The sequence below is a fragment of the Patagioenas fasciata genome, chromosome 19 (genome assembly GCF_037038585.1).
Source record: "Patagioenas fasciata isolate bPatFas1 chromosome 19, bPatFas1.hap1, whole genome shotgun sequence".
NCBI lineage: Eukaryota > Metazoa > Chordata > Aves > Columbiformes > Columbidae > Patagioenas > Patagioenas fasciata.
The window spans coordinates 12,151,086-12,220,588 of NC_092538.1; the positions used below are offsets into that span (position 1 = coordinate 12,151,086).

Here is a 69,503-nt window from a genome sequence, read left to right on the forward strand (position 1 = left end):
GTGCCGCTTGGCTGGGACACAAGTGCTGCCAGGACAGTCAGTGCCTGTTGCTCTGTGTTTTGCACACCCTGGGATGCAGTTGTTGTTACCGAAAACCAGGAGGCCCCACATCCCCAGGCTTTTTGCATCACGCAGGGACCTTTTTATGCATCACGCCTGTGCAGGCGGCCGAAGGCGGGGAAGAGTAAACTCTGTCGTAGCCATGGAAACTGGAGAGGATGGATGGCGGCGGATCCCTGCACACGCTGCCACGGGCGGAACGCAGCATCTGCTCCCCACTCAACCGACCTGCGTGACCCCGGCTGCTGATCACACCCCGATCACAGAGGGTGACAGGAAAACACCCCAGTGATTAAGCTAATAGCCCTAATGATCAGTTAATGGACTGGGCCAGACGCACCCTTCGGGAACGTGCCCGGGACTGCACCCTGCCACCCTCACCCCAGCGCGGATCTGCCAGGCTGGGCTGTGCTGAGGTGGCTTTGAGCCCCTCCATTGCCCCCAAAGGCACCGTGGGGCGTCATTGAGAGGGTCTGGTCCTGCTTGGAGCATCTTTTCCCCAACACAGTCTTCATATCTCTTCCAAGAGATACACAGGATCCTACGGGAAGAGGGAAACCTGCCCACAACACGATGTCAGCTTTCCAGGAGAGCTGCTGCCCCGCATAACCCAGACAGCGCCTGCCGGGAGCAGGGCCACGGGTCCCACGGAGGCACTGCTGGCTGTGCTGAGCAGCATCCACTTGCTGCCCCAAACCTCCCCTGCACTCACAGCGAACCCTCCCCACGCATCCATTGTGGCCGAAATGGCTCTTTGCAGGAGGGGGCAGAAGGACACCAGCCTTTCGGCAGCGCCCGGCCTGCCCGCCGAGTGCCCCCGGCCCCGCTCCAGCGCCCACAAGCAAACCCTTTGGCGGGGCTGAGTGCGGGGAGGAGCTGACATTTCCTTTTAGCTCTGGTACCCGCTGCATTTGCCGCATCCTTGGGTCAAAGGCCTCCCAAGTTTCCCTCTTTGCATCCTCTAACCCACGCTAAAAACACATAGAGCTCACGGCGGGGTGAAGGTTAAAAGCACAAGTCGCACCAGCATTAAAAACATCCGTGTGCAGTTGTGCGAGTGGTTCAGAACCACCTGTGACGAGCAGCTAGGGCTGTGCAAGAGCCTATTTCTCATTTAATAACAGCCAAATGGGGGGAAATGAGGGGTTTGGATGCTGGTGGGGGGAGCTGCACAGGCTGGGGAGGCTGCCACCCCAAAACCCATCCTTGTCGCTCCCTATGCTGCCCGTGGTGAGGGCTCCAATCCCTGGCTGCAGGCACAGCCCCTGCACCCCAGGTCCCGAGGAGACCCCCAGGGTTGAGCCCACCTCCGGCAGACCTGAGCTCACCCAGGGGCTCGTCTCTGCCCCTGACACCGTGCAGCTCCAAGAAAAGCAGCAGCCGAACAGCAGAGCTGATGCAACACAGAGGCAAAGCAAACCTTGCGCTTGCAGAGCCGAAATCCTTACATTTTCAGTTTTTGGCCTTTTGAGGTTTTCTTAATTTGTCTATTTTTGTTCCTCGCCCACCTCCGCGCTGAGTGTGACGAGAGCCTTCGCTGGAGAGGCCGGGTTTTAAGGAAGAGCACTGGCTGTTATAAAGCAGCGAGGCTCTTGGAAAAACAGCCTCTGGAGCAATAAACAGCTCTGGTGCCGAGGGCTGTGAGGGACGGCTCCATCTGGGCTGCTGAGTCATGAAACCTGCCCAAGGGAGACACAAGCCAGAGGGCTCGGGGCAGGGAAGCTTCCTATTAGGGATTTTTGCTATTTCAGTCCGAATGTGTGACACCAAAACCAGAAACCAAACAAGAGTGGGGTGGAAACGCTTCGCTCCAGCAGCTGGGGCGTTAAAGTGGAGGCCGCCCCCTCCTCCTCGCCCCACTGCACCCGGTCCCATCCCCGCCATGGTGGGGGCGGTGGGAGCAGACCCGGACACCTCAGCCCCACGGTTTCCAGCCAAAGCCAAACTTGGGGATGGCCCAAGTCCACAAAACCCTGGTTCAGCTCCCTGTCCTAGGGCCGTCCCCCCCAACAGGGACCCCACTACATTCCCACGTGTCGTCATGTCCCCATAGGGACCCTGTGATGCCCCTGCGTGGACTGTAACGCATCCTCATCCCCACAGGGACCCCACCATATACACCCAGGGACCCTCACTTGTCCCCCAGCCCTAAGGGACCCTGTCATGTCCCCACATACTCTGGTAGAGCCCCCATGGGGACACAGCACGCCCTACCCCTAACAGGGACCCTACCATGTCCCTTCACGGACCTGGCCATGTCCCCACAGGCACCCTGCCACATCCCCACACGGACCCTCTCGTGTCCCCATAAGGGTCCTGCCACGTCCCTTCATTGACTCTGGCACATCCCCATCCCCACAGGGCTCCGGTCTTGTCCCCACAGAGACCCTCACATGTCCCCAGCCCCACGGGGACTTGACCCCACACACCGCCACATCCCCACAGGGACCCCGCCAGGTCCCCCGGGGAGCGGGCCCGGGCCGGGGGCAGCCCTGTCACCGCCCTCGGGACACGGGACACCGACCCCGGGGGCAGCGGCCCCTTTAAGGCTGGGCCGGGCGCCAGCAGCCTCCGCCCGGGGGCCGAGCCCGCCGTAGCCTGGTAACCGCCGCTCGGCGGGCGGAGCGGGGCCCCGGCAGCGCCGCGGTCAGGTGGCAGCGCCGGAGACCGAGCCCGGCTGCCGCCCGATAAAAGTCCTGCCCCGCCGCCACCGCGAGGGAGCGCGGAGCCGCCGCGGAGCCATGGTAAGAGCGACCGGGGCCTCGCCGGGCGGGCCGGGGGCAGCGGGGCCGGGGCCTGCGGCGGGAGGGGCCGGTGGGCGAGGAGGGGGCGAGCGGCTGCGCGGGTCTCGGGCTCGCCGGGGCTGCTCCGGGGGCCGCCGGGGCTCTGCGGCCGCCGTAACGCCGCCCGTGCGTTATTTACAGCTCGCCCAGGTAAATGGGCCTTAAAGTGTCGTCCCCGGGAAGCCGGGCAGCCCCGGCTGGGCGAGCACCGGCCTCCCCCGCTGCCCCGGCCGCTCAGCGTGGCCTCGGGGCTGCTCGGGGGGATGGGGCTGCGCTGCTGCCCCAGCCCCGGGGGTACCAGGAGATGCCCCCCCGGAGCGGGTGCTCGGGCTGTGCGGGGAGACCCCGGTGCTGCGGGGCTGGGTGCAGCCGCGGCCCGGGCATCGGCCGGGCCAGGACAGTCCCGGTGTCCAGAGGCGCTGGCTGCGGTGGGACAGCGCGAACCACCGCGGTGGATCTGCCAGGCGGGGCCCGAAAGAACAGGGCAAGGCAAAAAAACCTGGTCACGGGCGGCTAAACCCTGCGTGGGGAGAGGGAGTCGCTTCGGGTCTGCACAAGAACGGCCAACAAGCACAGGGGTCGGGTGTTTCCTCGACGTGGAAACAAGGCTCAGCCCACGCCGGAGCGGAGCAGCCATCCCTGCTCAGCCATCCCTGTTCAGCCCATGGAGCTGCTGCCCTGGGCACCCCCGGCTCGGGGCACCCGGTGCCTGCGGCCGCTCCAGCCCCGGCTGCGTGCACAGCCCTTGACTCAGCTCCGGAGTAGCTGCTTTGAGCAACACTAGTAATCAATGAGTGGCATTTGGCTGTAGGGAGATTGGGAAGGATTATAACCTGTTCGACTGGGCAGCAAATGAGTCCTTTATTCTGCAGCTCTGAGTATCGACAGATGTCCTAATATCATGTTGCGAGTTCAGTTTATCCCTAATGCCAGTGGCACAGGAATGGTGGAGGGATTAGCACTGGCAAAACACTGTTTTCCCTTGCGATACACCGGATCCGCTGTCCCTGCCCTGGCGGGGAGCAGCTTCCTCCCCCGGGCCTCTCCATCCACCTTGGGGCAGGCTCTGGAGCGCTCGGTTCCCAGGCCATGAAAAACAAGAGTCCCCAGTTGTGAGCGCGTGTGCCGTCCCCACCAGCAGGGATCTGCCGCTGTGACTTTGCTGACACAACCCTGGTGAACATCAGGAGGGGAGCGGTAATGCTGCAGGTTTTAATCAGTTTACACCTAGAAGGTGTGAACGTGCAGCTCCGCCTGTCCTTTCTGCCCAAGGGCTCATCTGGGTCCAGCACAGGGACACACACGTCCCATCCCTCCTCCAGAAACAGGTGAAATCCCAGGGATTTAATCCAAGCCCTCGCAGGCTCTGCTCTGGGCTCTGGCATCGCTTCCCTACTGGTTAAGGGCAATATTGAAATGTGCCTGGCTTAATTCAATACCTGATCCCAGCTGGAATCTCAGAGCTGGAAAGGCAGAGAGCTCACACTGTTCTAGTGCTCAGAGACAGAGAGAGTGGGGGGGAGACAGAGATTATGGGAGAGGAAAGAACTGCAGAAGCCAGCACAAGTCTCACGGGGATCTCTGGTTTGAGGGTCAGTACTGGCTTTGTCCCAGGGACTCAGCCACACGGCACAGCTGGGTGTCCCCGCAGAGGTGGGGAAGGAGGAGAGGGGAGAAGACACAGGGCACAGCAGAGGGACCAAGAGCAGGTTTGCTCCTGCTGGCCCCAGAAAAGCCCTTTACACGAGGAGGTTCACCAGTAGTGGAGAAGCCTTCCAGGCTTCCTGCCACTGCTATGGGACCTGCACCCAGGGGCCAGCTGCCAGCGTGGATTTCAGGCTGGACATGGGGAATAAATCATTGGCCCTGAGGGTGGTGAGAGCCTGGCCCAGGTTCCCAAAGAGGTGGTGGATGAACCATCCCTGGAGACACCCCAGGCCAGGCTGGACGGGGCTCTGAGCAACCTGAGCTGCTGAAGATGCCCCTGCTCATGGCAGGGGTGGAGCTGGGAAGGTCCCTCCAATCCAAACCATTCTGTGATTCCTTCAGAGGTGGGGGTAATACCCTAAACTGGGCATGGGAGCTTCTCCCAGCCCCTTTCCTCTCCAGGTACACAACCCTAGCCACACACACACACACGGATTTATCACCTCAAGAAAGACACACTGAGCAACCATAATGCAAACAGAAACGCAAGCATCTAGCAGATAGGGCTCTGGCTTTTGGAAATAGCTGAGAAATCTCTGCACAGCAGCCCAAACTGCCTAGAAATAAAGCCTTAAGCTAGAAGGTGGTTCCTTGTGCATCGCAGGGCAGGGGACGGCGGCCCCAGCGGTTGTGCCTGCAGAGCCCTCCCTGGTGCCAGCGCTGCAGCTCGTGGGCTGGTCTTACACAGCTACTCCCCCTCTGAAAAGATCAGGCAGGTTTTAGTTTCCCAGCAGAAAGGCTCAACAGGTGCTGCCGTGCTCACTCCAGCCCTGTGCCTCACAGCAGGTTGGGGCACCTCGGCTGCTGAGGCTCAGATTTCCCCTTTGCCAACATCCCACAGTGCAGAGGGTGTCAGGAGTCCTGGTTCACAAAGGAGATTTGAATTTGCTCAATGTCCCTTCTGCTGAGCAAAAGACAATACCCCCAAGCCTTGAGCAGACAGAGCCACGCACCGAGGGGCACCGGCCCTGCGCTGCTAACAGGGGAAGCGCTTGCTGCTGCGTGTAAACTCGATTTCCAACTAATTGATTACGATTGGCCTCCCTTCCCGTTACCCTAAGCAACCCCATCGATGTACTCAGAAGGTGACCTCATTCCTTGCAGCTGCTGCGGGCGAGCGCAGCCGACCAGCCCGTTCCCATCTCCCATCCTGCTGTCTCGCTGCTCTCCCTTCAGCTCTTGCTTCCTGCTCTGACTGCCCAGAGCGGAGCCGCTGCCGGGCCTCGGAGAGCGCGGCAGCCCCTGCGTGTCCGTGGGGACTCCTCCCGCGGGGTGCGGCACGGGCACCTTCACCGGCCCCTGGGACCCCCGGGCAGCGGGGCTGCGCTCAGAGCCTGCACCCGTTGGCAGCACCCCTGGAAAAGCTCCGGGTGAGCCCAGCGTGGAAGCACCGGGCACTTTCCAGGGCACGTTGGAGTGAATTTGCAGCTGCCTTTGATTTTATGGGTGTCAAGTTGGGCTGACAGGGAGGGGGCAGAGCCCAGAGCTGCTGCCCTGCCACAGAACAACAGGCACAACGTTGGGCAGCGAGCAGGGTCACACGTGAGCAAACACACCAGGTCCCTGTGTTTTGTTCAACTAATAAGGAAGAGATTGTGTCTCTCCTGTGAGCTGTGACTGCGCAGGGCACAGCCCCAGGAAGAACAAGGCTCCATGTCACAGCAGCGGAGCCACAGCCTGCCCGGTCTGCTCCGTCCACACCCCCCAGGTCACACACGCACTTGGACACAAGCAGAGGAGCTTTTCTAAACTCCACCTGCAATCCAGATGCTGTCAGCTGGCACCAAAATAAGCTGCGACGCTTCAGAACAGGCGATATCTCCACCTGGGGTCCAAACCCAGCCCTCTGCGCTCAGCTGGGTACAGAACTGACCCTGCACACAACTGTAGGATCCCATCCCTGCTTCCTCAAGGCTTAATTATGGGTTTTAAAAGAGTGTTTCATGGACCCATCCAGAGTTTTTAAGTAAGGCATAGATGGCCACGCTGCTGGCTGGTTCTGCGCCCCACAGATGAGCCCTGTGCCCCCACTGCTCTCCAAGCGCCTGCCACACAGAGCACGGCGTTAGAGCCGGCTGGCAGCTCCGCAATAACAGACACCGCTTCCAAAAGAAAGATGGTTTGTTTTCCTTGCACAAAATCCTCTCTCTGGCTGCTGAGGGAAGCTCGTCCCCAGAGCGGAGCGGCTGTATCGCGTAGGGGTTTATAAATATCACAGTGCTCTGGGTGGCACCCGTGTCGCTCCGTCCCGCCGGCCGGGAGCTCTCCCGTGGCCAGAGGCTCCTGGCAGGATCCGCTGCCAGGCGGAGCAGCAGCTCTGCCGTTCCCGCTCGGAGCGGCTGCGTGGCAAGGGGTGCGTAACGTGGCCGTGGGCGGCTGTGCCGCCTCGCCAAGGACACCGCGCCGGGGGTCGGAGCTGCCTCCCCCGCCTGGCGAGCCCGCAGCCGGGGACCTCGGCCAAGGAGCATCCTCAGATCCTTCAAAAAAATCTCACTACCCGTTTTTTCTGCTGCTTTGGTGCTGGGAGAAGAGCAGATCAGGGAGGCAGAGTACAGAGGGGCTGAGGGTCTGGTAGAGCTGCGCTAGACATTTAGGAGCTCATCAGCTGGGCTGATTTACAGCCAACTCGAGGCATGCCCTGACGGTCTGCAAACACTCACAATGCTGCCCGTGCCTGCTGCAACTGCTCGTTAACCCCTCGGTGCATTAACCTCGGCAGCCTGGTCACAAACCAAGGCTCGGTGCTGCCTGGCGCCTGCAGCCCGACCTGCGAGAGCGAGGATGCTGCTCCTGGGCTGCAGGAGGCAGATAGGCGAGGCTTGCGGAGTCCTGGCCTTACCCAGGCCTGCCTGGAGCACCGGGCGCGCCATCCGTGCCGGCTGTGACGCAGGAGCGTCTGCTGTCACCCTCCAAAGGCAGCGTCACAGCAGGCTGGGACAGGCTAACGAGGGCTCGGCAGCCCTGCAGCCCGGAGGGCTGGCTCGGGTCATGGGAGCAGCCGGAATTCCAGGTGTGCGGGGGAGGCAGCGCCGCACCAGGGAGCAAAAAAGGACCCTGTACTTATGGACTAAACGTGTCTGATCTGAGGTCATCAAACAAGGACAAACCTGGGACCTTTTGTAGCTGTACCCTATGAGTTTCTTGTGTAAAGAGGAGTCACACCCGAAATGCACCACAACACCTTTGGGAAGTTAAGCGATGTGTTCCTGCAAGCACAGGAGACCCAGTTGTGCTGGGTGCTGCACAAGCAGCCAGATTATTATCTGATTTACCATCTGACGCTCCCACCCTGTGCTCGCCCGCGAGGGGAGCGCGGGCTGAGCTGCCATCAGCCGGCGATCGAGGCGCCCTCTGCCACAGCACAGCCACCCCACCATCCCCTCCTGCTTCTCCTTCCTTCTCTTCCGCTTCAAAACCAAACCACTCGTCCATTCCGTCACGAGGATGCGCTGCTGGCTCCGCACAAGTCCGTCACCGCTCCAGGAGCACGTCCCGGCGGCCCGAGGCAGGAAAATCCCAGCAGAGCGACCAGCGGGAGCCGGGCTGCCCGTGGCCACCGGCCGCTCCACGCTGCCATGGACCCAGCGCAGGCACAACCTGACCCTCAGAATGGCTGCAGCTTGCACTCTCTGCTGAAATTTATTTTAAATGCTGTTCCCTGAGACCATTTCTGAAGCAATTTGCTGTTCAGCCTGGCTAGGAAGAGCCCTGAGCAGACTCATTCATTCAGCGCCTCTAATATTGAGGCTTCTCTTTACTGCAGCATCAGAGAGCGTTTGTCATCTCTAAAATGAATAACTTCTCCTCTCCTGGGAAGGGGGAGAGGGCTTCAGTGCTGACATTTCACATTCCCAGCCCCCAAACCTGCTTTGAATCCCAGATGGTGCTCAGGGAGTAAACCCTGGGGTTTCGGTGGCTTTGCTGTAGGGGCGGGAGGGCCCAGGAGACGCTCTCACCCCTGCCAGGTCCCAGCTCCATCGCCACGTTACTGATGGACCATCCAACACCAACCGCAAGTCTTGCTCAGGTCCCTCAGCAACAAGTCACAGTCTCTGGGCTCAAGCCAGAGGAGCCCTGAATATAGAAAATCCCCAAATTAACCCCAAATCAGAGGAAAACCAGCCAGCAAGCACCAGAATAAGAAACCAGAAGCTCAGACTCGCCAAGTCATTATCTAGAGACCGACAAGCAAGGCTCTCCTCCTGTCCTGGAGGTCACAGCGTAGCGAACTAACATCTACCATTTCCCTTTGAGCTCTCAGATGTGTTTTCAAGCCTTTCTCAGGAGGCCCAGGAATGTTTTCCTGTGGGAATCTCAGCCTTTGTTAGCAGGACTGCATTCCCAGGAACGAAAGCAAGAGAAGCAGACTCCAGCTATTGCAAGATTTGGAAGGAAAGAGTTGAAAGCATTGCCAGCAGCAGCCCTTCCGAGGGACTGGACCACCCGATCCGCAAACCACGACGTCAGTGTTGTGTTGTTTTTGAGACCCAGTTGCCTGGAGAGGAGCTGCCCCAACACCAGGAAAGCCAGCCCGGGTGGGAGATGACCCCGAGTCAAACTGCTCAGCCCTGGGAAGGCGCAAACCGCCAGCCGAGCGCCTGCCCCCGACCGCACGAACCACGCAGCTTCGCCTCGAGGCGCAGCACGAACACCCGCGGTGCCCAACACGAGCGGCCAGACTTACCCGAGCAGCACGGCCCGGAGCAGAGGGGCTGCGGGGAACCCAGGGGTCTGCAGGATAGGGTCCCGGGGCAGAGCGGGGCTGGAGGAGCACCCCTCATCATAAACCTGCACCCAGGGACAGCACTGGCCAGGAGCCGTGTGAAAGACCTGGAGGCTTTGAAGACCAGAGTCATCTCCAGGCTGTAATTATCCACTTGCTTTCCCCCACCCCTGATTATGCAGATGAGAGAAATGGCAGAACCCACCAATCTGCCGGGGAGGGAGGAGGCTGTGCTGGTCCCACCCCTGTGCCACCAGGGCCAGGGACCCCAGGGACCCCCTGCCACCCCGGGGACCCCAGCCCTCGCAGTGGGGTGAGCACACAGCAGCAACCAGTCCCTGTGCCTGGGGAAGGCCAGCGCGGAGTTTACAAAGGGGCTTGCTGGGGGTCAGGGCTGTTACAACGTTAATTAATCAGTTAATTGGAGTCAGCTAAGCCAACGAGGATGAGGTAGCAGCAACACCTTGTCAGTGCCATCCCAGCACCAGCCGGGCTGTGCCCAAGGACCACGCTGCACCCGGGGGATGTCACCCCCTTGCAGGGGACCACAAGCGTGTCCCGGCTCTGTGAAGGCGGTTTTGGCAGCTCCTGCAGGGCCAGCCCCGCTCTGAGCCCGCGGTGTCACTGTGTCCTGGGCAGCACCCGCGGCCCCTTCGCAGCGTGACAACCGTGACGAACCAGCCGAGACGGGCTCCAGCACCCTGGGGACAGTGACTTTGGGTTCTGTGACCACCCCAGCCCACGCAACTGCTCAGAAACTCAAACCAAGAAGAAATGGCAGGAGACGTGGGGTTGTTTGTCACGCAAAATGGTGCATAGTGGCTGTATCGTGCAGCTGTCCCTGTTCTGCCACCGTCCCTTGCAGGTCCCGCAGGTGGCACAGCCAGGGCTGGGCTCTGTGCTGGCCTCGTTTGATCTTCAGCTGGTTTTCTCTTTGTTTTTGCACACAGCAGTGGCTGGGAAGAGGCTTCTCACTCTTTTCCTCTCTGCCCCAGCACAATGAAGAGCAACAGTGTTGGATTACAGCGGGGACACACAGGATAGATCGGGTGTGTTAAGAAAGGCAAATGCAGTTTAACGGGAGCGAAGCAGTGGGTTTCAGGCGAGCCTTTGTCCAGAGCTGGCGGGGCCCGGCAGGAGGGTGACGGGAAGGCGCAGCTGTCCGGGCAGGCTCACATCTGCACGGTGGCTCCTGCAGATGGGCTGAGGGCTCCGCAGCCAGCGTGGGCTCCACCACCGGGCACACAAGGCCCCGTTCGTTCCCCGCGAGCGGCAGCTGCTCAGCCTGGGCTGTGTGGGCAGCACCGTGGCTTTGTCACATGCCTGACACAGCGTGTCGCAGTCGGTGGCATCCCAGCCAGAACACGGGCAGGGCCAACGGCACCTGCCGCCCTCAGCAGCTTTCCCCAGCGTCTGAGACAGCACAGCAGCCTTATCTCTTGCCTACTGAATGAATTCCTCTCCAAAACATTAACTCTTTCCAGACGAGAGCTGCTCTGCTTTGAGCAGAGGCCGTGCTGCCTGCTGCCAGCCGTTCGGAGCCCCAGGGAAGTGCTGTGTAACCGGACACAGGGCTCTGGCACCCACCCGCGTTCCTGGCTGGCCCCAAAACCCACCCCGTCCCCCCCTGCGCTGACAGCGAGAGAGGTGGGACAGGCAGGGCCTCCCTCGCGCTGCTCCCGGAGCAGGCACCTGCTTGTCCATCGGATCGTCCACCTCATGGGTCTCACCGTCCGTCTCGTCCATCGTGCGATGCCGTCGCGGGGGCCGCTCGGCACAGTTTGCCGCCAGCGTTTGCAGAGCCAGCCCAGCCTGTCGCATGCAAATGTCCGGATAAGTTGCTGCCTGCAAACAGGAACCACTTTATGGAAAGCAGCAGAGCTCGTCCCAAAGCGCCCCGAGCGCTGCTGGGGAGCAGCCCGAGCCCAGGGCTGTGGAGCCGGTGGTGCTCAGCATGCTCAGCATGCTCGGTGTGCTCGGCCCCAGCAGCGTGTCGGGGCCCTGCTGGGGCAGGGACGGGGTGCCCTGGTCTGCAGGAGCAGGGGGGACGCTGCCCTGCTCCCCAGGCACCACAAGCCCCAGGCCAGGCGATGCTCTGCTCCCCATGGGCAGCAGAGCCGGGCTGCCTCACCTGCGCTACAGGGACTCGAGTTGTTTCTGGTCTGGCTGGGGAAATAAACCAAGGGGATGCTGCCCCGTCCTCCGCTTTCTGGAAGCGGGACCTGCAGGTCCGGGTAGCGCAGCCCTCGCAGAGCAGCTCAAGGAGGGAGATTTGGGCACTGTCAGAAGACACGCAGACCTGCACCAGCTCTCTGGGACTGGGCGAGCGTCTTGGCGGATGCTAAAGTAGACGTTACAGCAAATTAATTACTTAGTGGGGTTTTTTTTTAATTGAATTGAGTCATGAGTTTTGTGCCAGCCTCAGATTCCTCTGGGCCTCCTGTGATTTTGAGCAGTGTGTTGGCAGCAACTGGTGACATTCCGCTGTCAGCACCAAGTGCCTTCCCGGGGCCGGGGCGGGCAGGGGAGCTGTGGTGCTCCCCCCGTTCCTGGGCGACACCTCAGCACGGGGCTGCCTGGTGCCCTGTTCGGGTCGGGACACCTCCCAGTAAACCCCCAAATCTCTTCTCTTCCCAGTGCAGCGTGGGACGCACTCTGTGAGACAACCCAGCTTCAGCAGCCCACAGCATCCGTGTGCCGGCCCGTGACTTGGAGCAGCAGGACAGTTTGTTACCAAGCGTAAGTGCCCAAATCCTTTGTGTCATCAGGAACAGCCATTTGAGAGCAGGTATTTCCCCTGCTCAAAGGACTTTATTCCTTTGAAAAACACACCTTTCCTTGCTGCTCCAGCTGGGTGACTGCGGTGCGGTGTCCGCGGGCGAAGCCGAGCGCTCGCAGCTGCAGCAAAGATCTTGTTGGGGCATGAACTCTTGCAGCACCAGCACTTTGGGCCCACGGTTTCAGGAGCTGCTCAAGAACCTGCCAGCAGGGAACAAACCACAGAGGAGCCCGTGTTGTGCTCATTAAGTTACTGTACCACAAAGCCACGCCAAAAATCCACTGGCAGCGTTACCAGCCGCTGCCGAGACCTGCCGGTGTTTCCCAGCACGCGTGATGCAGACAGATGGGTACAGGACCCTGCATCAGGGCCTCTCAGCCCTTTGAGGACTCTCTAACCCAGAGAGTTAAATGCTGGAGGGACAAACAGCCGCTCAGCACCCCAGGTCCCCTCTGTGCAAAGCCCCATGCACTTAGGTGGGCTCAGACGTACCGGGGCAGAGCAGGGACTCCCCAGCTGGAGACTGCACAGCTCAAAGGCTCTGGCACATTGTTAATGCTCTGGGGCTCGTCCCCTGGCTTGTGCCTTCTCCACCGGCTTCAGGGAAATCCTAAAGGAGCAGGGGAAATAAAAGCGGGTCCTTCCTGGGGCCGGAGCCGGCGTGCACCGCTCAGGCAGGCGGACCCAGGTCTCTCTCCAAAGCGTTAGTCAGTCGTTGAAGCAGCAGGAAAAGAGCCGCCCTTGTCCCAGCCTCTGCTTCGGTTTTACACTCAGCTTCTGACAGAACCAGGTCAGTCTTTCCACACTCCCCAGCCTCGCTGAGAGCCGATCCGGCTCTGGATGGACATGACTCACTGCCTCCTCTAATGAGCAACTTTCCTCTGTTTATGTACTTTGGCGGGGCCTTTCATACACCTAAAAAAGGAGAAGGGCGGCACTGGGGAGAGGGCAGGGTCATCTCAATTGCTGCATCTGCATCCAGCCCCAGTGAGCTGTTTCTCACCAGCCTTTGGGCCCCGGCCAGCTCTGAAGTTGCCGCTTCTGAGTGCGGAAAAGGCGTAGCTGCTAATCTTCTGCCTGCTAATCCGGGTGAAACGCTGCCCGGGCCTACAGGTACGCTGCCTAAACCCTCGACAAGTAATTGGGGCTAATTAGGCTGGGAGATTTTTTGGTTAATATCTGCCCAGGCCGTGCCTGGGGGCCCCGTGGTAATAAGCCCGGCACAAAGGCAGCAGCACCTCGGTGCAGGGCGGTTGGCAGCGGGAGGTTGTCCAGGCCAGAGGAGCGAGTTGGGTTCTCCTGTTCTCCTGGCAGACGTGGGCTCATTGGACCGTGTCCCGCTCACGGGGTTTGCTTGTGTTTCGCAGGGAGTGAGCGGAGGGAGCTCCTGCTGCCCTGACACCAGCAGGCCAGACAACCCTTCCCTTGGCTGAAGATCCCGGCGGGTCTGTTCCCATAATGGAAGCCTGAGTGCCAAGATCCTCCATGACCTCCAGAAGCCACAACTCCTTGCCGAGAACTCTGATGGCTCCACGAATGCTTTCCGAAAGTGCCCTGGGGGGCATCGCCCAAATCACCCCCTCGCTGTACCTGAGCCGGGGCAGTGTCGCCTCCAACCGGCACCTGCTCCTCTCGCGGGGAATCACCTGCATCATCAACGCCACCATCGAGATCCCCAATTTCAACTGGCCCCAGTTTGAATACGTGAAAGTGCCTTTGGCTGACATGCCCAACGCCCCCATCTCCCTGTACTTCGACAGCGTCGCCGACAAGATCAACAGCGTGGCGCGGAAGCACGGGGCCACCTTAGTCCACTGTGCCGCCGGCGTGAGCAGGTCGGCCACGCTCTGCATCGCCTACCTGATGAAGTACCACAAGGTCTCCCTCTTCGAGGCGTACAACTGGGTCAAATCGAGGCGCCCCGTTATTCGCCCCAACGTGGGCTTCTGGAGACAACTGATAGACTACGAGAGGAAGCTCTTTGGGAAGACGACGGTTAAAATGGTACAGACACCATATGGCATCATCCCAGACGTTTATGAGCGAGAGAGGAGACCCCTGATGCCTTACTGGGGAATTTAAGGTGACTGCAGGCAGGAAGCACAACAGAAGGGACGCGCTGTTCCGAGTCAGCCAGACTGGAGACATTCCCTTCTCCTTCTACAGCCAACTTTGGTTCTTTACCATACAGCAGAACCTCAACTAATTCTCACCTCACTAACCTGCAAGGCCAACGATTCCCCTCAAAGCGTTTCTCTCTACAGGGATTCCCCCACCCGCATTTCTCTGATTTAGCAGAATGAGGCCTCCTTCTAAGTTTATTCCTTTCATAAAGCCTCCCTCCTTTTTTCAGTTTATTAGTATCCTACGAGGAAAGGCCCAACAGGCGTTTGGCAGAGTTAATGAACAAAATGTGCTTTGTGATGCGGTAGCCTGGATATTTCGTTAATAGCTTCTTTGCTTCCTTGCAAAATCCTGTAGCGGGTAGGGAGCGGCACCAGCACGGGGCCGGCGGGTCCTGCTCCGCGCCGCGGGGCTTCCCAGAGCAGGAGGGCAGGGCTGCCGTGCTAGCGCTGGTGTTTTCTTTAACAGCCGTAGTGACTCTCAGTATATAGTGTTTGAGATCTTTAGTCAGCTCTTAATCTGTATTAAAAGTCAAGAAAAAAGAAAAAAGTGAAGTCAGTTCATGACGGCCACAAATAAAATTTGAATTACTCGAATCAAATAAATACGAGATCCTTTTTCAGTCATTCCACGCCAGGGCAACGGCCCTGGAATACACTTACAGTACTGAAAAATGCTGGTGTTTCTTGTGGGTGGAAAGCAAACAGAGCTCCTGTCCAAACGTGGCTCCAGACAGAAGCGAGAGGTCAACCCTCCCCGCTCAGCCAAAGAACCCCGCGGGAACTCTGTGCACGGCGCCTTCCACAGGGGATGAGCTGCGTTTTCTAACATTCCATCAACCAGCAAACTGGAAGTAGGTAAATCCGCTTGATGACTCAGCTCTAAGTACGGTCGTGATCTGCCTTAGCCCATCTCCAAATCACTTCATGACATCCTCAAGGTGACATCGCATTCTAGAATTATCCTGCGCAAAACGGCGATCTGCTCACGCTCCGGACAGGGATGGCTTTGCAGAGAAGGCTTTGCCTTGTTCACTGCGCCACGAGAACGGTTCCAACCCGAGACGGGGAGAAGCCGCTGCCCCCTGGATGTCCCTCCGGTCCCCGCGGAGGGGCCGGGGCTGGTTGAGCCGGAGCGCACGGCGAGCCCGTCCCCAGCGGGACACGCGCGTCCCCTGCGGGTCGCTGAGGAGGAGCGGGCAGATTGCTGGATGCCGGGATAGCTCTGATTTAAATGAGATTCTATACTTGTAAAAAAAAAACAAAAAAAAAAATCAATAAAGATGAACCAAGAACATGTGTTGGTTTCCTGTTCAGAACGGCGCCAATGCGTCTCGAGTAACGGTGAGAACGCGGTGTAACGCTGAGCTTTAAACAAATCTGGACTTCAGTCCTAAGGGAAATCCTGAGGTTGTTCCTGTCATTTGCTGCTCGGGTCGCGGTCCAGCCCGGTGTCCTGCGGTTCCCGATCCTCGGCACCAAAGCCGAGTTCATTTGGTTGGGTCAAATCCTTTCTCTCGCCAATCCCCAGCTGAGCAGCCGAGGTTTGCGAGAGCGGAGGTTCCAGGTTCTCCCCAGGATCCCTGCACGGTGGGTTCTGCTTCCCCAGACTAAAACCCGCTGGGGCTGAGCTCCGGTTGTCACCAACATGAAACCGCGCAGCCTCCAGCCCATGGGGGTCAGGAATACATCCAGCCCTGGCTGGGCTGACAGTCCAGATCAGATGTTTCCATGAGTTCCATGAATCAGGTTCCACCTTCGCTGCAGGTGACGGTTCGGGTTCCACCTTCGCTGCAGGTGACGGTTCAGGTTCCACCTTCGCTGCAGGTGACGGTTCGGGTTCCACCTTCGCTGCAGGTGACGGTTCGGGTTCCACCTTCGCTGCAGGTGACGGTTCGGGTTCCACCTTCGCTGCAGGTGACGGTTCGGGTTCCACCTTCGCTGCAGGTGACGGTTCGGGTTCCACAGCCCCGGGTTCAGCGGCAAACAGACAAAGGAGCCGGACCGTCCATTGTGAGAAACACATTCTGCTGTTCTCATGGTGAGTTAAACTGCAGCCAGGGAAATGGTAAATCAGAAAGGGAAGCCGGGATTAAAAATCAAGACTAATGGTTAGTCTGGAGACATTCTGACAGCGTGGCAGTTCAGAGGGGAAAAAACCAAAACCAAAACTAAAAACTGAAATCCGCTTTCAAAATTAAACTTCACCTAGAAAATGGACTGTGTGCAATTTAACAGTATTTCCTATCTAAAAACTGGAAAGTAAAAATTCCCCATTTTGAATAATTACATATACTATATACACAGGGTGCCCCGGTACCTAGAGGAGGGGAAGATGCTGGTGTTCAGCCAAGAAAGCATCAGGACTGACTTTTAAACAAAAAGGAAGGTTAGACCTATAAAAAACGTAATGGCACATTATGAAATATAGAATTCACCTGAAATACCCATTAGAGATTCTACTACGGAGAAGCGCGATGATGTTAATACTCGTAGGTAGGTATTTCTCCGCAGAAGCTCCTCTTGTGTTCATTCCAACAAAAGGTGCTTCACACGAGTGTTTTTCCCCCCAAACCCAGTTTTTCAGGCGCTCCACAGAACCCAAGGAGGAGCCGGAGCCGCATTCTGACTGGGGTGCTGGGGGCGAACCAGCGCGGTTCCAGGGGCAGATCCTCCTGCAGCCTTTGGCTTTTCCAAATGGCCGTTATCTTAATTCCTGGAAGAATATTTGATACGTTATTCAGTGAAACATCTTCAAGCCACTTCGTGGGTTGGTCAGATATGAAATGAGCTTTTTATTGAAAACAAGGTTTGCATCTCAACAAAGGATTTATAAATCATTGCGAGAATTCCGGGAGTAAACAACGTCCTAAGGTCAACTAAACCCGCGCTCATCGGACTGGAAATAGAGCACTGAGTCCAGCACAGCACAAACCAAACCAGCTCCGACTACGGATCACAGAACCACTTCTGGAAGACAAAGAACATTCACCCCCAGGGAAGGAAAAAGGAAGCACAACATAAAGAGTTTTCTGACCATTCATAAAATGATGACAATTGGATTTTTATATTGAGGACTGGAATTACATACAGGTCCAGAGAAGAAGAAAAAATATATCAGAAAAAGTAGTTTGTACAACAGCAGCTTTTATTGAAAAGGCAGTTTTAGTTTCGGGTTTAATCAATCTGCCACGTGGTCACTGGAAATCGGAGCGTTCCTGGGTTCCAGGAGCTGCTTGACCTGAGGTCGAACATCCCGATCGGATTTACCCTGCACGCTTTCCAAGGAAGAAGCTGCTCGGAACAAGCCCGGGAGAACAGAAGCTGCTGCCAGAGAAGCCAGCGGAACAGCAGGTGCAGAAGGTGCTGATGCACACAGCACAAAGGAATAACCCCGAGTGGGTGCGGGAGCGCAGGGGACGCTTGAGCGGTGCGGAGGGCATGGACCCGCTGGACCGCGAGCCTGGTGCACATCAGCACTGCATGGCAGTGGGAACGCAGGACAGCGGGAATGCAGGACAGCACTGCACGGCAGTGGGAACGCAGGACAGCAGGAGCACAGGACAGCAGGACAGCAGGAGCACAGGACAGCAGGAGCACAGGACAGCACTGCACGACAGCGGGAACACAACCGGGCAAAGTCACCTATATACTAAATAACCACGCAAATAATCTCTTAAAATCCCAATTATACAGAAATACCTAGAAAAACCACTTTCCATAGGTAACCCCAGGGCAGGTCCAGAGAACACACCACTAAATTAAAAACACAACAACTCTGTTTCTCACTTTTTTCCTAGAGAAAGATCCATGCAGAAAAAGGAGTTAATCCTGAAGTTCGTCGCAAGCGAAGCGGGAGGCGGCGTGTCCGTCAGGCTGTGCGCTCGGAGAGCCCTGGCGCTCTCCAGAAACCCCGTAACCTTGGATACGGCGGCAAGGACGCGGCTCCGGAGCCGAACACAGCAGCGGTTCTGACAAGGTGGAGGTGCAGGCGCGACGCTCCTGGGTGCGCGATGCACGGGGGGGTCCACGCGGCCGGCGTGATCCCAGCCACGCTCCAGCCAGCTCGGCTGCGTTATCAGCGTGAACGTCGACTCCTTATTTTTATGGGCCAAGAGACACGCTGGATACATCTCAGAGAGGGAACTCGCTTAACAAGTACAAGAAAAGCATCACTGAAAAGTGCTTTTACGACAATATCGCTGGTGCTGTGTTTGAAATACGGGTTGCTTTAAGTTTCACATTGTGGCGTCTTGTATTTGTGGCGTTCTCTTTTAATTAGAGAAAAAAAAGTCCTATCTAGCTAAGTGCTCAGGAACCCACACTAACAATAAACTCCATTTCCCAATACAGCATTTCATAAATACAAAGCATCATTTTTCCTCATTGTAATTTCTATTTCAGGAAATAATTACCTGTCAGTATCAGGTACTTATAATGGAGGCAAGATTAACTCGGAAAAGCTGTTGGTATCTCTGGAGAGAAGGGAGATTTTCTAAATATACAGAGGGAGAGGAGCAGCCACCCGGTCTCATGAGTCCAGTGTTGAGCGGCGATGCAGCCGCACAAGGACCGAGGGGTCAGGTGAAACATCCATCGCACCCGGAGTCCAGGACAAGCCCAAGGAAGGAGTTTGTGCCTATTTCCAACAGTTTGAAAACGCAGCTGCCTGTGCTAAAGAATCCAGATACGACACGGAACAGTTCAGCAGTTTTTCCAAGTCCTCACCCCCCGGTACCAACCGGTTATGCATATGAATACAGTATAATTTACAATACAGCACAGTGCAGTATAAACACACAATGGCTCTGCACAGCCTCATTCCTTCAGAGTCAATAATTCATCTTGCCTTGAAAGTTACCGTGACTCGTGCACTGTGTGCACTGTAATAGTATAGCAGCAAATATTTAAAGAAAAACATCACGGTCCGTATACCAAAAACATTAAAGAAAAGGCTTGTTTGCAAATTCGTCCTTCAAGTATGTAAGTGGTCACTTCCATGCAAATCGGTGCAGCATCTCAGTGTCTCTGGGAAGCCAGGACCGGCCCCTCGCAGGGGTTTATGCCCTTGGTTACCAGATTGCTTTTTACCAAAACCAACTCGCTTTCATCCTGAGAAAGACTGAAATGCTGCATTTTTTGCCACGCTACCTTTTTTTCTGGTTATTTCTGAAACGCTGGCCATTTCAAGTGAGATTCTCCACCAGTAACTTTTATACGACAGTGGCTTTAACTCGTTACGGTACAAAAATCAAAACTAAACGCTTCAAATGCGACCCACACCTCCAGCCTCTCCACTCAGCCCTCGCACCGCTCACCCCACGTGTCCCGCGTTATTGGACCCAACAACCCCCCTTCAGCACAACCCATTTCAGAGCAGGTCTGGCAAAATGAGACCCGGAGGTTTGGGCTCCACGCAGTTGATCCAGAAGTTGGCACAGCTGGCGTGGTACTGGTGTCCTCCGTACGCCAGCTTGAAGTTGTCCGTTTCGGAATTAAAGGCCTAAAAGAACGAGAATTGAAACAAGTGTGACGGTCTCGTCTATTCCAGGATCTGGAAGCCAGAGTGGAAAATGGGCAGTGCGGAAGTGTCACCGCGATGGCACCGCAGGGCAGGACCCCCTCGTGACAAATCACTGAATCAAAACACTCTGGTCTCAAAGCTCCAACCATCACACCTGCTGCAGACTTTGCCTGTTACACTGGGTCAAACCTTGCTGAGATTTAGGCAGGTGCAGTTCTCGATATTCATGTTATTTCAGGTTGAATTTGATTTACTTTCCTCTGCTAATTGAATCTGCTGTACAATAGGAGCTTCTGCACAGTGTGTGAAGCCATGAACAGGCTTAAAACCCCTCAGTGTTTGTTGCTAGGAGATACTTTCCAATGCTGCACAGCTACCTATTTAAAACAATATTCTAACCCTGTTCCCCACGCCCTGGGTTTCCTGCAGACATTTCTAAAAATGCCATTGACTACTACATATAGTCAAAAGTCAATATTTGTAGCAAAACAACCCTTCTGCAACAGACACGCATTCAGAAACCCACCGCAGGGCATTTTCTACCACACAACAGAAGGAGCACAAAACCAGAAAGCTGTTCACAAGGTACGAGCATGCAGACGAGACACAGGGGAGGCTCCGCAGCATGTTAGTTGATCAGATCAAGTGTTAACGGTCACAAGAAATGACTAGAAGAAAAGGACTCATGATTGGTACAATTGAGAATGACAGCTGAAGGCCGGTTAGCGCTTCAGCCTTCCACACTCAACCGAGAATGATTCTACAAGGAACACGTGTTTTACAGATTCGTACTTTTCTAGGAAGCTCTTCCACAGGTTTCTCTTCTTTCTGAAATAACGTTGAAACCAAAAAGTCAGCAAGGCTGCCGATACACGTTAACGGGCTGGCATTACTCTATGTATCCTGGGATTCCCTCCCAGCCCTGCTAATTGATCGTCACCTCCTGGTGATGCTCAGAGATGCGGTTCATAAAGGAAAGTCATTAAAACATATTTATTCAAAAAAACTTATATGTGCTTTCAAAGCCTTTGAATCCCAGTTTCTCCCCCATTATGAGCAATTCAAGTTAACCCTTTAGCCGCACCTGCGTCATACCCAAAGCCCAATGAATATCGACCCGGACTATTTGAGCCCCGTCTCTAGGTCAGGTTTGGCCTTTGCCACTTGCAGTTACAAACTACAGCCGTGCCGTGTTTTCAGATACAGCCAAGGCCTAAAGTGAAGTCCAAACTGCAAATTACAAATGAGTTTAGCAGTAGAGGCCAATATTCTTACTTTACTCCTTGAATCCACGTTCAGGAGGCAAACTCCGCAGGCGAGATCTTGGGCGTTTTTAATCCCTGGCCGCAGCATGCAGGAGGAGAAGTCCAGGGAGTTTTCATCTGGCTAAAGAAACAAGACAATAAAAATCAGGCATTTTCGGTGACTGGAAAAGTTTCAGACATCATGATAAAAATTATCGATTTGGTTGCTACTGAGAGCCGCGGTATCGCACCAGCAGCGAGGCAGGGATGATAGATTACATTTCCTTATAAACTGATGTGCGATTTAATCAAAGCCATTAGCGTGTATTTGCGACCCTGCCACGCAGTCTCCTCCAGCATTAATTTATAACACTCGAGCTCTTGAGAAAGGGTCGGACTACAAAGGAAAGGAGCCCGAGGTGCCGCAATCCCACATCAAAAGGGGAAGAAACTTCTGAGGGAAGAGCCCGGGCCGTGACGTTTCAGCTGCAGCGCGCGGGGAACGGGAGGGAGATGAAGAGCGGAGCGCGGGCAGCTGTTTGCGCAGCTGTTTGCGCAGCTGTTTGCGCAGCTGTTTGCGCAGCTGTTTGCGCAGCTGCGGGGCCGCAGCCATCGCCCGCTGTCCCGTCCGCAGCAGCGCTCGCCGCTCAGTCCCAGCGACCCCTGATCAAAAAAGGGCAGTTGTCATTATTTCTGAAGGGTTTTCTGAATATGGAACATGGCACAGAGGGACAAAGGGGGATATTAAGGTTAACCGAACCATAGAAGAAATCGAGTCACCAGCCATAAACAAGTTCAGCCTGCGAATAAATAATACATGAATATAGTCACTTTTCTGGTATGCAATCTTGTATTTCAGCCGCGAGATAAATGATATAGAACTGTTGAAGTTTTGCTTGGAGATAGCAGTGTGAATAAAAGCAATGGCTAGAAATGCCAGAAGCTTATAAAAATGGTGTGATCCTAAACGCCGTGTACTCCTAATGCACACTCCGGGTATGCTGATCAGGCCCCGCTGCTGAACGGCTGGGGAATAATTGGGATCCTGAAAAAGCAGCCTTTAATCTTTAAGTAGATCAATCAAATTAATAAAGGCTCTCTAATATTTGTTTACCAAATGCACGAGTGGAGCAAATGAGAAGGTCATCCTGTAATTCGCAGTGAAAAACCACAAGGCTGTGAATAAAATTACCCTGTAACAAAATCCTTTAAAAGATAAAATTAACCTTTCCAAGCACATGCCCCTGAGCTTGAATCACTTCTCTCTGCTTAATAGGCGCTCCAGCGGTGCTGGGCTCCATGACAGCGGGCGCAGGGACGGCAGGATGAGCCCCAGTGAAAATCACTATTCACATCTTCTAGTATCTGTGAAACTTATCCAGACTGGTGCAGCTCAGGGGACACGTGGCCAAGGTTTGGACTTTGAGGTAATCCCTGTAATCTGCCAAGGAAAAGCGCTCTAAGAGCTAAATTTTAATCCACTTGCTTAAACCAGGTGAGGATCCCGATAGCTTTTTAGATTGTCACTGTCAACACTGCCAGAGTTCAAACAGATGAATCCCAGCCTATCCAGCTTCATCTGCCAAGCGGTAAAATGTTGAAAGTATAGATTTCATATTCTGACAGGCTTTGTGCAGCACCTGACACGACAAACACACCTGCTTGTCACCGCGGTTTGTACTGGAGAGGTTTAAGATGTGTGAAAGGGGTGTAAAAGGGGCTGATGATGTATAATTCCTGCTGGCAGGGAATGACGAGCTGGAGGTGGCTGTTTCAAGCAGAAACCACGTACTCTGGGCCTTACTTACAAACAAGTGTTTGCTGGGCAGCAAAAAACTTTAGCGGCCACAGTTGCATTGCAAGAAGTAAAGCACAGATCGAAAGGTTCAGTGAAAATACAGCCATGGTAATGATCTACTTATCGGTGCTTGATGGGATGTACTGATACTGTGAGCTAAAGACTCCTTGGTACACACTGAGTTAAAGGGATCCATTGCACAGGATGATATCGAGTACCTATGGATGGATAATTCCCTAAAAGTAAGAGATTTACCACAGTTAACAAAATCATCAAGACACTAGGTAAGATAACATCATGTTTGCACATAAATGCCAGTTTTCTTATGGGGAGCTTTAAACTGGATATCACAAATAAGTGCATTTCCATTTTGCAAAAGGCATATACAAACTTTAAAGTTATGGCACCCTGTGGAGTCACTTTATGTATAATTATGACCTTTTTTTTTTAATAAAGACGTAGCTTATTTCCGGTCTTACCGTTAAAGCAGCGAGTGACATGAAGCTTATGAGGTTGTTCCACACTTTATCAATATCCTTCAGCAGCTGCTGGAGCTTCTCGCTGCAAACAGCAGTTGCTTTGATGCCCAGTTCAACTCTCTTGGTTACTCTGTAGACCTCAACAACCCCTGGTGACAGAAACACAGTGGGAGGGAGAACAGCAGAGAATTCACTGCAAGCACAGGTCCCTGCAACTCTAACTCAGAAACAGCACAAAACAGGCCCGGCACACGAGAGATGCTCATGGACAGTTAGTTCAAAGTAGTAGTTACATCTATTTAGCAGAAGAATTGTTCCTTACTTCAGTACAGGCAAAGATTAAGCTAAAAAATAACACCATGTTGGAAAGAGTGATTATATATGTTACTGTTTGTCAGAGGAGAGACAGGGTCAATTCCAACATACCCAATAAATATTCCATGCCTTGAGCAGACTGGATAACTTCAGTGCAAACTGATGAACTACTTATTCCATTTAGGGTGTCGTTTGCTTTCTTTATGACCTGGCGGAAATGAATTTCATAAAATGGTGGTGTTATCTACCTTAAAATAATTATTTTGAACAAGACTGTCCCCAACAGAAACCGTTATATAAAAAAAGCAGGCAAATTACATAAGAAATAATTACCATACTCCATCATGGTTTTATACATTCATGCTGTAACTATAGACAGATCAGGGGTAAAGTACGAATATTTAAAACCTTAACATATCCCCCTAAATATTTTCATTACCAAAATAATAGCTTTAAGAGTATGGATGCATTGCTATCTGGTTTAATAACAATGTCTGACTGCTTAATACTCAGATGCAAAAAACCAAATTTTAAGGAAAACTAATCTGGCTGCGAAACCCCTTGCCGAAAAATTAATGTGTGTGTCCCCAGCCCATTGCTCAAAAGACACTGAAGAGCCAGGTGCTGGTATTAACACCCCAAATGACCCCCAAAACACAGGAACACCAAATTAACTCGTTGACGTGAAAATTCAGGCAAAAGCCAAACTAATCACACATGACAGGGAGATTAGCGCAGGGTCTTTAATTGAGGAGGGAATGTTCTGCTTTTGGTTTAAACATGGTAATCCCAGCCCTGCTGCCCCAGTGTGGTGGAACGCAGGTTTGGCACATGGTAGGTGCCCCGGTGTGGTGTGACACGGGTTTGGCACATGGTAGCTGCCCTGGTGTGGTGTGACGTGGGTTTGGCACACGGTAGGTGCCCCGGTGTGGTGTGACGTGGGTTTGGCACATGGTAGCTGCCCCGGTGTGGTGTGACGTGGGTTTGGCACACGGTAGGTGCCCCGGTGTGGTGTGACGTGGGTTTGGCACATGGTAGGTGCCCCGGTGTGGTGTGACGTGGGTTTGGCACATGGTAGCTGTCCCGGTGTGGTGTGACGTGGGTTTGGCACATGGTAGCTGTCCCGGTGTGGTGTGACGTGGGCTTGGCACAGGTACCTGCAGGGCGCTCTCCAGACACCGCTGCCACTCGTACGCGTACCTCTCGCTCTCCTGTTGGAAGCAAAAGGACAGGCTCAGCTCCCTCCCACACACATTGCCCTTCCTCCTGTCACAACGGACACACAGTAAAGATGTATTTTAAGAGACTATTTGCAGATTAGCTCCATAAACTTTCAACTTTTCTCATTGCACCTGACCTCTAAAATTTGATTTCTGGGAGCCAGAACCAGCTTCAAAAGGAAAAACATACATGAACTGATGAAAGGCTTGCATTGCACCTGCTCTACTGCCAAGCCGTTTGTTACAGGTCTGCTGTTCTAGAAATGGGGACTAGCAGAATTTAATGAGTCCTTTTACCATCTATTCTTGACGTGAGCAAGAGAAACAACCACCACACAGCCAAAAATCTAAGCCATTCCCCAAAGCCAATGGTCTCAGTGCCAAAGCTGGGATTAGATTTAAGTCGCAACTAATTTCCAGTTACAAGCTTAGCCAGCAAGGGCAAGTGATTGTGACTTTCAGAGAAGAGCATTCTGCCCTCTGCACAAGACTTTAAAGACAGAAGAAACCTTCTTTATGAGCAGTTTCCAGTCAAAACATCTAACCCTGCCCAGAGGCCACCTCAGAATCATACCCTAAGTTCAAACAGGTAAGTCCCAAAGAGCTGGATACAGGACACCCTTGATGAAGGTCAGTGCCAATTACCTGTGCTCCAGACAACTCCTCACCTCAACTTCCCCGGTCAGGTCTTTGTACTTGTCCCTGATGACGGGCAGGGCAGGCTTCTCGCTCAGAGTGTTGGAACGGTCTCTAAACGGCTGCTCCGCCACGGGTAAAGGTGAAGAGCGACTGATTTCTCTGTCACCCAGGCTTAAGCTCCTTTTATGAGACCCTAAAAATATACCAGATAAGCAAGTTAGTCTTTTACTCACAAAGGCACAGACTATTTAAAATGAATAAACTAGTAGCAAGGGATGCCCTGTGACTCTGGAAGAACAAAGCCTTCCATTCACTGGGTGACTGGTGCAAACTGCAGTTTCCCGCAGTTCCCCAATTCTTACAATTTTTGAGCACAACAAACATTTTTGTTCTAGCAAGAGACCTGCTCCAAATGCCACGGAAATCAATGAGAAGATTCAGCTAGCTTCCAGTAGCCTTTGCAACAATCTCCATTAGCTCATTTATAATTTGATCAGAAAAATGGCTCTTCGATAAGCACATGAATGCCGAGTTTCCTCTCCCTGAGCAGCCTTACCTTGAACAGACAGGTCAAACGTCGCCAGCTCGCTGCGGATCATCTCTTCACTCGATTTCACCTTGCCTTGGGAAGTTGCCACCAAGAAGTCAAACTTGCTGATTTTTGGCTTTTCGCTTTGGAATTCTCCAAAGTCATCTGTGGACTCTCTTCGCAGCTCAGAGGAGAGATCGCTGGCGAAGAAGTCTGCCTCCTGGTTTGCGTCAGCTGCTGCGTCCCGCGCTTCCGCCGAAGGTCTCGCAAAATCACCAAAGTCTCCGATGTCATCGTCACTTGGACCGCTGGGTACCGGGCCAGAGTCTTTAAAGTTTGCAAAGGCTGCAAAGGAAATATCCTGTAAAGCATCCTCACTGGAAAAGGTTGTCACTTTGGAAACTGTTGTCATGGTGATGTTCTCTGAACTGCCAAACAAGGTCTCCTTCTTCTGCAGAACAGAAGTGGCCGCAGAGGATCCGCTTCCTGCGGACGGGACGCAGGACGAGAGCTTCTTGCCCTGCTGAAAATCTTCTTTGTCGGACCAGTCATAGCTTGCCAGGCTGCTGACTGCAGAGCCACTGTTACAGCTTCCAAACGGGGCACATTTTAAGTCATCTACATCTGAGAAAAACAAACCCCTACAGTTAGAAGCTGGAGTTCGAACGTTAATCTCTCTACCCCGCATAAAAACAACGGCGACTTGTTAAGAGTTTTAAAGAACTGCAGGAACAAACACAGGGAATTGTTATTTCAATGAGACTGGAACGAGAGAGAGATGCAAATATTGCAAAGATCTTGGTTTAGCTTTTACAAACTATTGATTCAATTAAGTATAGAGAAAACCCAACTATTTTGCAGAAAGCTCCCAATATTTATACTCACCTGGCAATCACGTACAGGCCAAGGGGTTCCTGGCAGTGCCACGAGCACCCGGCTGCTGAACCGGCAGCAAAGAGCTGCAGGGAGCGGGGCTGCCGCGCTCTGTCCCTGCACTCCCAACTGCTCCTGCACGTTTAGGCTGAGACTGATGGGCAGCGAAGGCACAGAGAGCCAGGGGCTGGGCACAGAGAGCCAGGGGCTGGGCACAGAGAGCCAGGGGCTGGGCACATTTCACCAAAGCATTACAAAAAAGGTCTCTACTATACTCCGTTTGGCATTTGTTGTCCAGCATTGACAGTTGTCAGTTTGGATTAGACATCCGGCCGCTGCTCGGTGCCCGGGGTCAAACGGTCTCAAGGTGAAGCAAACCCAGAGCAGGACATACATTCCTTTAGCATCATCTCAGCTGAGGCTCGTCTGATAAACATCATGGTCTTATCTGGCTGGTGGGCAGTAACAGCAGCTTGGGTTTAACACAGCCAGGGTGGGAACCAGCTGACTCTTTACTCCAGCTGAGGATTAAACCACTTTAACAAAAGATTTCTGCCTTCATTTCTTCATTTTACTGGAAGGGGAGAGTGCACCACGCTTTAGGCCACTTTCCAGGCATGACCCACATACATAGCTAATTAAACAGCCCAACAAACATACAATCTAATGATAGAGTTTAACGGCCACTACAAGACAAGGCCCTTTGCAATGGGGCAGGAGCACTGATGTGTCACCTGCCAGATCGTCGCCAGGGCCGGTTCCCGCAGCTGCTGCGCCTGCACCCAGAGCAGCTCAACAGCAGCCCCGAGCTGCCCATTTCAAAGGGCCAGTCGAATATTAAATCTGTAGAGCAAGCCGTGCATGGGAGGGTAAACAGCCGAGAGACGAATTCACCTGCTCGTGGCAAAACTGGAGGGGAAGACGGCTCTGAGGTGAAAAGGAGCTGACTTGCAAGGGATGGGTAATTTATCATGAGAAACCACACCTTGTGCTCTCAAATATACGGGTTTGTTCAAAGAAGTTAAATGAAAGCTTCGCTAGCATGAAAGAGAGTGCCAGAACAACCTCCAGAATGTCAGCCAACTGCCATTAATCCTGGGATCCCGAAAACACCCCAGCGCACTAAGCTACCTCTTCTTTTTTCTAAGGTGTGTTGACTCCAACACCCAAAGATTCAAGCACCGTTGTTGTTTCAGTGTTCACCACTAAATGAAAAGGAAGAGCGATGATCCTTCCGTGAAGATTTACACATTCACACTCTATTGGGAAAGATTTCTTTGATAACTGGTGAGACTTTCAGCTGAAAACACACTTTTAAGGGCCGGGTCAGCGTGGTCCTGATGGGATCCTGGCGCAGGATGGGCAGCAACAGTGGGAGCCCTGCAACCAGTGGCTCATGGCAGAGGAGGCAGAGCGATATTTTAACTGTTCACAAACTAGGATTCAGGATTCTCTGCGCAAATTCAGGCAGAGACGGCGTAAGGGGTGAACGGTAACAGTTCAATAGTCGGGGGTGCAGGTGGCAGCCGGGTCTGTTCCTGGTGGAACAGCACCAACAGCTCAAACCCAGAGCTGTTACATTAAAGAATTTGCTATTCTTAAAAAATTATCGTGATAAACAACATTTCGCAGCAGAATAAAGACCCCGCGTCTCTGCGCCCTCTGGCTCGGCTGGGCCGGTCTCAAACACGTTCGCACCCTCCTCTTCGCAGGAGAAATAAATGGTGTTGAGCTCTTCTATTTGCAGAATTATCCTAAATGAGAGCGAGTGAATTTGCCTGTCAAGTCTGGGCAAAAATGTAATAAAGTATAGGCATGAACATCTCTCTCCCCCCTCGAGATGTGATTAACTGAACCGATACTAACAGCACGAGCCCTGCAGAACTGAGTCTCCCAGGTTTATGTTCGAGCCTCCAGTCCAACGAGCGCCAGGGCTGGTTCTCCAGAATGAAGAGAGGTGTTGGTTTGGTTCTTCCTTTTAAAGTCTCTCAAGATCAGTGTAAAGAAGAAAAAACATCTACTGGTTTCTGGTCTGTTTTCTGCTCTTATGGCCAGGAACCACAAAGCCCCACTTTGCACTGGTGTAACGCTTTAACTTTATTCCACATCTCAATTATTTTTAGCTTTTTACCGTGTCTGCTAATTTGTTGTTAATTCCAAACTGTTAGCAGCCCAGGATTTGGAGGAATTCAAAGTGACATAATTACGTGACACAGATTTGCAGCTGGCATCTACGTCTGAAAGCTTCAATATTCAGTAAGGCAGGAGTTCCCAAACAGAAAAAGGAAGCCGGGCCCTTTACTCTGGGGCACTGATTAACTCACTCTAGATTAGCTAAATAAATATCAGCACATTGTTTAATGGGCTCCTGGTCATAAAGGCATGGACAGCAACACAAAGATGTCTCATAACCTTGGCTGGCAGCGGGGAAATCCGGATGAGACAACAGGACAGAGGAAACAGCGTTCGTCTTGAGCCTGAGCTACCAGCGCACCCTCGAAAACACCGCACGGAAACAACCCTGCCAGCCACGCATTTCCTCGATTCAACCCCTCGCAAAAACCGCTCTTCTGAGAAATATTCAGCCAGATACATCAGGTTTCAGAAGCGCCAGGAGCGAGGCCGAAGCGCTGGAGGAGCAGCAAGAGAAAGGCACCGCAGCCGCAGGGGATACTATGGCTTTAAACTTTGGATTGCTCAGGAAGAAGAGAGACAGTGCTGGTTTGCAACAAATCACACACATCCCCACGTTTTCAAAATATGCCAAGATAATATTTATTAACATAGCAGGACTTACAAATCACAAAAGATAGTGGTACACAGGAGCTCGTAAGGGCGTTACCAGAATAAAGCATGCAGGTCAATACTTGCAGAAGAAAGATATCAAAGCAGATCTGAGAAGGCACATTCACACAGGAAATGTTTAGTTGGAATTAGACATTAGAAAAGCAGCAAAAAACCTGAAGTTGATTAAAATATACAGAGATCTCCAATAATGCCAAAGAAAAAGGTACTTTACAGATTTGTCAGTGCAGCAAATGGATAACCCTTTGAGGATACCCGCGCCAGGGCACGCTCTCGCTGCAGCGTTCGGCGGCACGCAGAACAAATCAGCTTTATGGGACACGAGGAGGTGCTAATTAAAATGCTTTTGTCTTGGGGGGAACTTAAATTTGGTTTAAAAGAAGCAGCCTGGTTGAAACTAACAGCATGCAGCCAGGGCTCAAAGGGTTATACGAAGTAAAATGCAAGAGAAATCAGGCAACATTAGTATAATCCACCTTTCACACAAAGAATTCTAGCAAAGTTTAAAGAGACAGTATCCCCTTTGGAGAGAGTAGAACTGAAAACCTTTCCTCCCCAGAGACCAAAGTCTGTCGTGTGGGAAGCAACTCGACCATTTCTTTCTAATTCCCGGCGTAAGCAACCACCATACCTGCACAGCCCTGGCAGCTGTGCAGCGTCAAATCCCAACAACCAAAGGCCAAAGAGCTCCGTACCGGTTTGTCAGGACAGTCAGACCACGTCACCCTCCTGTCCCGCTGCCGTTTCGCCGGAGATGCCGCACGGTGCTTGCGAATGCACGGCTCCCAGCGCCTCGTCTCCCCTCCCGCACAGCGAGGACGACAAAGGGATACTGTCCCTTTTTGACATTAGATTTACAGATCGAGGGAAATTAAGAGGGGGAAAAAATACCTGCTTTTTAACTTATGTAAACTGAAAGAGAAAAGGACTTGAACGTCAGCAGTTCACAGCTTGAAATGCATCAAACGTACATCCAGGACCGCATGAGCACAGAAGCGATTGAACAGCTCACTCTGCTACGAGAGCCAGAGTTGAACCGAGTCAAACTCCCCGTGGAAAAAACAGCTAACTTGGCACCAGAGGAGAATACAGACTTAAGGTTAATAAAAATAGCTTCTAATTAATACTTCAGAGTTCAAAAGTTTAGCAACAAGCACATGATCGGCTAACCCCTTTAAACAAACCTAAATCACTCCTGCCACAGACGGCGACCACTCATCACTGAGTGCTGCGGCACAGGCTCCCAGCGCACAGGAGCTGCGCAGTCCAACTACCACCAAAGAGGCTAGAAAAATACTAGCAAAAAGTGCTCTCAAAACCAAAGTAAACGTTCAAGAATCCACGGTAGCTGCTACGTTCTCAACAGCTCGCTCCACCTGGAATTTTACCAAGCAGTAATATGAAAATTAAATGTTTTTGCTAATAAATTATTCCTGATATTTTGTACCCTGTTCTAGAGTATCTTCCACGTCAAAGTTGCCAACTTAATTCTCTCCCCTGCTTAAAAATACTATATAATGCAAAATTACAGTACTGTATATTTTCTCTACCCATATCTGCAAAAATGGAAGAAATATTTCATATGGAAATAACCAATTCTTGCAGTAACAGCTTTTACATCTACAGTTTGTATGTTCTCTCCCGTTCAGAAAAGCCTTTGACTGCATAATACTTGTCGCTAGAACACAGTAATGGTTCCCGTATTATTGAAGGCCACAGAACATTTAACTACATCTTATCTCCTATGTACATATGGAAAGAAAAAGCAGGACACTTGGGAAATTTGTTTTATGATATGCAATCAGATCGGAGACGGTCGATTCCCTCTCTCAGGAGGACTTTCATCAAGGGAAATTAAAGAAGGTGAAAACCTGATAAGGATAAAGTAGAAGTCCCATGGTTATAAATTTAGGCCCAAGAGTTACCAATCTCAAGACCTGCATTTACAGGCCCTTTGCACAACTATTCCAGTGAGGGTTTTAACTCTAAAAAGTGTAAGTAATACTCCTACTTGCAGTCCTGCAAAATACTGGCTACACAGATTAGGCCCCACCATAACGGGAATATACTGGTGTTGTTGATTAGACAGTTTTTCATTAACAGCACAAATTAGCGCTCTGCCCACCCTTTTAGAAGTGCAGAGCGGGTTACGTCCCCAAGCCAAACGCTCTGTTGAAACCAAGGGATTAAAGTGAGACTCTGCCATTCCTCTCGCTAACATAAATGGAATGACATTGTTTGCGTTAGAAAATTTTCCACTCGAATCCCTTAAGTGCCAATAGCGAACAGGTACCAGTAATACGATGTTGTCAAATGTCAAAAATAAACCGGCACGGAGTTTGAACTATCTATTTCTAGTATTCTAAGACGAAGAATCCCCCTGCCCTGCTCGGGGCCGTTGGCTGGCGGGCGCGCGGATCCAGGAGCGTCTCACTGCGGAAAGGCTACTGCATAATACCGAAACTGAGCACAGACAACACTGCAACCTCCGCCGCCTGCGTTACCAGAGCAATCTAACCAGTTCCTCACCTGCTGCTGGCGGATGCTGGCCACTAACTGTTGGCAAATCCAAAGAGCTATCAGACATGACATGCTTAAGATCTCCTCCCACATCAGCCAGTTTCATGTCAAACTGAACAGACAAGGCGTCTTCAGAATCCTCCTTGCCCACACTGCTGCCGCCAATGGAAGGCAGATCCAGGGACTTCACTGAAGCAGAGTCTTCTTTGGCCTGCTTGAAAGCTGCGACCTTGTCCACCAGCGACTTATCCGCGCTGTTGCACGCGGAGGAAAACTTGTTAGAGTGGAAGTCGGCAAAATCATCATCGCTCTTCCCAGAGGAAAGCGTGTTGTCCTTCGCCTCCTCGAAACCCGGCCCAGCGCCTTCCAGAGAAAGCTGTTTGAAGATATCGTACTTGGTGGGCGTAGCGGTGGGGACAGAACTCTGCCCGCTCTTCACCGACGAGCCAGACTGAGCCGCGGGACCGGCCTCGAGCTTAAGTGCGTTGTATTTGTCATCTGGTTTTTGTTCGGAAAATCCACTGCTATTGTTGAAAGCCATAAAATCTGCAAAGTCATCTTGTCCACTGGCTGACGTGCAGTTAGAAAATTCCCCAAAAAGACTGAATTCTCCAAAGTCATCGGCTAAGCTTGAACTTTTGCCGGGTGCTGGTTGGGCAGTGGCAGACGGAAGGGGCGGTGGAGGAAAGGAGCCTGATTTTGTTGTATTAAAAGCGGGTGGAAAGGACGGCTGCTTGTTTTCTCCAGTGGAGGAAAAGAGATCCAAGTCTGCTAGGTTCAAAGAGGTCTTTGCTTGTGTTTGCTGTTTGGACTGAACGGGCAGAGAAGGGAAGGATGTGGGGAAAGCTTTGTCTTTTGCGGGCGGCTCTAACGGTGAGATACTGTCAGCGGTTTTAAAATCTGTGAAACCATCATCGGTTCCTGCAGGCTTGAATTCTCCAAGGTTATCTCCTGAGAACAAAGACAAAACACAGGAATGAGACACTGCAGCGACAACAAATACATCACACTCACACCATGCAAGCAAGCAAATTATTCCATGCAATGCCAGATGTTTTTATGCAAACTATTTAGATTAAGACCTCAGGATGCACATGGAACTGCAAACTCAACTTCTATGAACCACACAAGTTTCAAGGTCAGCGATTCTAATATTCATTCCAGCAAACACTTAAGTCTTTCAAGTAGCCTCCGAGTCATATTAAACTCCCTTCACGCTGAGCTAATATCAAAACAAACTATGACCAGTAGATTCAAAAGGTGATCAGTACTGTCTCATTCAGCTTCCACATCTGTTCTTTTTCCTACCTCATCCTCCCTGTATTTGCCAAGCAACGAATGTAATCTGGAATTTCACTCATACCAATGCAGTATTTGCCTTCTAACAGAAGCAGTTCACCCCTTCTTCCCTTCCAAATGTTACCTAAACACAGTTTCTTCACGGGGCGTCAGCAAAGGGCTGAGACGAAAGCAACCCTGCTGAGAGGCTGGGGGTCCGAGCATGTTGGTTTAGAACATCTTTAAGCTCTCATTTTAATCTATCATCTTTTCCTTCTGTCAGGTTCACTTAAACGTGCAAAGGTGTTAAGTGATTGGTAAATGTAATAACTCTGGCATCTCCTGGCTCCTGCTCAGGATGATTGGGTTTCACGAGGAAGCTGCAGACAGATGTGAACTCAGCGTGATTCATCACCTCTACTTAGCTACATACTGAATGTAACACAGCGCTATGTAAGGGCTGGAATTTAAACCTGATTAAACATCAGCTAACAATGTTTTCATCAAATTTACATTCAATATTTTGATGTACTAATTTTATAAGTTTTTTCCTGCTCAGACACAATTTTTTCTAAGGAATTTCTTTAGAGCACGAAAAACACTGAGTTGTTTAACCCATTCACCAGCATGTACGTATTTAGACTACTCGTAATTTTAAAGTAGTGATGCACACTTTAAGTGTCCAATAAACAGATTTTGTTCTATTTTAGAAGTACACCATTAACATTTAATTCTTAAGCTACCGCACAGTGTCACACTTTAAATTACTTTAACTAAGATTTAAAAGATACTCCTTGTAATAGTAGCAAAGGATCACGACTACACCTGCCATACTCTCCCATTCCAAACCAATTCACCAGCAACACCACCAATATTCACAGAATTGCTCTGCGCTGATTGGAACTGACACACCACAGCAAACTAAACTTACGGATGGGCTGCAAACTTTTCCATTAGAAATGTAAGCTGGTGAAAGGGTTAAGAGCGGTCAGACCTGGGCAGCAGGCGAATACAGGAATTTCCTCTATTTTAGAACATGTACGGAAAGAGATAAAATGTAATCACACAGATGCGGCCCCTCAGATGCCATCTAAGTTTTATTTTTCTCAATCAAAACCAGTCAAACGCAGATTTAAAAAAAGCGATCAGATTTATTCTTAGAGCACCAGAGACCATAAAAAGTTTAAATTCTGCCCTAACTATTGTTGCAGTTTTGCCCAGAAGCATCTTATTCTGTCTTCTAAGACTACTCCTTAGCTAAAATGAACAAACTCCAGCCATATTATAATTTCAAAATAAAACTCAGAATCACCCACACATGCCAATTATCCAGAAATACAACATGTAGGTTGTTCAATAGTATATTACACTACATTTCCAGCAGCCTTCCTGCTAAGCGGTTCAGAGGAGCAGAAGCACCATTATTCTAGAATTCTAGCCATGGAAATTCTGCAGCTCATAAAAATAATCATAAAACCAGGTTAAAACAGCTCCAAAAGCCATAATGCTTACCTAAATATTTGCTCTCTGCTGGCTGCTCCAGTTCACGGAAAGCACTGTACTTGTCTCCAGCATCTAGTGCAAATGAGAAGAGGAGCACGTTTACATAAAGATATTGGGAATTCGTACCATCAATTTTATATTGACATAATTGCTTGGGTTTTTAAATATTCATCATTTATCAAAACCAAGACATATGAAATATTGCAATAAATTGCTCATAGGGGTTGTGTATTTTTGCTTTTACCTCCAAATGCAGCTGTACTTTCAGGAGGCTTCTCGGCCGCTATTCCTTTAAACGCAGCGTACTTATCAGCTGAAGAGAGCGTCTTATTACCTGGGAGGGGCACTAGTAAAGCAGGAACGCTAAAAACAACAGAGATAAAAGCAAACGTCCTTAATTTATCCGTAAGAAATCTACATTTCCAAGTTTTATTATAAGGAGCCTCTTGTTATGACTACACAATTTGGATCACTAAACCTAAGCTTGTACCCTAAAGAGTTCTTAATCCAGACCCTGCTGCAAACTACCTCAAATATTGATTAAGAATAAGAGCGTGTAAAGAGGCAGCTGGGTAACTGATGAGTGAATTCGCACTTTATCTCAACCATATTTCTTCAGGCCAGAAGTCAATTTTCACCCTTCTTGAGTTTAATTCGAACCAAAACATGAACAAAACACCCCAGAGCCTCAGAGCGCGGGAGCTGACACCGAGCACCGGCACACGCAGGAATCGCTGCTGGTAACCAGCACTGTGCCCACAAAAACATACGGACAGTTCACCCTGACAGAACCGGATACAGGCAGGAGTTCAACCTCCACGAGATCTGCCAGCTCCCTACTTTCACCTTATCTACCTTTGATTATATTTCATTACATACTGCAAAATTAAGAGACTAAAGTGGAAGCACTGTTCAAAAGGACGGAAAGGATAGCCTTGAATTTCTGTCAGAGCAAATCAGCAAGGTTACATATCTAAACAGGAGAGTAAGGATTAGTCCACAGTTACACAAGGAAATATTTTGGCACATAAACACACTCTACTTTACAGAGTAAAACTGCCATAATAACCCAACACCCTGTCTGCTGGAAGATGTAGAAGACATTCTGCAAGAGCTCTGCTCGCCCTCCACAGGAGCCCCTCATCAGACCTTGGTAGCTCCACACAACATCCTTTACATACGAATGATGCATCTTCCCTCGATTTTATGTCATTCAATACCATGCACACTGAAAACGTGAATGAATGTCTATGTCGTTCTTCAGCCTGAAGCAAGAATCTTTGCAGAGCCATTTACATCTCCTCATCAGCAGCCTACAAGCAGCACACAGAGCCAGCACCCGCACACGTGTTGACGACGCTCTGTGGTGCTTGCAGACAGCGCAATGTCAAAAAATATAGCGCTGGTAATATAATTAAATTTCACATCACTGCAAAACAGGCCGTTAGATATGCAATCTTGGCAAATGTAATGGTTAATCAGCTGTACTCTACAGATGGGTTTTCTTAAATAAAGCTCCACAAGCAATTAGATTATAGCTCATTGTAACATTCTGTTCAAAACGGAGCGCTTTTACAACTGAATAAAGAGAATTGAAAAAGAAACACCATTTTAAAGTTTTGTTTATGATCCCCTACTTCCCATTGTGGGATTTACAAACAATGTTTCTGTTAAAACTTGCAGTAACACAATAGTTTTAATTGCAAAATGACATCTAATACATACAAAGATATACTCTGAGCATCTTCAGATGCATGTGGCATTGACTGACATCAGCAAAATGCAACTTCTTACATGGAGCAGCACTAGGCACAGTGTAACAGGACAACTTGTGTTAGCATCCCCGTCCAGCGTCACTGGTGAGGAAGGAACGGGTGATCACTGCTTACCTGGAAAGCGCCAGGTGTACCTGCAGCTGAGAACAGCCACTTCGGCCCCAGGAAACCTGTCTGCCTACAGTCAGACACCTGGGAGGGACGTTACAGTTGGCCATGCGCAGTGAAAGGAAACAACACTGAAATTTGGTAATCGCAGGACTCTGAAAGATTAATTGTAAATTCCGAAAGGGAGCAAACGTGCTTACTTATTTTGTGATGCAAAATTTGCCTGATCCAGAATTACATTTTGGCAGTCGCCCAGATGAAAAGCCGAGACTGCCAAAGTCTGAATGAGATTTCAACTGAGATCTGCAGTCAGTTATTGAAAATTTAAGCACTGGCCAGAGAAACAACAGAAATAACAAACGCCCTGTCCACTGGAGTTCTCGGTCATTTAAGAGCTCTTTGCATGAATTTTGGGGTCCACATTGAGAGCCTGAAGAAAGACCTTGATGTCAGCAAGTGGTTTCTATCAACCCCAGCAAGCACAGGCTCATACTTTAATGGAAGCACAGGCACTCAGTGCAGAACTCCTCCATCCTGCTGGATTTTTTTCTGAATAGCTTAATGTAAGATTTTCGCCTGAGTGCACAGTATGAAGTAACTTTCAATCGCCTGTGTGGTGGTACAAACACTTGAAAACCTATCCCCATACCTCGTAAATGCAATTTCCCTCAGCACGCTGACTAGAATGCCAAAGAACGGCCAGCCACCTATGGCACATCAAATGTCAGTTTTGATTCAGGAAGCCTAATTGTAGTTGTAATAACCTTCAAAAGAAACTGGCAGAGTAGAAGGCAGGTGATAGAAGAAAATCACAGACTAGAAAGCTACCAACAAAAGAGGAAAACATTTCCTTTCTTAAATGAATTCTAAAATACCGAAGGGGTGGAAATCAAACATCTCCTACCTGCTCCGGTGCTGTGAACCGGCTGCTTTGGAGGAGCCAGCGCCATCCCCTTGGAAATCACTGAAAGAGTCGTCCAGGGAGCCAGACTTTGAAGCATCTTGGAACTCCTGGAAGTCATCATCTTCTGCTTTTACCACCTGAATTACAAACAACATGTAAATTGTTATATTGTTGTCTTTTTAAATGGTCATATAGCACAAGAGCAGTTCAGAGTAACGTGACTGACAAGGGGGGAGGGAAGGGAGGAAAGAAGGACCTCTATTCCTTTCACATGACACTTAGAGTTAATCATAGCCACGTCATCTTTTACTACATGACAAATATTAAAACTTTAAAATCAATACACACAGCAAAAGCATCCGAAGAAATATTTTCTAAAGAAGGATAAGCCATATTTGCAAACAGCAAAATGCATCCCCTACATGATTTACAGTGTTGTGAATCAAAGGTTTTCATACTTCTCAGCTTCTCCTGAAAACTCTGACTTATTTGACCAGCTAATAGAGTCTGCTGTGTAGTTTAACTTAAAATTCCATTTCATGTGCATTACAAAATTCAAACTACAACGAAAATCCTCTTTCATTGCAGGCAGTTTGTAATGGAGGCAGCTTTTGTACCTCTACTAATGTCACCAGAAAGAAACAGAACAAAATAACATAACATCCTTAGTGCTGTGACTTCACGTTTTCAGACATGACATGCTAGATTTCAGCTCCATTTTTTGCTGCTGACTTAAAGTCTGTTGTTATTACGCAGCTTCGAAAGGGTCAGGCTAATTCTCTCTCCAGGCCAAGCGAGATCTGTTGTGCAGAAGAGCGAGCTGACCTGTGCGGGCGGGAAGGCCGGCAGGAAGGCTCCCGAGGGCTGCGCCGCGGCTCCGCCGGCCGGTGCCGGCACGTTCATCCCCAGCACGCTCGGCCCCATGCTGAGCGGCACGGAGCCCGGCGGCGCCGAGGGCAGCAGGGGCTGCTGGCTCACCGCGCCGGGCAGCGCCATCGGAAACCCACTTAGAGTAGGAACGGGGGCAGCTGGAAACTGGTTTAGGACATCGGGACTCACTGCAGGCATTCCTCTCTGGAAAAGCAGACGCAAGCACGGACACATCAACAACAAGGCATATTGCGTTCTCAGTTCCAGTTTCAAGCTTGTATTACTGAGACTGTGAAAGAACAGGGTACTGGTCAAGCTTCAAATAAACCTTCCAAAGCAAAACCTGCTATAAAGAGCCTCTATAAGTGAATCATATTCAACACCTTGACCGCTGGGGTTACACAGAGAGTACTGACGCCTGCCTGGTGCAGGAGAGATGTGGCCAGTCTAGCTGTTCACAGGAACCATATCATTTGAGGAAAACAGCGGCGTATAAAACAGAAGAAAACCAGCCAGTATTTTCTACTAGAAATACATATGCATGTGTTTGGTAGGCACATCAAACAACTATCTTCAACCGACACTAAGGAAAGGAGTAACTGAAATGTAAGTGCAAGGGAGCAAGGGATGTAATTACAATCCCACCGAAGGTACAAGGGGAGCTTCTCCTCTGGACTTCAAAAGCAGGAGTACTTTACTACAGCTGTGGTTCACAGCCACTCCTGCCAACACAATCTACAGCAGATTGGCGAACTCCGTTTTAGCACTGGTTTCCGTGGCATCGGCTGTACCTGAGTCACGGCGATCATGGCCAGGACGGCGTAGAGCTCCTCCTTGGTGAGCTTCCCGGGGGTCGTGCGGTTGGCTAACGCCCAGATTTGTCCAAGGGTCTCCCTGGGCAACCCAGACGACATCAGGATGGGATAGAGTTTCGCTGTGTCTATGCCAGCAGGAGTCAGAGTGGTTTCTAAAATTTTCTTATACAACTCTGTGAAGAGGGAGTCAGCGTTAGACAGTGACTACTAGGTCACGTTTCATCTAAATGTGTTACTGGATGGTCTTTACAGACAAGTTTAAAACAAGCAAAGAAATATTTTATAAAAAATACAATTAGTGCTCTATTTCAAAACATGTTTCTTTAATGAAGTTGCGGGATAATCCACATAAAAAGATAGTTGTAACAGCTTTATGTATTTAAACCTCAGTGTAATCAGTATTTACTACAGCATTTCATTTTCTGTTTACTGAGTGATTCGCATAAGTAAGATAAACAGCCTTAAGAAATGAGCCTGTTTAATTACAAGACATGCCGAAAACCAGACTACCCCAAAAGCAGTATTATCAGCACTGCAACCTCTACCAGTATAACCTCTGTCGTAACAAGTTCTAGATAAAACATTTAAAATAAATAAAATCCATACTTCAAACACAGATAGAACTACATTTAACGTATTGAAGATATAGGATTCATGTGGTGACTGAAGAATAATACTCGGATCGATAAACGGCAGCGTAAAGCACAGGTGCATTCACACTTTACGTTGCGCACTTTCTGGTTTACCTGGGACCAAGCTGTCGTTGTAAATCCAAGGAGGCATCATTTGCTGAATCGGGTCCTGTGAAGGGAACACTCCAACTCCTAAACGTGTTCCATGCAGGAAGAAAAAGACAGTTGTATTAGGATACACAGGTTCAGACTATAAAGATCTCAGACACTAGACAGTACTAGGTCAGCAGCATTTAGCATTTCAGGCAAAGAGGTCACAGAGGAATCACTGTGCGCAGAGAAAACCAGCAACACGTATTTCACCATAACTAGAATGATTTGGCAGTAACAGCACGTCCTCTCACCCCCCAGGAAAGTGAGATTACGCAAAGGGCCACATGTACTTTCACCATCCCTGACTACAGCGGAGCCCACGGTTCACGTAACCCCCGAGTGCAACGTCAGAGCACTGCCCAAGGTGCACCCGGGACCTCGCATCCACTTTGATTGGAACAAAACAGAAGTAAACCATCAATGGTCAGCTTTAGTAAAACCCAAACTGGAACTAAGCTTGCTTGAAGTTTTCATCTAGTCCAGTTTTTGAAATGTTGATCCCTCAAGCACAGATAGTTTTAGACATAAAGCGTATGAGCAGCAAATTGTCTGGGAAACAATAGTAACTAGCTAAGAGCTGTAACCTAGCACAACTGTATCCCCTCCAAGTTAGAAGATGAAAACCCACTATGAAATCAACCATCTTTAGTAACACATTTCCTTAAAGAATTAAAAAGAAAAAATCTTTAGAGAGGACTTTTTTTCCCCCCAAGGAAGATGACAGAATATTTTAAAACAGCAGACCTGATTAAACAAACACGTTAAAAGTGATCACAGCAGTAAATTCACGTGGAAAAAGTTCAGAGCAAAATCATAGTGGTTACACTTTTAGCAAGGAGCAAGAGGCACTGACAAATTACTCAAGCAGGCGTTCAGAGCAAAATGATGCAGGATTTGCCTTAGAATTAGTGTACAGAGTGTTAGCATTCAAGCAGCATCTTATTAGATTGAAATTCTGTCAAGTGTTTCGTTTGCTCACCACACTCTTCAACTGCTCTGTTTTGTTCTGAAGCCTTGTGCACCTCTGCAGCAGTGGGACCCCTTTCGAGTGCACCTACAGCACCCCAGCCAGTGACGGGCACACTGGGATGACCGTGGCTTGCAGCTGAGGCTTTGTGCCCAACTTCGGATATTTTAAGTTTGCTTTGCTCCTGTTCAGATTCATTGGAGCCATTATCTAAGACTTTCTCCTCCAAGGAAGAGCCTGAATAAACAGCAGGAGGAATCACTTACATTCTGTTATTCACCACCTGGACCGCAATTCCACAGTTTCAAAGGAGAAGTATCACTGGTGCGTTATCAAGATGAGCATCTGTCCCAGCTCAGACCAGGAGCACCACCCCGTTCAAACACTTTCAGAGCCTGATTCTGCCCTTTACTTACCATGCATACACAACAAATTCAAAAACCAAAAAGCAATAAGTAGAAGGAATACATGAAGCTACTTTCTGTATTGGAATTACCATTGTAAAATTATCTAGGCATTGGTAGCAGAAGTATCCAATATCTACTTATATCTGCAAAATTCTTCATGTTAATCTCACCAACATCCATTTAGCCCCCAAGAGAGGAAGAACACAAGCGCTCCACACCAGCATAATAGTTATTTTTTATACCACCACCTAAGTGTATCATTTTCTGCTACAAAGATGCTAGCACACAAGACTTAATTCACTTCAGATCAACCATACACATATTTAGTGATCTTTGGACCCACACGACTTGCTTCCACAGCGCAGTTCTAAGGGAAGGAGAAGGGGACTTAACTCTTCTTTTCCCATGGGTCGGGTTTCTACTTAATTGCCCAAGTATTACTTCTTTCAGACAGACTGCAATACAACCCAAGAAAACAAATAAAGACTCTGCGTAGCTCTATGACAGAAGGTGACATGTAAAAAAAAAAAAGATACGTTAGAGTTACCTGTTTTACGGATACTGGGTGAAGATGCAGAGGTAGGGAAATAAGGACCCTGGCCACTTGCAGCATGCGGGATGGGAAACCCTGGGGCTGGAGGGCCAGGCTGGGGCGCAGCCTGCGGGGAAGGGCGCTGCCCGGCCTCGGCACCGGGGCGCGCGGGCTGCAGAGGCTGGGGGGTGGCCGCGGGCACCACGCGGGGGGGTTCAGCGGGCCCTTGGATAAAGTCACTAAATTCTTCATCATCAGGGAAGGCAGAGTGGGAAACAGATACAGCGGAATGGGATGATGTGGGATGATCTGTAAAATGGAATGAAGACACAACGCAAAGTGATGAGGAAAAAGGTCCACGGGTGGAAAGGCAGGAGAAGTGGGAAAGGCCAGGTTCACACTGCGGAGGGGTGGGGAAACAGCGGATGCATTATCGGAGAGACGTGTGGAGTTACTGCTGTCAGCATAACGCACACGAGGTAAAACTGAGCAGCCGCCTCCAACCACGCGTCTCCTCTCCCAGATTTTTATGATGTCAACACATTGATTGAAATTTGATTCCTACCATGGGCTACGGAAGCATTCAGTTTTTCCTAAACACACCGGGTCAAAACAAGCGTTGAGGTAATATTTCAAACGGGACATAACGAGGGTGTAGATGGGGGCATTCTCGCTCGAAGAGGCGTTTTATCTTCAAAAGCTCAATAATCTATCATAAGATCCACAGGAAATGTGTACTCATTTAGGCAATTTGCTGTCTGATCCCTCGCATAGCTACTCGGGCAAATTTGTCAGAAACCACCTGTAGCTTCAAAATTATCAAAGAGGAAATCCACAGTAGAGATAAACATTTGACAGAGGGAAAAGCTTGTCTAGATAAGCTTTGTGTCAGGCTGGACGCAGGACAAACCATCCCACAACCCACAGGAAACCTCTAGGAGCAATTGTTACAAATGGAGTGATTGCTGAGAAGAGAACACAGAAGGCTCTGGTCTGGCCATGGCCGGGCAGTGCGACTCCAGGAAGCTGCTACAGCACATTGAATTAATTATACAATGTTTTGATCATTCTTAGCACTTGTACAGCGCTTCTCGGCTTCAAAAGCACTCTGCAAAATATTAATTAATGCTTTGACTAGAAAAGAACAAGCGCATTATCAATTTCCATGATATTTCACATCAAGCACAACGCATTAAGCTTTCTTTTAAAGATTTCAAGCCTTCTAATAAATGCTGGTATCTAATATTTCACCCTCATAACCTGACGAAGCAAACAGTAACTAGGATGACATTTCATTTTACAAAACAGTTAATCCATTCACTTTGTACCACCAAATAAAAGTATTTCTTGGAATTAGTTCCCCCTGATGAGGATTCCAAACATCAGAGCTTTATTTTCAGCTGGAAGATGAGAAAAATGACAAACCTGGCTTCTTTGCATGTGATGCTGGTGTTGGGTGCATTTTAGCATCTCTAGAAAAACCATCTAAATTTCCTTTAATGGCTTCCAAAGCATCATCCCGGCTTTTTTCACCTGTCTGAAAGACCACAGAACACATTTTTAAACATTCACAGGACAGGGCAGTTTGCTTTCAATATCCACACTTCTTCAATACAAACACTAGCAGTGCCTGCTGTTACACTTGTTTTTCCTCCAGTGGTGCCTTCCTGAAGCTTATCAGCAGTAACTCCCATCTTTAGAAAGCATTTATTTTGCAGACTACACCATAACGGTGTTTTCAAGTCTTCAGCCATAGCTTAATGCACAGAAGCAACACACAAACCTTACTCAGCTGTTTCTGTTCTCACCGGTAAGAGCCTTTGAGCTCATTGCAAATGTCCACAACTTTGTCCAAAGTTGACAAACAACAAAACGAACATTCTCTATTCTAGAAAGTTGATCTGTTCCCAAATGTTACACTGCACGTGGGCTTATTTTTCGAAAGCTGGTTTCAGTTTCAACACCAGACTTTGTTTAACATCACACCAAGAGTGTGTAAAGGACTAACTACTCCACATGCTTTTCACGACGTAATCTGATGTCTCATATAAGCTCCCCATTTATTTGCTTGTTGAGAAGCCCATCCCATTAAAAGCCATTGAAAACAAAAACCTGAAGAAAGAAACAGCCTGCTTATTTTCTAGGACGTACCTTGGGTTTCACACTGCTTAGGAGTCTCAGCTTTTGCTTCTGCTCTTCAAACTGACGCCGTTTTCTTTCTTCTTCTAAGAATTTCTGCTGGTGCTCAAACCTCTTCCTGAAGCAAAACGACTTTTTAAAAAAAATCTAAAAATAACTTTTCATTACAATTTTCACGGCAAGTTTCTGCTTCATTGTTCCATTCCTTCTGTCCCAAATTCAGATGGCTTAGTGTACACATTTCTTCTTCTTGGAGCTGTATGACAGCCACTACTAACTTCATAAATGGCCTTCAAACGCAACGGAATCACCTCAACAATATTCTACAGCCTTAAGCAGACTACTCTGCTGGAGAAACAAGCAATATTTTTCCTGTGTGGGTTACCCCTCCAGACTACATCTCTCCCTTAACGTTCCCCAAAAGTCAGGAAAGCGTTGCTTACTGTTGTTCCTCGGCAAACTGCTTCTGCATGTCCGGGCTGTACTGGGGGGCTGCCGGGCGCATCCCCAGGAACGACGCCTGGCCCATGTAAGGCATCCCAGTCGCTGGCATCGGCCCCAAGGCCATGCCACCCTGGAGCGAAAGAAATCATACAAGTCCCAAGAGGGTTTTTTTTTTCCATAGGGAAAGCTAAACCAGCGGCAATTACACAAAGCAGGGAGGTGTCATGAACACAGAGCGCTAAGAGCTGGTGAGCGGCGTCTAGCGCGGAGCAGAGCGCTGCTCCCTCGGTAGATGGCACTCCTCCCTCTCAGGAACCGCTTGTGCTTCGTAAAGGATTCCAACACCAAAAATCAAAGCTTCAAAGCCATGCAACCTACCTCAAGAGCAGGAAGGTACCTGCTTTTGGGTTTACTTGGGGGTTTGATTCCTGTTCTAAGTGATTGCATAATACTTCTAAATTCCCCGCTGGAGTGGCACGCTCCTAACCAAGGATGGACGCTGGCAAAGTGTGGTCAGTGGGCAAACACCGCGTACCCAGGGGAGAAGGACGGGATATGACAACAGCCAAGAGGAGACTTCTCTGAATAAACTGCACCCATAGCAGAAACAGTCACTGCTAAATCCATTCTGGTGCAGAGAGAGCAGCAAGGTTTGCCTAATATAGGAGCCAGAAAATAATTTACTTTCCTAACCATTTTGTATTTGGTATCAAAACACGTAGGAAGAGAACAAAAGTTGTTTATTATTTTTAGGCCAGCTCTTATAAAAACATCTTCCTACTATAAATTTTACAAACCTAATCTAATAAATTCCAGGAGGGAGTGGGAAGGGAGCGTAAGGAGATGGCAAGATCCAATGAATTCTGTTTGTCACATAACAATTTGGCTACGAAGCCATGCCAACACATTAAACTGCAGCAAAGTGCAAATTTGTACATAAGCACATATGGTGCTAAAGAGAAAACAAAAGATTAAAGGAGAGAAAACATAATATAAGCTACTCATATCTTGTTCTTATTCCTCAATTAGCAACAGCAGAGTTAAAGGCAAAGTTACTCTAAGCAAGAGAAAGAATGAGAATGAAACACGGGACGCAGGACAAATGGGAAAATATCAAGTGGGGAAATACAGCACATTTAAGAGATTCTGTGCTCCCTAGAACAGGGTGTTTAAAAAGCAAGCTTATGAATTGCCACCTGCACTTGCAAAACTTAATTCTATTAACTCCAGCATCTGAGTTACGAAGGGCTAAAACAATTCAGTGAATCGGTCATGATCAGACTGTACACAGACACTTCTTATCACCTTATAAAGGTCTCATTTAAAATACTACATGATACGTCACCTTAATGGTAAGTACATAAAACCAAAGCAAAGAAGAAAAAGCACAAAGCAAAATTAAAACCCTAGAAGAGGCGTGTTCTGGGAGTTTTAAGTTCTAGTTACGTAACGATTCGATACTATTACCAACCACACTGTGGAGTAGGTGGCATGTGGTGGATTTTCAGCATCTTGCCAACGCTTTTGTTTCCTTTCCTGTTCAGAGACCACGCTTCCCATCGCACTTTGGTGTCATAACACGCACCATGAAATCAAAGTGCAGATTCTGACATCTTTGAGTGGGCTCTATAATGTTCGAGTTACTTTAAATATTCTTGCTGCTGTCCTCGCACTGCACCCTCAGCTCTCTCTACAACAGTGAGTAATGTGTGTCAAACTCCCCCACTCCCTCTATCCGGATCCCAACAAAACCTGGCGAATTGTTGAAATTGTCAGAAATATCTTCCAAGAGACTACTATAAAATACGATGTCCCACTACGGACTGACACCCACGCTTCAGTGTGCAGCCACGTTCCAGCCGCTCGGCCCACGGCAGCGCTGGGAGGGCTGTGGCACCAGCTGCCACCTCCGACAGACACCCGGGTACCCCACGTCCCCCCACGTCCCATCGCCACAAACCTGCATGGTCATGGGGCCAGGAGGCAGCTGGGAACCGTAATTCATGCCCATCATGCCCGGCATGTTGGGCTGCATGACAGGAACCATCGGGAATCCTTGTTGTTGCATAGGAATCATCCCTGCAATGGAACGTCAAACAGGGTAAGCTCCCAGTTAGTCTGAAAGCTTTTCGGTTTTCCATCTCTCTATTTTTTTTCCCCTTACTAAACCAGCAAAGCAAGGGAAGAAACTTTCAGTCTTGCAGGATGGTTTAAAAAGTAAATTTTAAAAAAGCTACGCTGCAAGCAGCCACAGAATTCCCTTAGTTCAGCTACTGGTCAGTGTAAGGGAAGAAAGGTGATGGGGCTTTCCCTGTAACTCAGCTGATGGATTCTCCCACCATCCTCAGGACTGTCTGTGGGTTTATTTCCATGTGATTTTTGAAATGGTAATTTCCAATTAAGATTTGACTGGTGCTGATAATTGTCTGTTTCTCCTGAAAGGGAAAACTTACAATCTGGCCACTTTTGAAGATACGTCTTGGGAAAGACATTCATTATTTCACACCGTAACTGCACACTCTGATCTGGCTGGATAACTTGCCCGTAGCTTAATTATCCCACTACATCTATTAGAATGGTTAAAACATTGGTCAGGAAAAGCTAAACTTCAACAAAATTGGACAAATTGGAATGTATTACTTCACTGAATAAAGCCTAGTGGATTATATTTCACTATTTTCATAGCTCATATTTTCCTGTCTTAGGAGATACACACTAACACAGAGTGTTTACCAGCACACCATGAGATAATTATAAAATTCCATAACAATATCACACACAAAAACACCCCACGAGGGACAAGACACATTCAGGAAGAACCCACAAATCAGTCCTTGGGATTTTTATAAGAAAACCCTCCACTTTCCCTGCAAGTCCTCTCTGTTTTTTCCATTAATTAAACTACAGCACTGCAACGGGAACAAAGGTAAAGGTTGAGGCTCTCCTATTGTATTAATACCTTCCACTCAGGTTGTGACTCTTGTCCCAGGGTCTTGCTGTGCTTTGTGAATATTTACCAGGTCTTGCAACACCCACACACTATGGGCATACACAGCTGGTACATGAAGCATAAAGAGGTTAAATACCAGACTCAAAATAACACAAAAATCTTAAAGGCAAATTCAGGTTAAAAATGAAGATGTACTTTCCCTAGATCTTTAACATACGTTCTGGTAACGCCGCTTCTTCAACATCGCACAGAAATTGTATAAATAGAGTTGCAAGAGCCAGCTCACCAGGACTGAATTCAAGGGGAACAACAGCTACGGAGTGAAATTAATAATCACGCTTCTGAGTGTGAGTGCAGAACTATTTTAAGCTGTTTAATGTATCTAAACAAAGTCAAGAGCTTTGTGCTCAAAATGTTAAGTTCATACACACCTTGAGGGGGGCCCAGACCACCTGCGACAGGAAACATGAAGCTGGAGGAAGAAAAAAGGATACGTCAAAGTCTATAATTTTAGTGCAAATATAACTGGACGCCTGCAATGCTGGGAAGAAATAGACCTTATCCTGCACAGCTGCACTGCAACGGCTTTGACTCAGACATTGCCCACGAGAGAGTTTCAGCACTGGGGCAGTCTGCCCGCACCGGGGCAGTCTGTCCGCACCGGGGCAGTCTGTCCGCACCGGGGCAGTCTGTCCACCCTGCTCAGGCCCGTGAGCACCGCAGGATGAACAAGCATCTCCTGCTGGAAGGATGTGATTCAGCAAGACCATTACCTGCACCAAACAATAGCTCTCAGCTGCTTAGTAAGAGTTTTCCGCAGAGAAATAAACTATCCACCGAACCCCACAACTTCTGCATTTTGGCCGCCTGCGAAACACTGAGTGTCACAAAATAATAGTTTCCATTTTCTCGATTACATCTAATTACAAGAAAAATAGTGCCTTGGAAAAGGTACTCATTCAAGTATCAAGGGCCAAGCGCACCTGGAGGAAGAACTGCAGAAATCATAATGGAAACTGCTACCCTTGCTTTCAAACAGGAGCATGTGCTGCACTGCCAAAGAGCAAAAAAGAACCTACTTTAAAAGTCTCATTTGCAAGCAACTCTCAGAAACCCACGTCAGCAATAATTTACCAAACAAGAACCCCACGCAGCGTCCCAGGCAGCTGTTACATTAAAATACCATGAAAGAGAAGCACACTTAGAGATATTCAACATTCCCCAGCACAAGGGTGGATGTAAAAGAAACTGCTGAAGAGTAAAGGAGAAAATGTCACCACTTCTCAAAACCTGCAGGAAGTTCTGAAAGCCGGCCTGGTTTGTAAATATGAAAGAGCTGCGTAATATGAGTATTAAGATAAAATAAGGAATTTAAATTACGCATCCAGGAGCAAATTGCACCTACCCACTAGACAGCAGGTTACATGGTCACCAAGACAACACGTATGACTCTTCATTTCACCCTCTAACGCAAAATAGTCTTAATACTGAAGCTTCTTCTTTTCCCCTGACCCCAATGTGCTAATTTCTCCTTCCACAACCAACACACACCTACGTTTGCCACCAGGTCCAGGTCACATACACTATTCTTAGTTTTGTCAGAATGAAGAAATATTAAGTTACTTTTTAAAAGCTCACAAGTATGGAAAAGCGTCTGTAGCTTCATGGTTTCCTTTCCTATTATGCAATCCAGTCAACAAGAAGTCTTCCAAATCAGCAGACGTAATGTAAACTGAACAAGCATGGCAAGGTACCACTGCTTGGTGGAAGCAAATAAAGGCCAGACTATTAAATATTTATCCCTTCCTGCCGAGCTCCTGACTAATAATTTATAAGCCTCTGTTGGGGAAAAAATAAATAAATAAACAAAAAACCCCAGAGCTAATTAGAGGGCACTGGAAGAGAGTTTAGTTTAAAGCAGGAAAGCACGGTCTGTACGCAGGGCTTGGATTCATCACAGTCCTCGCTCCAGGACTGAGCCGTGTAACTGCCAACATCAGCCACACACACGAACCCCATCAAGTCGCTTCGTCAAGCAACGGGAACTTTCTTTCTAGACTGCTTTTCAGAGATGCAAAGAAATGCCCATACGCATCCAGTTAGAGCAGCCGATCCTCATCGCCGAGGAAGCAAATCGAGGCCCAGCTGTTGGTGAGATGAGCCAAAGTGCCACAGCAAACCTCGGAACTCCATCACCACCCAGGGACAGCAGCAGCGTCAGAACTAACTGGCTTTATAGAAAACATTTTAATTCCGGTTACCTCAAAATGGAAAACTGTCTGGAGAATTAACATTCAAAAGACAAAATAAGAAAAAAAAAAGCATGGGTAAGCTAAATGAAGTGGCCTGTAAGGACCAGTGCGCCACGTGGGGACTGAAAGGACATCAATGGCCAGGTAACTATGCTGCAAAATGACCAAACAGGCTTTCTACACAATGGAAACTCTTATCACCCCAGATGTTTGAAACATATAGATTAATTGACTATTATCCAGCATGTTATTTGAATATAGTTTCTTACTCCTCTCAACAGCAGCAGCATCACCCAGGCTCATGGAGTCCCAACACCTCGGGTAACACAGTAACAAAGTGCGTAATGCACCTTACATGCTGCACAAAACAAAATAAGCATAAGGAAAACAAAGCAACTGCCCTATAACAGAACTCTAAGAGTAATAATATAAATCTGAAAATCCCTGTCAGATAAGTATCTTAAAAAAAACCCCCAAACTATCCTACTCGTACTACACTATAAAAGCTCCAAACTGCATGTAACACTCTCCTGCCTACAAATGGACTTTTAAACCCCTTCATTCCCGATCAGTACAACTCCATCAACACGATCCAGACTGTCAGAACACTTTTGAATGGCAGAAATCCACAAAAACTGAAGTGAAAACAAGGCAAAGAACCCACAGAGACACAGAGAACGGAAATGCACCTCCAGACTTCATTCTCAAATAAACTGAAATACTAACAATGGGAAACAAGGATTTTTAAACCCTTTTATTCTTCAAAACCTATAGTCCACTAACAGCACCTTTGTTACCCTGCTATTAAATTGCCCTGGGTCTGTTCCCCAGCGCGGAGCAGCGAGCGGCTCAGCCGACAGGCACAGACACCCCGGCACGTTCCCTGAAACACCCACAAACCGCAGGCTTCAGGCATCCCAGACAACTCAATGAACTTAAATTCCCTTCGTCGAATGCAAAATTCACCCAGCCTTCCTACAATTAGGGCGACAGATAAACAGCACGCGAGAGCCTACGTAAAAACCCAACACTACTAAGCCTTCAAAGGTAGCGAATTATAGCTTCCTAACCTTTCCAAAAACACAGCGGCGTGGTCACACACCTTTTTTACCGCTGTTTATTTCTCCTGACACCGTTCCTCAGTCCTCCCTCTTTGCTGAGGTGCCTTTTGTGGGATGGAGAAAGAAGCCACCCCAGCAGCCACAGCGAGCGAGGGCTGCAGCGGCCACCAACCTGCCCGGTGGCGATAGCCAGCTTATCGCTGCCGATAGCCAGCTTATCACTGCCGGCACCAGCGGCACCGGGCAGGGCTGGGAAATCCCGAAACCCCCTTCCAGCCCAAAATCTGAGACTGTGGAACCTGTGGGCTACGACTGCCCGTGCCTGGACCAGCTGGGGGATAAGGCGGCTCCCAAAGGGCAAACACAACCTGTCAAACCACCATGGCTGCATTCCCCACACCCCACCCGGGATCCCCACACCCGGGACACCCACACTCCACCTGGGACCCCCCCATCCCCCGCCTGGGCCTGGTCCCCTCTGCCTCCACATCCCACCCGTCCCCCGAGCCCCCACCCCACAAGTCTCCCCCTCACCTCTTCCCCTCATCACCCCCCAGCTCCCCCCATCCTTGTCCCCCTCAGTCCCTCCATCGCCCGCCTGTGACCCCCAGTCCCCGTCCCACACCCCCCACCTCTACCCCACCTGTCTTCTTCCTCCTCCTCTCCACACGCCCCCCCCTCACCTGCGGCCCCACACCCCGCTGGCCGCAGCCCCCCAGCCCCGCTCCCCGGCCCGGGGTCCCCGCCGTGCTCCGCCGCCACCGACCTGGCGGCCCCCGCTGCTCCGCCGCCCGCGCCGCCCGCCGCCCCGCCGGCGCCCCCCGCGCCGGGTCCCGGCCGCAGCGCCATCTTCCCGCTCCGGCCCGGCAGCGCCTGTCAGCTGAGCGGCGCCGGCTTCCGGGGCCGGGCCCGGCGCGGCCCGCCCACGGCACCACGGCCCGACCCCCCGGCACGGCCCCGCGGGCCGACCCCACGGCCACAGCCGGGACCCGCAGCCACGGCCCGAGCCCACGGCACAGCCCCACGGCCCGACCCCGCAGCACGGAGCCAACCGGCCCCGCAGCGAGCGGCCGCGGCGGGAAGAGACACCCGGGCGGCCGGGGCTGAAGGGGCCCTGCCTTCTCTTCAAGAATGCTTTTAAAATCGAGATTTTATGTTGATAAAACTTAACTTCAGGCATCTAAAAACAAATATGTTTTTCCTGAAAAGGAAACCAGGGGATTCTGCTGCACCTGTCCCTGCTGAGGGGACTGGAAAAACTGATTACCTGGTAATTGTACCAGCCCAAAAACCTCATAGTGTAAAATAAGCACCCCTGGTGAGGTGTGATTTGATTTACAGGCACAGAGCTGTGCAGAAGCAGCTCCCCTCCATTCATAGATCAGCCCAAGCTTCCTACAATACATGGAAAAGTGGGAGTTCTGGAGTTCCGCACTTCACAGGGGAATAAATCCCGAGAAAGGCCACTGCTTAAACTTCTCACTAAGCTACTGATCAGTGTCAGAAATCATATTGGAGAGCCTGAAAGAGTTTTAAGATGAGAGCTGAAAATTTTGTGTAGCTAAAGAGAAATGTGGCACATTTTCCTGCAGAATTAGAATTGCACAAAGCTGCTCATTATCAAAAGCTTGCTTTCTTCCCTGCTACTATTATTGGAATAGGCACATTTATTCTGAATATTGGTAACTTCCCGTTCACATTGTTAAAGATATTCCACATTGTTAAAGATATTCCACATTGTACCCATCAACATCATGCAGCAGGCAGGTGTTTATCACAATACACCACTGCATTTGTATTTAAATATAGGGGCAAATTTGTTCATAGATGTCCAAATGAAGGCCTTAGTTCCTATATAACCTAAGTACAAGATGAAATTCTGCAAACAAAGCAAAACCAACTCAAACTTCAGTCTAGCCCAGGAATAAGCAGAGCAGGATGCAGAAAGGCCTCATCGCTTTCTCACAAAACATCAATTGGCACCTGGGCAGAGTAATTAATTACCCGAGCTCTGCTGTGAATGAGTTACACGGGCCTGGGCTCCATTTCCAAACTGGATCAAGTATGAGAAAGCAAGAAGGCAATCTGGTACAGGATTACAGCTGCAAAGAAGCCACTTCTGCATTACCAGAATTCTGGCACCATCGCAGGGGACTGAGAACACAGAAGAGGAGGAGGTGGAAAATGTGTAACATGTAAACACCTGCAGACTTGCTCATCGAGGCTGGATAGACAGGCAGCTCTCTGTATTAGCATCTTTTATGACCTTGTTTATTCTGGTTTGAGGCTTAAATATGAAACAGTACAAAATTACTGAGCTTACAGACATGTGAAGTACTAGTTATCCCAAACTTATTTTATGGAAGCAAAACAGTAGAAGGAATAAGGCTTTACTTTCATATACAAGTGGGTTTGGTTTTGTTTTTTAAAGTCTCCAGGGAAGCCTCACAGTAAGATTTGTGTGTTTTCTGCCACTGAACCTTCTGGAAGTCTGACAAACATATTAGGGATGACGTGAACACCGACCTGACAGTACTTCCAAGGAGAGATACAAAACTGCGTGGTAGTAACACAAACAGATGCTATTTTAGAACTATTGTTCAGAAACATGAAGCATTTACTGCAAGAGAACACTCTTCAGCTTCTAGAAGAAGCATTCAGGAACCCACTACTGGTATTTCAGTAGAGACTTTCTTGCATGTGGACATCCATCCTCACCCAGAGGAAACGTAAGAAATATTCTTCTCCCTTCACCTTTGCTGCTGCCGTCATTCTTGTTCTCCAGCACGGACACGGGTGTCAGCCCCAGCTCACGAGCAGCCTCTTGCCATCCATTCAGCTTTTCACACAGTCTGTAATTTACTGCCTTTTTTATCTTCTTTAACTTTCTTTTTTTCCTTAATATTTTCCTTTGTAGTTTTCCTACAAGAAAAAAATTGGAGACTAAGACACCCGAACATTAGATATAAAAAAAGATGAAGTATATAGCAGTGACACAGACATTAGTTGTTTTACAACATATTAGCACGGCTGAACATATATCCTTAGGTAGCAGCGTTCCAAAGCGCAAGAAAAGCTTGCTGAGCCTTTCCTGGATGAACAGCATCTCTTACCGCCTCTCGAGAAAAAACTACTTACATTTTTCTTTTGGCTTTTTTTAAGAAGCACTGAGGGGTGGTGCAAATGGATTCTCTTGTCAGTGGTTTCTTAATGAACTTCTTCTTTTGTTTGCTGAGAACAACATTTGGTGAAGAAGGATTAAAGTTCTTCAAAGGGTAAAAATTAATATCCGAAGTAAATATAATACCTAGTGAAAACCTTTGCCGGTTGTTAGAATTTACGGGTCTGAACATATTTTCAGTGTTGTTTATTCTGAGATTAATTCAGCCACGTTATCTCCAGGATATACATACTATAATAAAGTTTGTTTGAATGAATCCAATGTATATATATAAGGATTTATACTTTCATAAACTATTAGAAGTTATGAAAAAGCATGAAAAGAAGCGCTAATTAAAAAAAATTCTAAAGGTAACTCAGAAAGAACTTTATTTCATGTATCAGAAGGCCAATTCATGAGTACCGGCCTAGAAGTGTGAGGCAGATTTCAGGGAACTCTTTAAGAAAATAGTTAACTGCGGGAAAACCACAAGAATTCTGTTTCCACTTTCCTCTGGGTAAAAACCAGCCACAATCACGCTGTTTAAAATGCCTGTTGCAGCTAAACTGCAACTATATTGCTAAGAACCAAATCATTGTAACCTTTACACACCCAGCACCACTCATGCAGCTTTAAAAATGGGGAACAAATGGGGAGATTATTCAAATGAACGCACCTTTGCAGCTTGGGGAGGTGTTTGATGTAGTCTGGCACAGGACAGCCGGCTCGCTGGATAACACTGGCTATGCTGCAAAGGAGAGGAGGGGAGAGATCAGCTCCAGCAGGGAGCGCATGGACAAGAGATGAGCATCTGCTCTGGAAACGTCGGTCCCTAACAGCTGCCTGCTTCGTTGGTTTGGTTTTGTTGTGGGTCTTTTTAAAAGAAAGAAATAAAGACATATAAACAAGTTTGAAATAAGGTAAGGAAGAAACAAAAAGGCATAAAAGGCTTAAATGAAACTGATGACTCCATCTGAATAGTTTCAACAAATCTAAATGAAAAGCATTTTTACCATATCATGTTTGCAACTTACCTCCGTAACAAAGGTTTATCATCTTCTGTAAAGAAAGTGACGGCTTTTCCTGTGTGTCCCGCTCTTCCAGTACGACCTGAGAAACACAAATTTTGCAGCAGAGAGTAGAGATTTTACTTTCAATACCTCCCTTTATTCGCCTCCCCTCCACAGCCCAGCCTGCCGCTGCGTTAGTGCGGCCAGCACACGGGCACACAGCCCCCAAACACTGCTCCTGGGGAACCGCTGTGCCTGAAGCAGACAAGTTTTTAAGGTTCATAGAAGACTGACAAAAAGTAAAGCAGTTTTACTGAAGGTTGAGCCCAGATATAAAGTGTCTCCAGTGATGCAGAAGCTGGTGCTGCCGCAACAGGCTTGGTTTCAGGATTTTGCTCATGCACAAGAGCATCTACATTAAAGATCCAGGAAAAGAGAAAAAGGACATAACTTGTGAACAATCGCTCACCTATCCTGTGGATGTACTCCACGGCACTCGTTGGCAAATCATAATTAATGACCATATTCACTCCTTTGAAGTCAATCCCTCGAGCTAGTAAGGCTGAGCAGATGAGCACCCAGATCTTCCCAGCTCTGAAACAGCGGACTACGTTATCTCTCTGGGAAAAGACAAGAAGGATACCCAGAAACAGCCTAATTAGCCGTTTGAGAAAGGAGGTGAACTTGTTTCCTAAAAGTTGTCATGATGTTAACAAATAAAACTAAACTTTTAAATTAAAACCTGCAATAATTTATTGTCAAACCTACCTGAAGTTATATTCCAACACTCACTTTTACCTTTCTTCCTAAAGAGTTTCTTGAAAAGAAATTATATCCTCCTACCTGTTGCTGAGTTTTATCTGCATGGATGACATCCACGTTGATGCCTTCATAAATGAGTTCATGGAAAAGCTCTTTAGCCCTCTCGATAGACTGTACAAACACAAGGACGGGAGGAGCAAAACCCTGCAAAAGAATCAGCTTAAGGCTCATGTTCTTTTCCTGCCATTACTGGTTGCAGACACTGAGCCACTAAAGAGACTTAACCAGCCCCAGTATTTTACACCTCAGAGGATCTTTTTTTTTGCCAAACCAATCTCTCCAAACTACCTTTTTAATGAGCTCTCTCATTGCCGTTAGTTTTCCTGTCTCAGATCCAACAAACAACAGCTCTTGCTCTACCGTCTCTGCTGCAGAGTTTCTGAAAGCAGAAATCCAACAGAAGCGCACTACCGTTAGAGTTTATCCGCATTTTTATAAACACTAGAAAAAATATTGCACAACCAACTTATTTCACTAGCACACGCCTACCTCGCTCCAACAGACACCAGCACAACGCTGTCGAGGTTGAGTTTGCACCACTCCTCCACGTCCTGCGCAAAGGTTGCGCTGAACAAGGCTCTTCTCACCAGGTGGGACGTGCAGGCCAGGAAGACGGAAGCCAGCTGATCGCGGAACCCCGACTTCCCGTCCTCAAACAGCTTGTCTGACTCATCCACCACCAGCCACTCCACACTAGGAACACAGAGGTTTTCTTTTTAGTGAGAGGCACTTGTGGAGAAGGCAAAAATTCTAACAGAGCGTCACAGATGCAAGGACAACGCACGCATCCACTTTTCGGCGGCAAAGCCAGTAGCAAAGCCAGATTTTGACAAAGGCTCTCGGTACCTGGTCAAGTCTATTGCTGGAGGATCCTGCTTCAGCAAATAAATGAGTCTGTTTGGAGTAGTAACTAGTATATCTATAGGAAAAAAAAAAAGGGCAAAACATTAAAAAAAGACACAAAATAAAACAAATAAACAGAGGCCTGAGAAATGCAAGTTCCAACCCCATCTGCGGCAGGTGCAACACCGCAGGGCCCACTGTCTGGCTCAGGTCCCGTTTCTGCCACGCCAGCTACTTATTCGGTGTTGAGCAACAGACTGCACGTCTTGAGTGATGTTACCCAATCTCTTTAAAACCACACAGGCCAGAAGAGAAAAGTCAGCGGCATTTTTCAAATTTTCAGAAGCACTGCAGTAGTTAAAACAATTACCGAATTTCTTAGAAGACTTGGGCCCAAACTTCTTGGCTGCTTCAGCTGCCTTGTGGATCATATGGATTCTGAAGCCAGTGCCCTCAGCCAACTTCACCAGCTCCCGATGCGTCTGAAAAGGCAGCAACAGGGATTAGGTTTTCAGTTGCTCACCAGAAAAACTGCAGGCAATCCCTAAATTACAATTCCAAGCATCACTCTGACCCCAGTGTTAAGAGAAAGTTGTCTGGTCTTCTTAGCACAATAAAACGCAGTTTTCTAACACAGATTATCCACCTGAAAGTTCTCACAGATCTGACAACCATGTTTTGACTCTAACCATGTAGCTACTATTTTACTGATTCAGAGTGAAAACCTGAAGTACACCAACACGACAACAACCCCTTTCCCCTCCACAGACCTGGCTCGCGAGTTCTCGGGTAGGCGAGATGATCACTGCCCTGAATCCTTTGTTCCTGGGTTGTTTCAGATGTGCCAAGAGAGGAATACAAAATGCCAACGTTTTTCCAGACCCAGTAGGAGCTGAAGCTAAAAGTTCCCGACCCTGTAAGAAAAACAAGAAGGGTGTTACATTTTACTACAAAAAAAAAGAGTAAAAAAAAATCACGTTCATGTAAATATTAATATTACCAATTAACCCAAAATACATTAGTAAAAGCACAGGTCAAGAATATCGTAATGACCAAGTTTTGAACTCTGATACAGTTGATATATCTCTAAAGCTGAGCAACTAACCAGTGCCAGGACTCAAAAGAGGCTGCTCTCCAAATTCTGCCATACTCCCTGTAGCAAAACGCGGTACCAGGAAACTCACGTGCAGCATGACGGGAATTGCCTGCATCTGGATCGGCGTTGGAGCCTGGAAGCCAGCAGCTTGAATGTTCTCCATGATCTTAGGGTGGATTTTGTATTCCTTTTGAAGTTGATCAAACGTGGCAATTGGGTCAGGAAGATCCGTTCCTTGAACGTTAATCCTGTGTTTATTTCTGAAGCGGTTTATCTAAAAGGCAAAAGACAAACTCTGCCTTTCATTCTTTGACAGCATAAACCTAAACATATATGGATTCATCTTGTGGTTTTTTCTTCCCCATACTCAGCCACACTCCTCCCAAGAGAAATCACCATAAATGAACCTCAGTTTTCAGATGAAACACCCAAAGAAACCAAGTACATCAGAATTCCATGGTCCCACCTTTTCCCTTCTCAAGCGTTCAAGTTTTTCTGCAGTAGGTTTTTTGTCTTTTGCATCTTCAAATTTTGCTTCCAGAGAGGACATCCACTTTATTCCATTATTCTCTGACAACTCTGGCACTGATGCTGCTTCTGGAAGTTTCAAGAAATTGATACTTCCATTAGTAAAATCTCATCAAAAACTATTTGGCAAAAAAGGTCTCAAAACCATGTTTCTCTTTCTCACTGACGTTAAATGCGGCTCTGGAAGGATGGGAACAGCATCCCCATGCCTTAACACCAAATCTTGGTCCACTTATTTTATCGGCTCTGACACAAGCCAGTCAAAGAACCCAGAAGCTTCCTTCCTTCTGGTAAAATGACATACAGTACTTACAGATTTAAAGGAAACTCAAACAACTAAGTATAAACTTAAACAGGGTATTCTGCCAGGGACATGTAGGAATACATAAATACCTCGCTTCTTTTTCTTATTTCTTTTCCCTTTGCTGCTTTCTGCAGTTCTTTTTCTCTTTCCTGCCATCTCTTCATGGTTTGTTCCCACTCCATTCTCCTGCTGCTCTCCACCCTTTCCCTCTTCAGCCCCTGCGAGCCCCCAGCCCTTTTTGTCAGACCCCAGGGAGGGTTCCTCCTCGTGCCCGAAGAAGTCGAGGCTCTCCAGGGAGACGCCACCGCCGCTCCCTTTTATCACCTGAGGGAGAGAGCACGGGAAGCGGTGAGAAGCCCCGGCCAGAGCCCACACGATCAGGCCGCAGGCAGGCCCGCGGTCCCGCCGCGCGGAAGGGACGCGGCCCTGGGGCCCACGTCGCGCAGGGGACGCTGCCCGCGCCCGTCCCGGCCTCCCCCCGGTGGCTCCGCACCCCGAACCGCCGCGCATCTTGCCCGAAGCGCCGCACATCAAAGCGAGCACCGGCGCCCAGCCGCCGGAACAGCTCCTGGGCCTCCATCTTGCCACTACCCAGCACGCCCCGCGGCGCCGCCGGAAGTAGCGAGCACGTGCCTGGCTGGGTATCGTAGCAACCACCCCGCGGGGTGTCATGGCGCCGCGTTGCCGTGGCAACCGCGTGGTCAGGCTTCGCCGGGCCGCGATCCGCTGTAGGCCGCACCAGGCCCGGGGTACCGGGGAAGACACCCCGAGGCGGGCACAGCCGTTACCCACATCCCGAGGGGCGAAAGCTGTGCTCCCGTCCCTGCTGCAGGGCCAGCCCCAGCCCCGGGGGGCTCTGGGCCGGAGGTGTGGCTGTGGGTCCCTTCTCCCCACTTCCAGCTCTGCTGCAGTAACAGGGGCTGGAAGGAGCTGGCGGGGGAACCCACCGCAGGGTGGTGTTTCTTGATACCCCGTTTCCTTTTTTATTTTTAATCATTTGCATGAGGTCTACACGAATCAGAAATATCCAATCCAGCATATACGCCATAAAACTGTTCTACATCTTTATAGGCCGATTGCAGTGTTTTGTCCTTTTGTGTATTCCTGATGGCGAGTTAATTGCACTGACTGCTTCACCTATGTTTAAGGAAGGGTTCAACTGAAGAGGAGGACAAAAGCTTTTGTGGGAAGTTTTTGTTCGCGTGTGTCTGTGCTTTGGTGATTTACAGTATCATTAGCGGGTCTCAAAGGGCTGATGGGACAAACTCCCTTCTATCCATCACAGCGCTGGCATGTGGAGATTATCAGCTCTGCTGGGCACAACCACTCTGCTGCTTAGAGATGTAAACTTAGGCCCTAGACATTTCGGACGAGGTAAAACAGTGGCTTGTTTGCACTATTCATTGCCTGGATCATCCCTTTTTTTATATTCTCTTCATGGATCGATGGGGAAGTCCCTTTGTGATCTGCAACAAGCGGCTCTGCCTTTCTCGGTGAAAGCAGAGGAATGTTCTCTCTTGGTCTGATTCAAACCTATTTGGTTAAAAACACTTAGTGCTCAATCCTATGCTCCTCATTTTAAGACCCACATCAATAGAACATTTCAGCACCTGTTTGGTGTGAAGCTGCTTAGCAGTCCCAGTGACACCCAAATTAAAGTCAGGAATGTGCCTGGGTAATTTGTTCAGTCCTCGATTTCCACTGATACAATCCAGCCTCACAACTCTGCTTGAAGAAAGAAACGCTGGAGGCAATGGCAGGAGCAACCCCGCAACTGGCTCAGCTGCTCAGGGGAATCAAAAAACTGCACAGATTAAGATCAGAATTTATTTAATTCATACATTTATTCATTATGATAAACTGTGAGACCCAATAGTACAGGTAAGTCTCCTAGTAGTCTGTATCAGATCAAACAGTACAGGTATTTTTCCTGCTGTTCTTGAAGTAAAACAAACAGAAATCCAATTAAGCAACAACAGCATTTACAAAAAACTATTTTATGTAATAAAGTTCTCAAGACCTGCACATTTATGTTGCCAAAATCTGAGAACTGTAAGAGATGCAGGCAGCAGCTGTTCCTCCTGTAGCACTCACTACTTTAATTACAAACTTTGAGATGAAAAATCGCATAAACACAATCCTCCCCACAACCCCTATCTGCCAGATTTATAGCGGTTTTTCTTTGCCAACCTTTTGACTTGCCGGCGGATGGGTGGAAGCAGCCGCACGGGGACCCGGGTGGGTGCAGAGCCCCATGGTGCTGCCGCTTCCCTCGTTTGTGTCCATGATGGTGCATTTACAACCAACAAAGCCAGTGCAGGAGAGACGCCGCGTCCTTCGGGCTGTTCCTGGGCTGAAGCTCTTGCTTTTCTGCTGGGAGAAGCGACTAAGGCTTGTTGCGAGAGGACAGGGAAGAATGCGGAGGCATTTGTGTAACAAAGAACTATAAATCATCTCCAATATCCATCACTTGCCAAGAGATGCTGTCAGCAGATTCAAGAGTGAGGAAATTGAAGATACTCTCTTTATCAGTCGACTGAGAAATAAATCCCTTTGGGGCTGGAGGAAGGAGCTCTGCTCCCGGGCACTGTCCAGGCAGAAAACCATGTGCCAGGAGCGAGGGACCATTGGCAGGAGCAGCCCCCAGCAGCACGTGTGGCCCTGGGGACCAGCCTCCCTACACGGACGTCAGTCTGTCCTGGAGCCATCGGAAGGGCCAGTGCTGAGACTCAAGCTGCAAAGGGTCACGTTGTGTGTCGGGAGTGAAGGGGAGAAGCTGGTGAAGTACAAAAGTGGAACAATTTCAGTTAATGCAAAGCAAAACTGCCCTTGTCACGACGTGGGGTTTAGCCTTGCTTCCCAGTGCGGTTCTATCAATTACTTGGCACTAATTGCCAAGTCAGCGCTGACAACAGATGAGCAGCGGGGCTGGTGCAGGGGGACCTCTCCCAGCATGCAGAAGCGTTGCTCACGTCATTGGGCTGTGCCCAATGTGTAGGACTGAAATAAAGCCCCCCCTAGAATTGCAAAGCAAATCTAGTGAGCAAGTTCATGTCATGACATGCACAGTCAGGTCAGAGGTGCTCACCTGTCACCATGGGGTCCCCCCCTGAAGAACCCCAGCTACGGCCACGCTCTTTTGTGTGTGGGTGCATTTGTTTAGCAGGTATAAGACGGGAATTACAGGCCAGTGCTTATCAGTAGAACTTTTGCATATCTGCTCCGCATGTCCCACTATCCTACTCCATTCTCATCACTAATATGCACATAACAGTCAATTAGCCAGGCTGAGTGCACTCACGACCTCTGATCCCTGCTGTGTCCCCCAATCCATTAACAGGCCCTGATCCTTCAGCTCTCAGTATGAATTGATGTAGCATCCATTCTCTTTCGGCAAAGAAACATGCTTCCTCATTCAGCTGTCCATTTCCACTTTCTGTTCCTTTGTCCTCCCCTTCTGTTCCCTGTGTTGCTAACCTGGTCACAACTTCTTGACCCCACGTCCTCGTCCTTCCCAAGGGTGTCATAATCCCAACCACTTCCAAAAAACTTTTACTTTTTTTCCCCCTACCCACATCTTATTTAGCAAAAATGGTTTCCAGCAGTGTGGGAGCTTTGATCCCCTATTCAAGAAATGCTTGCAATGTTTTTTTAAAGACCTTCTTTCTAAGGCAAATGAATTCTTCATAAAGGGGGAAATGATGTGCTAGTTGGTCTCTGTTCATCTGAGGAAGACAAATGATCTCTTTTATTACTTGAAAAGCATAACAGTTGAGTGTGTAGATCAGTGATTTATCTGTAATTAAGAATCCATTTGATCAGCATATTAATTATACAGAGGAGAATTAATTTTTCTAAGTATAAAAGTAAAACCAAAGTTGCTGGAATGAGAAGATAATGTGAAATGTCTGAAGTTCAGATTTGCGTGGCTCTGTATTACACACGTACCGGGGTGGGACAACTCTCTAGTGCACATTTAAGTTTTCTGACCTTTAAGTTTGATTCCTGGGTCAGAGAAATTAAGTCTGGGAGGTCAGAGACCTCTCCCCCCCATTGCTGGTGGCCCCCACAGCACCCCCATTGCTGGCTCATGGCAGCACGTACCGCTCCTTCACCCCGGTGCTGCAGGACCTGCCCACCTTCCACCGTCCGCAGAGGGGGAAAATTGCCCTTCCAGATTGAATGAGCATGCACCATTCATTTATAAAATGCAAGCGCTGAGGGGAGCCGGGCTCCCTGTGCTGTCCAAGCCCCGGAGCCTCCCATGGGTCTCTGCCTCCGGGAGCGTCAGCTTTGAGCTTTTATTTGGCTGTTCACCTATCTGCACCAAGGAGTAGCCAGCCCAGCTCCCCAGCCCATGCAATGCAGTCTGTGGCTGAGTCTGTTCATGGCAGATATTTAACCTGACCACACGCGATGAAAACAGACTCCTTCCACGAAGTGTCCGTCCTTTGTCCCTAGAGGACCGGGGGCAATGTGTTCCCCACCTCATCTGCACAGGAGATCCCATAGCACCAACAGTGAGGAGGCAAACGGGCGACTTGAGAATCCGCCTGCAAAGGAGCTTTGCAGGGCAAGTGGTGCAGAGGAGCTTGCAGGGTTTGCGGGCCGGGCTCTGCTGCGGTGGCTGCACAGGGATGGACCTGATGGCACCTGCAGCCCTGGTCGCTCCACTGCGGGATGTGGAGCATCACACTCCTTGGCCTGTCATGCTAGGAGGATGGTGGGATATCAAGGCTCCCCGAGACCTTTGCAGACCAGTGAGCCCTCAGATTTGCAGGTCTCTGGCCACTGAGAGCATTTCAAGGTGCTTGGCAGCGACACGTTCGTTTAGGATGCTGAACTGTTACGGTGCTCCTCTCTGCTGCTGCTGGTCTTTACGACTCACACCTCTTCCCTCACCAAACCTTTTCCCATTCGCACAGACCTCCAGCAGATGCAGCATGGAAATCCCATGGCAGCAGGGCACGGGATCAATGTGCGATGCCCAAACCTGCGCCTGCCTGGCATGGGGACTCCTCCGGCTCCCTATGCCTGCTGCGGTGGCCAGACCGCGGCGCAGCGGGGAGCCGGCAACATCTGCAAACAGCCCAGCCTCCCAACGCAAGCACTTTCTGCATTCCTCTCTGTGTACTCCTCAAACTCCACCGCCAGCCCAACCAAATCCGCTCAAAGGCTTCAAAGGACGGAGCGTGTTTGCTGTCCGCAGGGGACGGACAATGCTTTCCCTTTTGACCCGCCGAGCAGGACGGCAGCGCTGGGAGCACCGGGCAGCGGTGGGGAGCGCAGCCCCGTGCGACCACCGCTGCTTTTCCTGCCGAAATTTCCAGCAGATCCAGCCATCTGGCTGGACTGGCAGAACAAGTCTGGAAAGACCACACATTTGCGAGCCAGGTGTTGTTGTGCAACTGCACATTACATTTGCACGCACTCCAAACGGACATTTTTAAAGTTGCTGAAATAGCTCGGCTGTATTTCGGTATCCCTGGAGAGGCCATTGCCCTTGTGGGCAGCAGGACACCTGCTCCCCTGTGGGGTTGACCTGGCCCTTCCTCAGCAATGCATGTGCTTGGTGCCGGCCGATGCGAGCAGGAATGGCCCCAGCAGGGCCAGAGCCCCATCTGCACTGGAGCACTGCGGATGGCGGCTGAGCCTCGGTGCTCTGGCAGCACCATCTGCACCAGCACCAGGCTGCCAGCACGTACCCGGGGACCAGGAGCCCAGCACCAGCTTGCTCCAGCCCTCTGGCCAGCAGCCAGCACGCAGCCTGGATGGGGATTCCCGGCTCTGCTCCTCCTCGCAATGGCGGAGGTGATAAGCACCAAGGAGCCCCACTCCCTGGGAGCGACCGCAGCCCCACGCTGAGGACTCGTGCTCACGGTCTGATAAAGCCCTGTCGCAGCTCCGGGGCAGGCGGTCAGAGCAGCACTAACCTGGTTTTCACCCAGTGACTTTGCCGGTGCTGCAGCGCAAAGAGGAGGCGTTTGGGGCATGGGATTTACCTGTCCGGGCAGGTGTCCGCGGGCTGCGCTCTCCCCAGGAGGTGAAGGAGAGGTGACACTGCTGCCCAGCCCTCCCACATCCCATTCACACCTGTCTACTTCCCGGGCCCTCCCCTTTTTGCCTTTGCACCCACATCCGCACTTCAAATTAAACGTGGTGGTGTCCCTGTGCTCTGCCACGGAGGAGGCTGAAGTTTGCTATGAACACGAGTGCCTGGTAAAGCCTCGTGGCAGCGCACAGATCCTCCCGTGCAAGGAATTCCCTTGGAACAGCTCTGAACTGCAAAATAATCACCCAGCCCTGTAAAACTGTACTGCCCATAAACGAACTTTGTCATGTTTCTGCTAGTTTCTTTGCTCCATAACAACTGCATCGCAAACACAACGTGCCCAACAGCAACAGGAGGAGAAAAAAAAACTCTTCCAGGTGCCTCATTTGACGTTACATCCTCTTTTCCAACAACTTAATGAGGCAGCCAGGGCATCTGCAGGAGCAAACACCCCACCCAGTGCTTCTCCAGTACAAGGTGAGGTCTGGGCAGGGACGGCCCCAGCCCAGCTGCTCAGAGAAGCCGTTCTGGGTGGCACTTCCATGAGCAGAAAGGTTTCCTCAGCCAGAGGTTAAATCCAAATCAGAGCAACCTTTTTCCCAATGAACACATTGGTATGTGTAGCATCCACACCCTCTGTCATGCTTTCTACCTTCCCATGCCCTGCTACCCAGGGGTGGGTGACAGCACACAACTTTCTAAATTCACACATCTTGGGTAAATACTATCTGGTCTTAATAATTTGTTCTGTTTCTACTACTGGCTTTATCCTGCCTGCTCTGTCCCGCCCTCTGCTCCATGGTAGTCACCTTCTTTTGTTGCTTTGCTCAAATGCCTTTTCTGTCCTAGTTTTCTTTTGGCACAGTTCCCCTTCCACTCTCTGGTGGGGCCGCATCTCAGAGCCTCCCCCAGGTTTTCACTTACCTTCTCTTCAGGGATTTCTGGAGGGCAGCACTGATATCAGGCCACTCATTGAACAATGATTCACACATAGTTTTCACACCCTGTGCCTCTCAGTCTGTGTCTATTTTAAAGCCAGGGCAGAAATCAGGCCCCAAAAGGTGCTGTTCCCCTTGGAGCATCAGCTCAGCTGCTGCAGGTTCTCCTGTCCTCCCCACTGGGTCACCACTCCTCTGCAGCACCAAATCGGCCTGATGCTGGATATACATCAGCTGGAGCAAGCTGAGCCCAGGTGGCTTCACGAGCCACCCATGGAGCTAAACATAGCTGGCACAAGTAGAAGAATCCAAGTCATTTCACCTTGACAGGTGAGAATGCACTATTTAGGAGCAGAATTTGAAAAGGGCTCAGCCTGGCACTCAGGAGCAGGAAGACACAAAGGGGATCTCAGAATAAAATCCGCATCTTTGAGATCTCCAGCTTTGCGCTTCCAGTTTCTGTCTGCGGTAGCTAAAAATGACTTAAACAAAGAAACTCGGTGGGAATGATTTTCTCAGGGTGTCCTGCCCCGGCTATAAAGGGCAGCACCAGATTGCTGCTCTGAAGCCTTTCCCGCAGCAACCCACGCCTAACTTATGAAAAAAAAATGGGTGCCAAACCAAAACCAGGCACTTTTGAAGGTGATTCCAGTGCCTGCCCACCATCAGAAGGGCCGCCCTTTCCTGCCGATGTGCTCTGAGTCACTCAGCTGTGTTAGCTCTTCGCAATCAAACATCTTCAAAAGCTTTACGGGGCTGCCGTGCTCCCTCCCACCCGCCTGGTGCTTTACGGACCCCCAAGCTCAGTATCCAGAACGAAGGGGGTTTGGCTTTGTCTGGCACTCAGCTCCTAATTGGTTTGCTTAACACTCTGCTGCTAAACTCAGCAGAGGATGAGGAATAAAGTGCCCAGACTAAGGGCAACATCATTAGTGCATCATCAGGAGGGTAAAGACACGGGTTTCCCAACCTCCCAGGGCCTCTTGCTGGTACCTGGGGCTTCATACGAACCGCTTGACTCACCACATTGAGGCAGGGGAAGCCTGGCCCAGCACTGCAGGGGACAGCAGGGGACATGTCACCGCTGCCAGCCTGCCCGCCCCATGTCTGCCGAACCACGGCAGCTGAGGGCTGGGGTATTTACAGACCACGTCGCAGCAATGAGTCAGAAAAAGTGGTATTTAATTATGGTGTACATTAAATTAAATGTCATTCTGAATATCGGTCTCCAATTCATGATGACTTATTCACCACAGGGCAACTCCTATTAGTCCCAGCAAGGGTCAGGGTCCCACTGCACGAGGCATTGTACAAACACAGAGCAAAAGAGCCTTTCTTGCCCCGAAGACAGCATCCAGTGGTTTTCTTTTTAGCAGTGGTCATCCATCCATAGGCACCTCTGCTGCTCTCCACCTCTCCAAGGCATTCTTAGCAGTCAGCACAAGCTGCCAAGTTCCTGAAAAATTTGCACAACTGGGGAGCATTCGATGCGCTTCTGAAGGGCCGTGGGTACGGAGGAGCCTGTGTCTCACGGGAGGGGGCGATGCCTTTTGCAGCTTCTGCAGCTCCGGGACGCAGGACATTGGCTCTGGTGGGGGGATGGAGCCCGTGTCCTCGCCGCAGAGCGGGGCTCGCTCACAACCTGGACATCTCACTGCAAAGCTTGTCCTCCAAGAGCCGCTGGCAGGTGGGGACCGTGGGTTGGGGAGGTCACATCAGAGCCCAGTGCTTGTCCGTCTGTCTGTCTGCAGCCCAGAGGTGACACCACGAGGACGGGAGCACCGTGTTTTTCGATAAGGATGGAGCCAGCAAGGCTCATCATCAACCTAATGGAAAACGCTAGCAGCGGGAAATAAGCCACCCATACTGGCCATTTTCTGGGCAGAAGACGAGGCAGTAACTGGGCACCCAGCCCCTTCCATACCCCAAGGAGGGGAGGAAAGGGCGACAGTCTCTGAACTCCATTTGAGGAAGATCCTACCAGGATTTCTTGCGGCCTCACTCATCTCTGTAGCAGCAAACGCTACCAGCTCACCTGCAGACAGCCAAAGCTCAACGGTCTGGATGTTCTCAGCGGTCCGGACGTGTCAAGCGGGCTCCTGAGCGCTTCCCAACCCTGCGACAGCCCATGTCAGAGTCTCCAAAGGCAGAAGAGTCCCTTGGGATCATCCAGGACCTGCGGGGCTGCGCTGGGCTCACCCCGCACCCCTCCTTCCCGCGGGATGTCCCCGTGGGAGGACACGCGTCTGCCTGTCCCCCGCAGAGCCCAGACCGGTGCTGCCTCACCGGCCCCCTTGCGTAGGCCCAGCTCTTTGGACTAACTCATTTAAAGCAAAAAGAGGAATACAAAACCATCCTTAGCTCTGACCTTTACCGAAAAAGAAAAGGAGAAAGCGAAGAGATTTTGGGAACAATATGTACAGATGGGGGAATTGCACTTAATTACAGCAGTTTACATCCATTAGACAAAATTTACCTCTTTTATATAAATCTCTATGTATAGGAGTGGGGAAGGGTGAGGATGGAGCAGACTGTACCTATATTTACAGTTTAATTGGCTCAGTTCAACAGCACACGCTATTTCTCCTTCCAAATGCCAAGTAACAGACCCAAGTCTCTCTCAGTCCGTCGGGTGGAGGAGTACAACTTAAATATTATCCAGCTTCCCCTTCTGCCAGGTCCCAGCACAGCTTGTTCCTTGCTCCTCGGGAGAGCCGACGGCCTCTTGGAAGGCGAATACTTATGAAAGGAAAACAAAATCCCCAAGACACGTCTTGGAAATACTGCGCGGAGGGAAGGAGAGGCAGGGTTCACGGCACCCCACGGGTCCAGGCTCGTCCCTGCGGGACACGGCAGAGCGACGGGGCGTCCGGAGGCGCCGGCCCCGCTCGGGGTCGCCGGGCTCCTCGCTGCGGCGCTGGGCTTCGCTGCGGCGACCCCCCGGGCTCGGCGCACGGGTCTCCAGCAGCACGTTGTGGAAAATCAGGTCCCGTTGCTACGTGCGAGAGCAGCGAGGTGTGGAGCGTCACCAGGCTTGCAGGGGACACTGCGGAGGGAGAGAGCGGTGGTGACTGCTGGGCAGGTGATGGCAGCACCGTGGGGGCTCCAGGGACACCGCAAAGCGTCTGGAGGCATCATCTCCCACACCACCCCGGGACTTTGGTGGTGCCACACGAGCCCTGCTTGCCCCTGAGCCCTCCCCAGCACTCCCGAGGGGAACGCAATGGGAAAGTACTTTCTGAGCCAGATATTGCCACCCCCTCCCAAAAATAATAATAATACAAAAGGGCCTGTTTGTGCCCAGCTGTGGCGGAGATGGTGACGCACAGCCCAGCGGCGCTGCCAAGAGCAGCCAGGTGTAAGGCTGAGCCCAGGAGCTCGTGCTGGGGTGGGAGCGGGGCTGGGGACCATGGGCATTTCTGTCCCCACCAGGGAAAGAGCTGAGCAGCCTCCGCCATCGCATCTGTCCCACCGCAGCGGCTCCTTCTCCCTCCCTCAAGATGGGCCCCCCACCTGGGGTCCCCCCCAATAACCGGGGGTGGGGGGCTGGGGGTGACCTTGCGGGCTGGAGCACACAGCAAACATCGTAACGTGGAGATAAGGAGACGCCAGGAGCCTCCTGTGACATGTCATTAGGGCCGGGCCGCGGCTATCAGGTGTTTGCTAACGTAATAAAAATGGTGGCTTGGCCTCAAGCGTTGTCAAAGGAACCGGGAGGTATTTGCCCCTTCCAGGTCTAAACAACAACATCTGATAAGCGACCCCGCAGCATCAGGCTGCGAGGGGACAGCGATGGCCCTCCCGCCTCTGTCCCCACCAGCGGCACCGGGAGCAGCCGG

At 49.9% G+C, this 69,503-nt stretch overlaps 4 protein-coding genes across 14 annotated transcripts in view; 1 reads left to right on the plus strand and 3 right to left on the minus strand.

Annotated features, from left to right (window-relative positions):
• The first annotated feature begins 2,647 nt into the window (after positions 1-2,647).
• DUSP14 (dual specificity phosphatase 14) lies at positions 2,648-15,472 on the plus strand. Of its 2 annotated transcripts, none has more exons than XM_065853406.2 (3): positions 2,648-2,804; positions 11,911-12,012; positions 13,420-15,472. In XM_065853406.2, the coding sequence occupies exon 3, from the start codon at positions 13,538-13,540 to the stop codon at positions 14,132-14,134; it is 597 nt and encodes a 198-aa protein (XP_065709478.1). In that variant the 5' UTR covers positions 2,648-2,804; positions 11,911-12,012; positions 13,420-13,537; the 3' UTR covers positions 14,135-15,472. The 2 variants fall into 2 exon arrangements, with proteins under 2 accessions (XP_065709478.1, XP_065709479.1); XM_065853407.2 differs by having other exon boundaries at positions 2,664-2,804; positions 11,916-12,012.
• A 1,470-nt stretch (positions 15,473-16,942) lies between these two features.
• Positions 16,943-51,786, minus strand: SYNRG (synergin gamma). 6 transcript variants are annotated; one of them, XM_065852885.2, is made up of 23 exons: positions 51,678-51,786; positions 48,030-48,070; positions 46,609-46,727; positions 44,648-44,778; positions 44,217-44,322; positions 43,491-43,602; positions 42,081-42,374; positions 41,139-41,363; positions 40,121-40,198; positions 39,351-39,547; positions 38,515-38,763; positions 37,690-37,826; positions 35,147-35,265; positions 34,912-34,974; positions 32,131-33,072; positions 25,951-26,547; positions 25,424-25,587; positions 24,693-24,746; positions 23,647-23,743; positions 23,221-23,369; positions 20,975-21,085; positions 20,492-20,527; positions 16,943-19,678 (listed from the first exon to the last, which is right to left on the minus strand). In XM_065852885.2, the coding sequence occupies exons 1-23, from the start codon at positions 51,758-51,760 to the stop codon at positions 19,547-19,549; spliced, it is 4,236 nt and encodes a 1,411-aa protein (XP_065708957.1). In that variant the 5' UTR covers positions 51,761-51,786; the 3' UTR covers positions 16,943-19,546. The 6 variants fall into 6 exon arrangements, with proteins under 6 accessions (XP_065708957.1, XP_065708959.1, XP_071673182.1 ...); XM_065852887.2 differs by lacking the exon at positions 42,081-42,374; XM_071817081.1 differs by lacking the exon at positions 41,139-41,363.
• A 1,374-nt stretch (positions 51,787-53,160) lies between these two features.
• On the minus strand, positions 53,161-59,298 carry DDX52 (DExD-box helicase 52). 2 transcript variants are annotated; one of them, XM_065853468.2, is made up of 15 exons: positions 59,168-59,298; positions 58,764-58,998; positions 58,309-58,439; positions 57,931-58,116; positions 57,517-57,660; positions 57,117-57,228; positions 56,750-56,822; positions 56,393-56,596; positions 56,192-56,282; positions 55,925-56,047; positions 55,551-55,701; positions 55,106-55,181; positions 54,748-54,819; positions 54,050-54,142; positions 53,161-53,833 (listed from the first exon to the last, which is right to left on the minus strand). In XM_065853468.2, the coding sequence occupies exons 1-15, from the start codon at positions 59,252-59,254 to the stop codon at positions 53,755-53,757; spliced, it is 1,857 nt and encodes a 618-aa protein (XP_065709540.1). In that variant the 5' UTR covers positions 59,255-59,298; the 3' UTR covers positions 53,161-53,754. The 2 variants fall into 2 exon arrangements, with proteins under 2 accessions (XP_065709540.1, XP_071673078.1); XM_071816977.1 differs by lacking the exon at positions 54,050-54,142.
• A 7,531-nt stretch (positions 59,299-66,829) lies between these two features.
• Positions 66,830-69,503, minus strand: part of HNF1B (HNF1 homeobox B) — a 22,607-nt gene continuing 19,933 nt past the window's right edge. For all 4 annotated transcript variants that reach the window (XM_071816916.1, XM_065853131.2, XM_065853132.2 and 1 more), the window contains one exon: positions 66,830-68,710. In XM_071816916.1, the coding sequence (XP_071673017.1) occupies positions 68,690-68,710 (21 nt within the window). In that variant the 3' untranslated portion in view covers positions 66,830-68,689. The remainder of the gene's footprint in view (positions 68,711-69,503) is intronic.

Excerpts from the sequence above, each read along its gene's own strand:
- DUSP14 (XM_065853406.2), top strand. The coding sequence starts at position 13,538 with ATGACCTCCAGAAGCCACAACTCCTTGCCGAGAACTCTGATGGCTCCA.
- SYNRG (XM_065852885.2), bottom strand. The coding sequence starts at position 51,760 with ATGGCGCTGCGGCCGGGACCCGGCGCGGGGGGCGCCGGCGGGGCGGCG. Across the intron at positions 46,728-48,029 it reads TGGTCTGGGCCCCCCTCAAG|GGATGATTCCTATGCAACAA; the intron begins GTGTGTATGAAC and ends GTTCCATTGCAG. Across the intron at positions 19,679-20,491 it reads TGGAAGAGCTTCCTAGAAAA|GCCTTTAATTCCGAAACGGA; the intron begins GTACGAATCTGT and ends TCGTTCTTTTAG.
- DDX52 (XM_065853468.2), bottom strand. The coding sequence starts at position 59,254 with ATGGAGGCCCAGGAGCTGTTCCGGCGGCTGGGCGCCGGTGCTCGCTTT. Across the intron at positions 58,117-58,308 it reads AACGCTTGAGAAGGGAAAAG|ATAAACCGCTTCAGAAATAA; the intron begins GTGGGACCATGG and ends TTTGCCTTTTAG. Across the intron at positions 57,661-57,930 it reads CAATTCCCGTCATGCTGCAC|GGTCGGGAACTTTTAGCTTC; the intron begins GTGAGTTTCCTG and ends TTTTTCTTACAG.